Source organism: Gigantopelta aegis, chromosome 6, assembly GCF_016097555.1.
Source record: "Gigantopelta aegis isolate Gae_Host chromosome 6, Gae_host_genome, whole genome shotgun sequence".
NCBI lineage: Eukaryota > Metazoa > Mollusca > Gastropoda > Neomphalida > Peltospiridae > Gigantopelta > Gigantopelta aegis.
In genome coordinates, this window is record NC_054704.1 from 36,501,139 (window position 1) to 36,573,227 (window position 72,089).

The 72,089-nt window shown below is 35.6% G+C and overlaps 2 protein-coding genes across 3 annotated transcripts; one reads left to right on the forward strand and one right to left on the reverse strand.

Moving 5' to 3' along the window:
• Nucleotides 1–12,960: 12,960 nt before the first annotated feature.
• LOC121375415 (WD repeat-containing protein 17-like) lies at nucleotides 12,961–47,972 on the reverse strand. 2 transcript variants are annotated; one of them, XM_041502854.1, is made up of 27 exons: nucleotides 47,870–47,972; nucleotides 40,857–41,066; nucleotides 39,806–40,220; nucleotides 37,480–37,731; nucleotides 36,438–36,748; nucleotides 35,611–35,724; nucleotides 35,153–35,299; nucleotides 34,696–34,778; nucleotides 33,581–33,667; nucleotides 33,155–33,243; nucleotides 32,751–32,826; nucleotides 32,135–32,337; nucleotides 31,145–31,294; nucleotides 30,395–30,525; nucleotides 29,516–29,641; nucleotides 27,859–28,014; nucleotides 27,600–27,664; nucleotides 25,232–25,462; nucleotides 22,916–23,015; nucleotides 19,912–20,048; nucleotides 19,218–19,329; nucleotides 18,723–18,864; nucleotides 17,084–17,180; nucleotides 14,623–14,724; nucleotides 14,335–14,436; nucleotides 13,766–13,940; nucleotides 12,961–13,307 (listed from the first exon to the last, which is right to left on the reverse strand). In XM_041502854.1, exons 2-27 carry the CDS (start codon nucleotides 40,977–40,979, stop codon nucleotides 13,188–13,190), a joined length of 3,846 nt encoding a protein of 1,281 aa, XP_041358788.1. In that variant the 5' UTR covers nucleotides 40,980–41,066; nucleotides 47,870–47,972; the 3' UTR covers nucleotides 12,961–13,187. The 2 variants fall into 2 exon arrangements, with proteins under 2 accessions (XP_041358788.1, XP_041358787.1); XM_041502853.1 differs by having other exon boundaries at nucleotides 47,850–47,963.
• A 69-nt stretch (nucleotides 47,973–48,041) lies between these two features.
• Nucleotides 48,042–57,660, forward strand: LOC121375911 (gem-associated protein 8-like). Its single transcript, XM_041503613.1, has 4 exons — nucleotides 48,042–48,058; nucleotides 52,799–53,552; nucleotides 54,813–54,875; nucleotides 56,771–57,660. The coding sequence occupies exons 2-4, from the start codon at nucleotides 52,805–52,807 to the stop codon at nucleotides 56,977–56,979; spliced, it is 1,020 nt and encodes a 339-aa protein (XP_041359547.1). The 5' UTR covers nucleotides 48,042–48,058; nucleotides 52,799–52,804; the 3' UTR covers nucleotides 56,980–57,660.
• Nucleotides 57,661–72,089: the final 14,429 nt, after the last annotated feature.

Sequence of the window (72,089 nt, forward strand, 5' to 3'; positions counted from 1 at the left end):
GATCCACCTGCAACACAAGCACCTCTAGCGAGTGCTCAACCGATTGCGCTAAATCCTGCTGTATGGCTAGCTGTGCCGTTGGGTGGTCAAAACTCAAATTGGTTGATTTGCATTGATATGTCTGTTGATGGGTAACAACGTGGGTGCTAGCAGTGCAGCATAAACAGTTTATCATGTATCAGTTCATTTTGGAGGCATTATCCGTAATTGCCAATTTCCATTAATAAATTATGTCATGGCAGGAACCATGTCATAAAAACACTTCAGTGGACATGTGCTAGCAATATAGGCAGAACTATTATGAGAGAACTACACCAGTGGAAAGACAGTCTTAAATGAAACTTGAACTTTTAAATGAACTGTTTATTTTTACCTCCATGAACACATTTTTAATGAAACATAGAATAGTTGCTACAGAACTACAAATTATCATATAGAAATTGTCACTTGAAGTGTAATTGTTAGAGGTCAATATATTAATAGCACCATACACAATGAGAATTTAAAATTTGTAGATTGTTTTGTTAACACTTTTACAGACAACTGTCTAATGTATGTACATTTGCTCAAAATAAAATATTTTGAAGTTGAAATTACTATGTTATGACCAACTGTAAGACGGAACCCAATCTTTTTTCTTGTTTAGTCCCAATTTTGTTTGCAAGTCAATACACAGCACTTACCTGTTGCATTTAAAAACAGAAAAATCTAAAATAAATATTACATGTCCAGTTATAAAACAGTGTATTGTTTCGAGATGAAAATTACTTTAGAGAAATAATCTTGGAAAATTATACATTCATTTGTAAACTGACAGTGAGTGTTCTGTATTGTGATTGGTTAATTACATTATTTTTCCGGGATCAAATAGACAATAACACCCTGAAAGCTAATGCTGTCATTAAAGGCGACGTCATTAGCAATTGGAATAGGCGAAGTTGGCAATTCAAGGGTCTTCAGTTAGATTGTAGCCAGGTATTTTTTTTCAAGAAATACTAAATATACAGTCAGTTCTTTTGTCAAAAATAACATTTACGTGATCAAATAGACCTCCTAAATAATGTACTACTTTATTGTGTAACATACTATCCTGAATGATTTAGCACTTGCTAACCAAAGACCTTGCGAGTACTAAATATTAATAGTAATTATTAGTAATTATTAGTACTGAACAACTATGTCACTTACAGTATTTAAAATGGAGTTTGCATTTAATTGTCTATAGCAATGGCTAAACTGTTAATGAAATGTGTTTACTATGATCCACTATTTTCACAACACACAAAAGTGAACAAATTATGTAAATAAACTATTTTATTTTCCAATAACGGTCATACAACAATGAAAAGGACTTAAATATATTGTTTGTTTAACAACTAGTGTTTCCACAATCCATATAAAAATTAACTACATGCAGTAGTACATAATATATACTGATGGAAAGAAATAAGGGAACACATGGTATTTGAGACCAAATGTAATTCACAATTGGAGTAGTTACGTCTGTATAAAATACAGAGATGTATTGTGGCACTGTCAGTACTGAGGGGTTGACGTCCAGTAACAGTTAATTTCCTGATACTTGTGGATGAGGATTTTGGTTGTAGTCAACATTTGAAGTTACTACTCGAGTGTTCCTTTATTTCTGTCCATCAGTATATGTATCTGCCATATTATTACTTGCCAAAACTCATCTCCCCTTACCCACCATCCTCCAAATCAAATCAAGTCAGATTCTTGTACACATATAATTTAAATAACATTAAAACGTGATGAAGTTTTTTTGTATGTATTACAGAGAATAACACTATTAACAGACTAATGATATAGGTTATCAGCTTTATAAGAGAGAATAATTGGTTAATGACAAAGATTATCAACTTTATCCTATGAAGGTACATCCCTCCTGAACATGATAAGCCAATAACTTATGCCATTAATTAATCATTTTCAGTAATTTTTTCCTCCATATCCATAAAAAATTGTTAAGAAATTATATTTATGGATATGCAGGATTAAAATAATAGAAAATTTTAACTATAAATTCTCAGACGATCTACTATTAAATACAAACAACAGGCAAGCCTTTTCTAGCACATCAAACAAGATACAGTACATGACATTCCTTGTAAAATTTGTGGTTAGACATTAAATTTATTAAGTTTAAAACTAACTTGAATTCTTTAATTAAATTATGTAATCTTTGTTATGGTCACACCAGCATCAAGCTTTTATTTCCATATACTACATTGAAATTCAAGATATTTAAAACTATATTATTAAAAATCTAAATATGCCAATGCTTTGTACCGGTTTCAACGGCTAATTGGGGAAGTGTTAAAGTGAAACCTCAGCTAACGACCACCCTGGTACTAAAACCACCCCACTATAAATACCAATATTTTAAAGACCACAATATTTCCTTATTATTTTATAGTAAAACTACCCTGGTATTAAGACCACCCCGCTATTGCAGATTACGACCAGTAAAGTAAGACCCAGTGGGTTTTTTCCGTGCATTTGGACCCCACAAATGTAACCACACCAATTACTTGTCACGTCACATAAGTGACAAACAATAAATAACACAGTAAAATCTTGCCTAGCTGTCCACGCTGTGTGTTTAAAGTTAATTGCAGGTATATGTGTTGCTCAAACTAGCAATTAAATAAGTCTCATATTTATTTAGTTCGAAAGAGAAAGGTATTACTTTTGAACTAGGAAGTCCGTTAATTTCTGGAAGGTACGGCCTACAATCATTTTATTGTATAACCTGCACACAATATATATATATTTTTTTATTAAAACAAATGCTGCACCATCCTAGTACTTTACTTCACACAAAAACTGACAACAAATGCGACGATTAGCTGCAATCAGTCAAGTGAGACACGTGTTTGTATTGCCTTTGGGGCAGTGAATGTCCTAAACTGTCTGGAGGGTTTCATTCATCCAGGCAGTTGTTAATCTCAGTAGTGTAATAATTAAGAAAAAGATCAGGTCCACGCTCACAAATAACTGAAGCAGGTTTGACACTTGATTATTCTTGCATTTCAATGTAAATGTTAGTACACCTTTATCGCCAAGTAATTTTATCAGCTCATTACTGACGGCATCCGAAAAGGACAGTGGGATGTAAAATTCACAATCAATATTTACCAAACAATCATTTTGAATGATAATGTTGGTAATTCGGTATTAAGACCACCTCACTATTAAGACCACTTTTAATAAGTCCTGCTGATGGTCACAATAGCTGGGTTTCACTGTACTAACCTTTCTCTAATTAGTCACTAATCCTGTCCCGGATACATCCAAACTGCTCAGGTGTGTGCCAATAACACGTTTGATGTAAGCATCAAAATCAGATGAAGTTAAAATGACTACAACTAGCAGTGAATTGCAGTAAATTCTTATACTATGTAGTCTATTCTTATAAAGTGCAGTCAGTTGTTATACAGTGTAGTCAATTCTTATACTGTGCAATTGTTTGTTATACCATGCAGTCAATTCTTATACTATGTAATCTGTTTCAGAATGACTGGATTAGGATTTACTTTTTAATATGAACCTTAAAAGGCGACTTTGATGTTTATCTTGCCTGTTGTTTGTATGTAATAGTAGATCATCTGAGAATTTATTGTTATTTTCTGGTACTTAAACTACCTTTATCATTACTCACATGGAGTCACATAAATATTAGAATACAGGCCTGACAATTTTGTATGGTTCAGTTATAACAGAACATTTGACTTCAATTTAAAAGAGATAAGAAACAGTATTAAGATATTCAGTATATATTCCTTGACACTTTCTGATTTTTATTAACACTTTTCCAAAATTCACAAAGTGATATTTTATTACATGTAATAGATTTTTAGGTTTTCAAAGGTAGTGAAAACTGATAAAACATACATATTACAAGTATCATTTTACAAAACATTTCTACACATTTTACACTTCAAATGTAGGAAATATACTTACAAGAGTTCACTTATATATAAAGCCTACACATTTTGTATGGTACACATGGCAAACTACAAATACATTTACAAATTAACGTCATGATTTGGCGAGGTAAGCATTCTTAGATAAAAATAAAAACAAAAAATAATAAAATGAAATTTTTAAAATATGCATAAACAAATCTATAACAACCAATAAATATCTCAATAACATAAAAATCAATCATTCTACATATGACATGAATGCTAATGTAATAAACATTTTACTTACTGATGGAAAGAATTAAGGAACACACAAGTAGTGACAGAAAGTATCGACTGCAACCAAAAACCTCGGGAAGCTAGCCATGTTACCAGTTGTAACATTCAACCCCTTTATTGGTGACATTCAATTCCGCATTATATCTATGTATTTTATACAAATATAGCTACACTCAGGGATTCTAGATTATGGTAGCCCCACTCCCATGGCTAGTGATATTCAATGTTGGACTAGTAAATAACTACTATCGCCATGCCCGATGGCTAGTGAATTTTTGTGTGTAAAATGCTGCATTGCAGTCTATTTGGTGAATGTGAATATCCCACACCTTCCTCCCCTCAAATCTAAGGGTTTCTAAGCAATATCTCCTTGAGGTGACACATCCAGTTATTCCTATTTGTAAAATTGTATTCCCTTAAATTGGGCTAGTGAAATTTTAATCATGGCTAGTACATTTTTTAAATCACTGATCCCATGGCTAGTGGATTTTTATTACAATTTTAGAAACCCTGCTACACTATTAATGAAGTAATTGAAAACGTCATACCTTATTGGTGATATTCAATACCACATTATGTATTTTATACAAATATATCTACGTACACGTACACTTATCAATGAAGTAAATTTGACTGAAAATGTCGTGCCATCCCTTTTTCTTTTCATCAGTATATTACACAAATGAATATTGATCCAAAACTTGCAGATCATATTTCACAACTTAATATTTTTAGAAGATCATGCTGTTTACTGTCAGTGTATAACATTCATTGTGAACGTTTTAGTTACAAGTGAAAATAACAACCTTTTCACTCATAGAAGTGTAGAGCGTAACATAGAGAGTGTCTCCATATAAATAAACATGTTATGGCCTACATGGACAGAGTAACACTTTTTATCTTATACAATCTTAACACAAAAATAAAAATTCTAAAATGAATGCCGACATCAATAACTGGGATAAAATCATAAATAACATTTTATCATTAGTAATTTTTAGTGGGGTGAGATGAAGCCCAGGTGTAAAGTGCTCGCTTGATGGGAGATCAGTCTAGGATTGATCCCTGTTGGTGAACCCATTGGGTTATTTCTCGTTCCAGCCAGCACACCATGACCGATATATCAAAGGCCATGGTATGTATTATCCTATCCGTAGGATGGTACACATAAAGATCCCTTGCGACTAATGAAAACAAAAATGTAGCAGATTTCCTCTGTAAGACTATATGTAATAATTACCAAATGTTTGACATCCAATAGCCGATGATCAATAAATCAATGTGCTCTAGTGGTGTCGTCAAACAAAACAAACTTTAACTTTGGTCCTGTGGGTATCTGGTTTACAGAGGTTTCACTGTATATAGTAAATACAAAATTCATTTTGTTCCCCATGGTATACTAAATTGGCAGAATGTTAAATCCAAGAATATATAACACTCAGATGGTTTATTCTGAAATCTAAAACTAACCTTAACTGTAATGTTCAAATTGAACAAATAATTATGGCCAAATATTTCAGTTGCAATGAAATTACAAAGCAGCCAAATATTTCTGTTTTACTTGAAACAATATTGGAACATTACATTTTCAGTCCAATATGATATCTGCCCCGGGTTGGGTCACTGGCTTCCAGAGGCCGAACCCGGGGTTGTCATGCTCGAAACCCTAGTGGTATAGGAGCATGTTAAAAACATTATGCCATGCCAATATGATAATCTCATCTCTTGAATTCTACTCTTTCTTATTACACATTACACATTACACAAGTACAATAGTGTGATTTTATTGCAGTCTGCACTCAGTGAAATAATTGTGTCATATTTGAAAGAAAACATGAAACATTTACGAATTACAACAACTGTAATAAATGTATATTGCTGACTTCATGAATGAATGAAAGACAAATGAAATTATTATGATTGTCATGACAGAACTATGATACATCACTTTTAACTTCATCACAAATATTTTGTCTCAATTTTATGAATTAAAATTAAAACCAAATTATATAATATACAAAAGTGAATAATTAAATTTCCTTTACATTCATTACAATTTAACGTCATTACATTGGTCCAGCCAATGTGAGTTTGTTCATATCTTGATGAACTTCAAAATAATGGCAGGAAATGTCATACCTGATGACGTCACTTTATATTTGTAGTTTGTCTTATTGAGCGTTATAGTTTAAGAACACCCCAAAAATAATTCAAAATAAAATATGAACTTTTAGTGTTATTATTAGTAAGTATGTTTCCAATTTAATTATAAGTATTGTTTGTTATTTCTTTTTTTCAAATCAAATCAAATCAGTTCATTCATAAATACATGAACAGTATAAATGAGTTGTGCCACATACTGTGGTCTATTAATACATAAACAAACAAAATAATATAACAATGATAAAAATTGTAATTTGTTAAAATATAGGCCTATATACTATTAAAAAAAACCCCCAAGAAGCACATAATAATTATATGTAGATAGATTTTGATATTTATTGCCAATTCACACAGTTAATGGATATTTTTCTTTGTTCATACCCAGATGAACATAAAAGAAATAACAGACAATCCTTAACTGTACCCACATGACCTTTACTGCTGCTTCATGGAATGTTAAAGAACAGACAACTATCCATTTGCCTAGAACTAGCCAGATGTTCTGTCACAAAATAATTTGATGGTACAAAACAAAAATAGACTATAAATTGCTTTACTAGATGGATCTGGGTTTGAAATGTTTTGGAATTTTACCCTCCATTTCATACACAATTCAAAATGCATTCCCTAAATCTGATCTATTTAAAAATTACAATGTCAGACATACTGTATATTTATTAATTGATAAGACTTTAGGATACGTAATTTTACCTTTGGTACCCTCTGGCAAAAGCCCTGCAAGCTAATTATATAATGGTAAACAATGTCAAGTAGTCGCTAAGCAATTTAATTTTAACGTTAATCCATTAACAATAAATAAGAAAGATATTAACGTACCAAATGCATTTTTACAGGTCTTAATGGTGCATTAAAGTACCAGGTTTAAGACTGATGGGTGCTGGGTTCAATTCCCAATACCAGCTCCAACATAGAACATGAACCCAGCTCATTACAGTGCAGGGACCTAATTCACAAAGCTCTTTTAGTTTAAGCTCTCTTAAGCAACATTGTGTGTCTCTTTTTCACTGCGAGATCGCAAAGTTGCTCGAGTTTAATGAATTAGGCCCCTGACCACAATGTTGGAAATAAATACAGCATACAGGTTTTCAAAACAGGATGGCATATTTTTTTCACGTTAACTACGAAATCTAAGATGGCAACCACCATCAGACCATCCTACCCTATATTTGCTATTTAGGAATTCCAGTGAACAAAATAGCATTAAAAAAAATAATTATAATAAAAATAAAAAGATTATGCAACTTATGTGATCTACCGGTATCCATTACAGAATATCAGTTATCTTGAACCATGAAACATAGGTTGCAGTGACCTAATAATTGTACAAAACACTACCATGCTTGCATGCAAGGTTTGATGATCCTATATTAATTGGTATGGAAGATATTGCTCAGACAAGGATTTCATTTAATGTGCAGTAATCTGTAAAACGTAGGTCACAATGATGATGATGATAACTAGTTTGACGTGCCCATATACCACTAGGGTTTCGAACATGCCCATCCCGAGTCCGACCTCCGATAAGATCGGTGGCCTGACTCGGGATGGGTGTGTGTGTGTGTGTGTGTGTGTGAGTGTGAAAATGGGCAGAATTTTGAAAATAGCAATTAGTAAAAAAGTTAATAGAATAAATAAAAAAAATAAAAAGGTTACAAGCCAAAAATAAAAAGAATTGACTGCTCGGCCGAGGTCACAATGATTTAATTATGTTATGATCCTATACGAATTGATAAGGAAGATATGGCCCAGGTAAGTACAGTTAATGGACGGACAGATGAACGGACATCATACCCTAATACAACCCATCAAAGACAGGTGTATAAAACCTTCAAAATATAACCAGGTAATAGTTCATAATTAATTAAATTTATGATGCTTTTTTCCCTAATACTGCTGTGAATCGAATACACTTCACTCTGAGAATTTATTCACTGAATTTTGCAGTACAAGCAAAATAAGATTGTGTGTTTCTAAAATCTGTATTCCAGTTATCGATATTTTCTCAAAAACATTTTTCTCTATCAGTTCATTTTTCTTCTTCTCTTTCTATAAACATAAAAAATCCATAAAGAGTTTGAAAAAAAAGATAGTTAAATTAAATCATTCATATTACCAGGTTGTGCTACACAAATTACTGATTACTGATCACAGAGGTATTTTTACAACATGGAATAACAAAGAAAGTTGTACAACATATAAACAAATAAAACAGAAAAATATAACAAGTGGGTTCAAAAACTTATAGAACCGTAACTATTGTTCGAACGTGATGAATAACCAGCAATGCCTGGGACATTGGCATACAAAAAAAGTATACAAACAAAACATTATTCACATAATACACATGGTAACTGAGAAATATTTAGCAACAGTGGAAACTTACAAGTGACGAATCTATACTCCAGTAACAATTAAAGTATCAAAATATCACGACTGATACCGTACGAACAATATATGTACATGAAAAGACAAAAAACTCCACAAGCATTATGAGAGTAGTGCTAAAGCAATACACGTCCTCTACCGAACCCAACAATTTGAGCTTAATATCTCAAGACCTTCTGGAAAAAAAAAGAGTCCGGAATGTCTTTTTTTTCACGTCTCCTAAGTTCAAGGGCCAAAACTCAATCTAAAATGGGTAATTTCCAATGAAAGTCAAACTTGATCTGTAACAGTACAGTATAAAGCTATAAACAAAATTTTAGCTCAATATCTCAATACTTTCTGGAAAACAGTCCAAAAAACCCAAATTGCCACATCTCTTAAGTTCAAGGGCCATAACTCCATCACAAATTGGTAAATCGCCATGAAAGTCAAACTTGATCTGTAACAGTTCATTATATAGCTATACACAAAATTTCAGGTCATTATCTCAACGCCTTCTAAAAAAAAAAAGACATCCAGAAAACTATACGTGGGACAGACGGACGGACAGACGGGCAGACAGAAGGATGGAGATGAAACCTATAGTCCCCTCCGGGTGGACTGGTAGGGGACTAACAAAATTCCTATTGTAATACAGACTAGGCTTTATCATTGAAATGAATTTGCTGACATTGCACAGAATAAACCAAATAAAGGAGCTCTTTTAACAATAAAGACTAGTAACTGTCAATCCAGTGTTAAGCAGCCACTTGTAAATAATATCCAGTAAATATTATGTAATTTGACTGAATGGAATAGTAACCTTTTTAGGATAGGTGACTGTTTGAGTGCATTATATGACTAAGGCCTTCTGTAATTTGCTCCATTCTTCTTATAGCACCCATACAGGAATGTATATGTTTACAACAAGCTCAACAAAATAAAAATAAAGAAATAATTGTAGAAAATATTACAAAAATATACCTCTTTTTTTTCATAGTGGATGTATTTCACAATAGTAATACAACAAGCATAAAGTAATATGTTTTACTACAAATAATTAACAAAAAATATTTACTCCAAACAAAAACTTGGTAAAAAAATATAATTCAAATAAATATATAAACAACAAATAAAATGATAGTGTTAAAATATATTAAACATATGCAAATAAATGCATCTTAATGTCACATAATTTTACATTAATACCCCAGGTTTGACCAGCACATTAAAAAAGCAAGGTTTTGGATCAAATACTGTGAAAAATACAAAATAAAGTATCGCTTTAAATGCACACATTATGCATATTAAATATGAAAAACAAAGTCTTAATTCAAAACTTTCAATGATATGTAAATGAAGAGTTTATTTTTTGTTTCACTGTATATTAAATTATTTAAATAGCTCATACAGCAAGCTATTTTCACAAATTCACGACTCGGCTTTTTTTCTCTAATTAAAATAACTTAACATCTTTTCTTTTTACTTAACATAATGCACTTACATTCAAAGTAAAAATTCAGTAAATAAATACAGCAGCAATGGTAATCACAATGCTACAACACATTCATATAAAAACAATAAAGTCACAAAATGCTGTTAAATACCCAGATTTGTGCAAAATAATTATATTACCTGGTACACATCAGCATTAGCATATGTAGTTTTAGAATGGATAATTCATGTCAAAAATAATAACACAAGTAATTTCCCCTTATAATATTATATGCATAACCTTTTTGAGCAAAAGAAACACAACAATCTTTTCAGAGGGATGAAAGAATTAATACTGTTTCTTGGATGTTACTAATTATGATCACTGCTCTCATGTAACTAGACCTGGCTGAATGGTAAGGCAGAAATTGGTGGTTTTGAACCACTGACGAAGGGGAAAGAAAAGTCATGAGTTCGATCTGTACATTATCTTTTAGCATTATGGTGTGTCTTACCAAAAGTCAACATAACCAATCTATTTAACTGCTTCATACAGGAAATTCTCAGACATTTCCAAATATGTATAATATTAAAAATATTTCAACGGCCAAGAGGAATTGGTACCATATCTGACTGCACACCACCTCAACAGGAGTCCGTAACTGATGCTGCTGCGACAGAACAGAGTTATTCACATCTAGCATCTCTGTGATAGGTTTAAAACAGCAATATAAACTGTCAATGCAATGAAACCCCAGGAACTCCTAATTCAAGAGTCAACAGGTATACTGTTACATGAGATGAGCAGTATTATGGCCTACCGATTTAAAAAAACAAAACAATTAGTGACCCTTAAATGACAATCCTTTTGAAATGTGCAATCATCCGTTGATTAACAAAAACAAAACAGAGACTGATTTAGCTGACTAGTTATTATTATTTTAATTAAGTAAACTGTAAAAATAACATTTCTTTGCATTCCAGTATATTTACAAAATATATATTTGAATAAATCCATTGTACATTGCCATATGTACAAATCTTTCTATTTCTGTGTATAGGTGAGCTAATCAAGGAAAGGTAGAGTTGTTTACAGACACCTCAGCACATTTCAAATGTAGTTACTTGTGGTTACTTGTGGAATAATGTAGTGAACACCTGGTAAATTTCAGATTACTTGGATACAAAAAATAAAATAGAAAAATACCTGGTTAAACCAATCATATAAAATGATTAACATTTTAAAATAAATGAATATTTAAAGTTACATTCTCTGGTTACCATATTATAACATCATGTACATATGTGAAATACAAGCTCAAATGCACTTTTAAAAAAGTCGTGTGTGTTCGCTATGAACGGATATCGTCAAACGTACACGCTTGATTCATCGCCTGTGCCGCCATAGCTCAGCAAAGCACAAACGACAGCCTGTTGTCAGTTTCAGTTAACACATGCGTTTGCCAATTTCAAATTGTAGGGTTCGTCTCAAAAAATTAAAAGAGAAATCTTGCACTGTACGAAGAACGTTGAGGATACGGTACTAGAGTCTTTAATTAAAACCAGTTTGATCTTGACAACGTATTATCGACAGTCGTACCTTCCTATTTCGGAATTGATATTTTATAAAGTGTTAGTAGAACTTTCAAAGTTTAATTTGTATACTAGTAACACATTAATCATGTATATATTTTAAAAATAAAATATACTAAAGTAGACAATGAATGTTTTCACTTGTTTTATGTTAAAATTGACAAATTCAAATAAATATTATTTCGTTTGGAAAGGGTAAAGTTTGGGGGGGGGGGGTTGTTTAACGACATCAAAGATAAAGCATATTGATTTAATAATCATCCGACCCCATACAACAGTAAATAAAATGTGTTGAGTGCGTCGTTAAATAAAACATATCCTATCCTTCCTTCCATCTGCTGTTGGATGTCTAACATTTGGTAATTTTGACATATAGCCTAATCTTAGAGAGGAATCGGGTGCATGTGCAGGGGGAGGGTATTGGAGGTCGAAACCCTTACTTGCCCAAGCTTAAAAAATTTTTTAATGTATTTTTGGGGGGAGCATGGCCCCATATAAACTTCGCTTAACACAGTCTAAAACCCCAACCCCACTGAAATCCCTGCACACGCACCTTGGAAACCCACTACATTTTTGTTTAGCAAGGGATCGTTTATATGTATCATCCCACAGACAGGATATCACATACCATGGTTTTTTGTATAGCCGCCGATAGGGATCAATCCTAGACTGATCGCGCATTTTCAAAAAACACCTTTTAGGTCTAAGTAATGAATAAAAATAACATTTAGTCTTGTAAAATGTTACGTAAATCGAACACAGTACCCTCTTCCTCTACCCCTAGAGCGTTACGTAGTTAGTAACACCCCCTTACATGTAACATGTATGCCAACAGTTGGCCACTGTCAAAATATCAAGGCAAATCCCCCACTCACTGACCCCTGGAAAGGCATTGCACCATACCTCTATGGATATAAATATGTTTTGGAGATATGAGACGACCCCTCAATCAAGACAGTTAATTTGTTCAAAAATTGCAAAATCTCACGTGATCTCTTGTTGGGGAATTTTATACTTGTGATACCAATGAAAACCGAGATCGGTACGAGCCCGTCAAAAGTGTCTCACTTTCAAAATACTGCCTTTGTTTTTGACCTGGTTAATCCAGCGTAGTGAAACCAATGCGGAGTGCGGCGTCATATATGCACCAAACGTAATTGGATTTTCTGTTTTATATGCTTAAATAATAAAAATATTCCACGGAATGTAGTTTTAATATATATGATATAAATAATATATTTCCCACATGATATTCCATATACATACAGCACTAATCTTTCATCATCTATGACAATGAATACTTCATGCACCAGTCCAGATCATTTACATGGCCAGTAATTCAGCAAAATGAAGCTGATTCACAACATTAGAGGTCTTCTAAGCAGATCAAAATGGATTAATTCTCATTCCAGATCCTAAAGGTGAGAAAGGGTTAACTTTTGCCCACATAAGAGCTTCGTTTACTGAAATTGTTGATTTTCCATCTTCCAGGAAATATGCCAGGCCCTGAAACATAAAAATTAGCTAAGTGAATGTAAATGTATGTTTATGGAAGAAGAAAAATAGAAATGAATAATAATAATAAAAAAAAGACTATCTGTTTAGACTAAACCCAAAAAGAAAAATTCACCGTAGATACCCAGCATTTAACAACAACCGTCAGTCAGTAGTTTTATTATTTTGTTTTCACAACACATAAAATAAACAGTAGGAAAAACATTCCAGGTGAAATAAAAAGAATTATATTGCTTACTCTACCCCAGCTAGCTTCATCTAGAATAGTATTAATTTAAAAGAAGTCAACAACCTACTGAATCCACAAAGGGGGATAAATTTTACCTACTTATTCCCCTTCCTTGTCCCAAAACAAGAGCAAATATTCACTAGTATTGTTTATTCATTGGTATTATTGTTTCACCTGTGGACATAGATTACAGGGCTTGGTAAATGTGGGTATAACTGACCTGAATTCTTTCTCCAGTGATGATGGACACATGGACGTCGGAATGGGATGGAAGGTGAGAGCTTGCGACACAATCTGGTCCCAACTCAATAGGCGACGACTCCTTTCCAATTCGCTTCATTATCAGCTGGTACAGACTGTCACCCTCAGCAAGAAGTAAACTTTCATCTGGCGGACTGAAATTAGCAATATATCAATAGAAATTAAGAACTGAAATTAGCAATTATCAATAGAAATTAAGAAATGAAATTAGCAATATATCAATAGAAATTAAGAAGTAAACTTAACATATTTGAATTTTTTTCTTTTTTCTGCACCCCTGTGTATATGGTAGGTTGAAGCTATATTGGCCCTGAAACTTTTGATCTACCCCAAACAGTTATATGTATATGACTGAAATTAGTAAGATGTTAATATTAAATAGGTTAAACTGAAATAAAAGAGATATAAATGGATATTAAATATATTTAAAAAAAAATTAAAAATGTAAACTGAAACTTAAAAGAAATTTAGGAGAGAACACAGAAATTAAAGATATTATGTACTTACACAACTGCATGCATGTCTTACCTATTTGAAACATTGTTATGTACAGCCTTCCACGCAAGGAGCTCAGAGGTTATCTGGCCATCTGGCAATGGGATATCAACTTTCTGTTTGTGCATCAAGGACCTACAATCACATAATGAAATGATGCCATTACAAGAAAACAATTAATAAATATTAATGAACCAAGGCCCAGGCTCTAAACATTGGCATAGTTACCAGACTTTAGCTACATTCTCTCTGATGAGGAAAACGTTTCGGTTACAAGTACAATATATAAACTTATATAAAACTGCACAACAAAGAGAATACCTTGCATGCTCAAACAGAGCAGGTACAATACTGTAATACTGGCGGCGGATGGCTACAAGTCCTCCGATATACGCACACAGGGTCAGCAGCTCACACATCATTCTGAAAGCATTTATGAATGAAGTTTACCTTATTAATATCTCATTATAAAATTAAAGCTTGTTTTGTTTAACAACCCCACTAGAACACACTGATTAATTAATCATGAATGAATGAATGAACGAATGAATGAACAAATGAATGGATGGATAAATGAATGAATGAATGTTTAACAACATCCCAGCACAAAAATAGACATCGGCTATTGGGTGTCATAAAAAGTAAGTATATGAAAATATTATTTATATAATTATGTAAAACCACAGTGTTAAGGAGCTGTGGGGAAAAGTACAATACCATAAAAAAAAACAAGGTAAGTATATTTAATCATTGTCTACTGCATGTCAAACAGGAAACCCACCAAATTTTTCCATTAACATCAAAGGAACTGTTATATACACTTTCCCAAAGAATCTGATTACAAAGTATATTTCAATTTATTTAATTAATTTCTGACTCCTTGTATGCTGCCCTGGGCATACATCTTGGCTTTTTGTCTCGGATTAGTTAATGGTTAGTGAAAGAGGTCAGCTTTCTGTTCAGGACTGGTTAATAGTTACTGTAGAATACTTTATTTTTGCATTTGAAAAATGTTTGTTGGCGAAAAATTGGACATTAAAAAAAACGAAAACAAAAAGAAAGTAGTCTCATTTAATTAGACCAGTGTCGGGCCGAAATCTTATTAGTTTCCGTTTCATGGGACTAATAGTAATGATGTAACACTTAAAACTTTAAATTAAAAAAATCCCAAAACAAATATATATATATATACTGTAAGTAACAGAAATATATATTATAAGATAATAAACAATACTACGTTTTGTATGGTTTTCTGTCGTAAGTGATGGCGCTGTGTGTTTAAAAAATGGAAGTAAACATCACAGTATATTAAAATGTGGAAGTGAAAATAATCCGGGTTGGGCTTCTACAGCTATACTATACTCATAGTTCATATTGGGCCTTTACATTAAAGCTTTTGCCTGTTGGTCAATCACAAACCATAGTGAATGAGTATTTGGACAGTAATAAATATTGTTTAAATCAAACTTGATCTTGCACTGCGGCTTCACATTTCGTTTTGTTTTCAGGTTCATTTTTTATATATAAAAAAAGTGCACAGGGTAATCTAAACACCTTGCATAGGTTTACGGCATTTTGTAAATAATAAACTTAAAAAACTTAAACTTAAAATTATTGACTTGAGTACTGGTACTTCAGTTTGTTTTTTATTGGGGGCAGGCATGGAGTATTCACGAAAATAAATGCTCGCAAAATGACTATTTTTATTAAATCACAAAAAATTTATCCAGCGAAAATGAAATATTTTACAGTAGTAAGGGGTCAAATTTCTATTTAGGAATGATTAATGGTAGTAAATGAGGTCAGCTTTCTGTTTAGGAATGGTTAATGGTTAATGGTTAATAAAATAGGTCAGCTTTTTGTCCTGGACTGGCCAATGGTTAATAAAATAGGTCAGCTTTTTGTCCAGGACTGGATAATGATTAGTGAGCTCTAGTCATTTTAGACCGAGGAAGGCACTAGGGTACAAACCCAGCATCTACCAGTCTTAACTGAAGAAGCTAAAAGCTGTGGTAGGTCGGTAGGTAACTAGTTTTACATGCTCATATACCACTAGGATTTCGACCACGCCCACCCCGAATCCGACCTCTGATAAGATCGGGGAGCTGACTCGGGACATAAAAACTGTTAACAACAAGTTTCATCATTCAAGGGCCATAATTCTGTCAAAAATAGGTAAATAGCCATAAAAGCCAAAACTGTACATATTGAAACTGTATAGAAAATTTCAGTTCAATGTCTTACGGCTTTATGGGGAAAACAAAAGAAAGAAGAAAAAAAAAGAGCCAGAAAAATGTTATGTTGGACAGGTGGTGACAAAATATATAGTACCCTCCGGCTGTGGTTGGGACTAATGGTATATACCAATCATCTTAACTATAATGTTTGACCTCTGTAGAGTCATCACATTTGAAACATGTTACTGTATAAAGTTTATAAATACCAGTCACAGAACAGGACTAGAAGTCAACACATATCCTATGCAACAGTTATTGTGTGGAATGTTTGTGTTTTATCAGCCAGTATCTTTGTTAATGTGGTACCAAACGTTGGTGCCTCACAGATGATCAAAACTGATTTGTTTTAGTAGCATTATCCTAAAGGTTATCATCACATTAATCTAAAATCCATTTTCATGGATGTTTTGTCACCATATGACTAAAATTTATCAAATTTAATATACTTTGTCTAATAAGTAGTTGGTAAACTCCTGTGAATGTAATGTAACTGTGTCAGGGTATTTTTTCAAAGCATAGCGTACTAAACACAGATATGAAATTACTTTATGTTCTGTTGTAGTCTCTCTGTTTTGATGCAAGACATAATCTGAAGGAAATCCCACACATCTTCAACTGTCCACCCCTCTAGATTCAGGTCTCCTGCAATAAAGATGACAAATAACAATATATTTTAGGGCTCATCCTATCAATTTACCACAAGCCGAATTGGTCACATGCTATAGCATGGGTCCCTGATGATTTGCGGTACTTAATAATTGTATCAGTATATTTTAAAATTAATTTGTAATTTTATTATTAGTAGTAGTTGAAGAAACTTTTTAATTGTTACTTGAACCAATAATACCAAAAAATCTACACAATGGATGCAATCAAAACTGCACACATGCTTACAATCGGCCTAACCCCACTCACTGAACAAAACAACCTAACTCTATTGAGTCATGTTACTTAATATTTTCAAGCATAAAAGCACAAAACATCATAAGAACAAAGTACATGTACATAGTTGCAACTGTTTTTACACTAATTATTTTTATTGATTTAGCAGTCAACAGATTGCTGCATGGTGTTTAAAATAATGCTTGCAAGATAAGGTCGGACAAACTTCTTTTTTGTTTTTGAAATAACTTTGGTTATTTCTATTTTCATTTTTTATCTAAATATTCTATTTATTCAAATATAATATTGACTATATGTAATGTAGTAATAAATATATTTTTAATGTAAAACTCAATACTGATCAACATCCTAATTTACATTTTCAATTTTTACCGCCCTTATTTACTTCCATAGAAAAATTATTGACATGTGACCTCACATTTTTACTGATGTCACTCACTAGTACATAAAAATAAACATGCACATGCAGATGACACTTCAATATATATTTTGGAAATGATCGTCATAAATTAAGAAAACTACAAATGTTTTAATTAACATATGTGTTATGAGTTTTTTAAAACTATTTTGGTTCATGCGTAGAAAATATAATTTTTAAGGTCAAATGTGACAAAGAATTTGATATACTTAAAATTTCTTAGCTACTTAACTGTCCACACATCTAACTGTGACACTAGGAATGTATACAAACTGTAGGTGGCATATTACTTTAAAAAAGGGGGAAATCCCAAATGGCACAACTTAATAGAGGCCGTGACTCAACAGGGTATGAGTATATATTGTACCAACTGGTTAAATATTTCCACAAATTACTGACATTAAATATTTAACATTAGAACTACAAGGGCCGAACTTACAAAGCCTGTTTATGTCTTACACGTTTACAATGCTTAAACACCTGTGATTAAGATAATCAGGCTTCGTACATTCGACCCTAAATGTTTAATCAGATTAAGCCAAATTCTTTTATTTGTAAGGCCTATGTTTTAACAAGAAAGAAAAAAATCCCAAAAGAATACAAGATTTACTTGTCTAACCTTTAGAATGATACATTTCAGACCTTCACACTGATTTCTTAATAGTAAAATGTTTTTAATTTACTAGAATACACTGATGTTTAAATATCTTTACATAAAGACTGCATATGTTTGCAATATCTTGATATATGAAAATGTTTGTATGGTCATGTTATTATTCACAATAACTAACTGTTTTGTCTAACTATTATAATCTTGATGGCATTTTGTACCAAGCGAAAAATTCACCAAACAGGAAAAATACCTTTAACTTTCTCCAAGCCAATGGACAAACCAAGTTCAGGAGATGTTGACAGGATGTAAAACAAGCAGCATTCAAACCTATGAGCTTTTGTACGCAATCTTTCTGCCTCTGCCAAACATTCATCCATGCTTGGAAAGTTGGCCTGATAAAAGATAAAAAATATGTTAATATTAAGAAATGATCCAAGGTTGATCCCATCTGGAAGTTAATCATTTAAAAAAAAAAAAAAAAGCCAGAAAACTTTCCATGGAGTTGAATATTTATTTATCTGTGTGATATGACCTGCATCATAAAATGTACTTGGAAATGAGGTCGGAGGGGGGTTAACTGGTTTAATGACAATTCATCAAATTTTAATGTAACAGCGATTTGGTGCCTAAAATATAGCTATTTTGACACATTGAAAATATCCTGTCCACTGAGGAAGATGAATCCTACAACCCACCACACTACAGTGCTCCCCCACTCCTCTATGTTATTTTCGATGGCACTTACTGCTTGATGCAGATAATTAATCTCATCCATACTAGCAGCACAACGTGCACACAATCTCGCCAGCAGCAGTCGGTTGTCAGGGATCAACTTTAACATGTCAACAGCCAGGTCCCTGTAACACAAGACAGGAATGTACAGCTGATGAATTAATATAACCACTCTTCTACTTAGTTTCACAAACTGGTAGTCCATAACAAAAAAAACCCCATATATATATAACACAAAGCATTTTTGTGTTCATCTGGGAGATATGCCACAAATTTTACAATCGAAATTCAGTTAATCTGATATTTATGGGGCCACTTCTGAGTTTAAAAACTTTCATATCTATGGCATAATGCTTTAGAGTAAAGCCATGTCAGTAAAGCATTTCAGCATCACCTGAGCAGAGCAGGGAACATTGTTTTAAAAATAGTGATTAGCAAAATTTCTAGTCAATTGAAAATTGATTAGCAACTAGTTTAATGTTTTAAAATCGTGTAGCGATCTCTGAAACTTGCGTAGTGAATTGGGAACCAAACTGAAAAAAATTTCCATGCAATATTATTACTTTTCAACTGAACTCTGCTCTAAATAACAAAAAGGAGTTCAAAGAAAAGAACCCAAACAAAATTTCAAAATAGTTTTATTATATTGTTCATCCTATTTATACGATATACCCTCACAAAATATATGAATAATGAATACTACCCACCACTTGCCAAGTTGTTCACATCTTCGTGATAACAATTCTATGGCATTGTGTAGATGTTGTGGTGTGGTGTTTAGAACTGTTCCGATACTTACAGCTAGTTCCAGTTCATTCCCACGTATCAGTTTGGACATGGCTTTCTACAAAAAAGTGATAATTTTTTTTTTTTTTTAAAGTTGTGTTTGCATGGCAGGCCCTAATCTTGTTGGCGAAATTTTAAAAAATTTCACCGAAAGTCAGCTCAAGTCCCTGAGTTATTAGTAGTAGTGAGAAGTCGAAGTCGCTGTAATATTATGTACCTAATTCGATTTAAAAAATGAAATCATACAACAGACGTCAAGACCCCGACTTGTTTATTGTCACAGTTCACATGGCATCTTGTAACCGTATGTCGGACAGTGTTTTTACTTTGGTGCCAGACTCTCCTCCAGTAGTTGTGAACTGGCCTATTAATGGCAAATGGTTTCTGCACTGTTATGTACAATTGATTTGATGAAATTCAGGGCTAGCTCTGGCAGTCGCCAAATTTGCCAATTGCGAATTTCAAAATCAATTGGCAAATGTTATTTTAATTTGGCTGACCAGTGTTTAATAATAAGTTTCAGTTTCTCAATTCAGATATGGTGATTACTAACAGTTTACCAATTGTTGTCACAGTGGTTTTTAAAGGGACTGTCCTGAGTTTGCTGCCATTAAGATGTTTCTTACTAATAATATTGGTAACGACTAAAATTACATACCAAATACAGATTCTTGTTTAGAATATCAATGTCTCTACATTCATGTGTTTCTGATCATCATACAGACCTTTGTTTTTGAAAAACCCAGGAGTGCTAAAAATTGCACTCCTCAAAATGCTTACGAGGGGGATGGTGTGTGTGTGTGTGTGTGTGTGGTGGTGGTGGTGGTGGAAAATGACACACATCAAAATAATCAGAATTATAGGCAAGAGACTGAGAGGAATTGCACCCATGAACATGATTAAGTTTGAGGAGTAATGATTTCTAAATTAAATATCTTAAGGGTTAATGTTTTGTGTTTTCAAAATATATATCCTAATTTAACTAATATGATGGTTATTCTCAAAGATGAAGGAATGGGCCATTGCAGTCTTACACAAGAAAAAGAAACACCATGAACACAATATTTATCGATTTCTTATGTATTATATGCATATCATGTTGCATTACAATTCTTAATTATGATTGCCCATTGGACTATTTCTCGTTCCAGCCAGTGCACCATGACTGGTATATCAAAGGCCGTGGTATGTACTACCCTGTCTGTGGGATGGTGCATATAAAAGATCCCGTGTTACTAATGGAAACATGTAGCAGGTTTCCTCTCTAAGACCATGTCAAAAATGACCATGAAGTGGTGACAGCAGGTTTCCTCTCTCAATATCTGTGTGGTCCTTAACCATATGTCCGACGCCATATAACCGTAAATAAAATGTGCTGAGTGCATCGTTAAATAAAACCTTTCTTTCTTTCTTTTTTTCTGAATCATAATAATCTGTTGACTATTTATGAATAAGGAATTGAAACTGATTTGTTTGTGTTTATTCTGTTTTATTTAAAACAAGTACAATAATTTTGGTTTTCATCGCAGAATGATATGATTTCTCCATGGACACAAACCTGTGAACTGAATGTGAAAGTGTAACAACCACATGGCACATGGTTATCATATTTATCATAGTATCATAATATACATACTACAATTTTTATAAATATATATTTTTTACAAACAGGATTAGCTTTCATTTTCGGTGTACTGTAGTTAACACATCATTTATTATACACTCGAATCATAGCAACCCATTAAACAAAACAAAAACAAACAAACCAACCAACCTAATGTAAATTTAATTTTAAAATATACATGCTTTACACTCGGTAAATTGGAATTACTGAGTTGAAATTAAATCAGTGTGTTTGTTTCAGGTGCCCGTCAACCAATCACCAATCACATGTACTTGAAATCTGACTCTACCAAGGTCAATCTTCTTGGCTTTAAATCACGTGGCAGTATCGTGAAACAGAAAGTAGAAATGTCTGGAGTAAGTCGCTATGCTATTAACAAAAACAAAACCTGCTTTACTAAATTCGTTTGTTGTTGGTGTACGTGTTTACTGTGATATCAACATGTATAAACATTATACATATCATAGAATTATTGGACAACACACCTATTATTTTTTTCTGCACATGATCAAAACGACAGTGTAAAATAAATTTTGCGATCATTACCTGCATTGTACGAAATTAAACAAAACAAAACAAAACCGATGAGATCTTAATAATAAAAATAAAATAAAAATACAAGCGTGATTTGTTCAATTTAGGGGCGCATTATTTCGCGCCCATCAGATTGAGTTGACGGGCGTGTTAGCACTCGCACCCGTCAAAAACGAAGGTCTGAACATACAGTTTATAAGTAGCCCAAATTGGATTTTCACTCCCAATAATTTCTTATGTATTACAAAAATATATATTGAAAAATAAAATGAAGTTTTAACTAGTAGTAAAACAAGGACAATCGGAAACATATTAATTAATATACAGCCCCTGATATTTGTTATACCAAAAAATTAATTTAATATGTAATTAGTCATTAAAAAGACTCTGTTAGTCAGCAAACATCTTAACAATGGCAGCAAACTCAGGACAGACCAAAAAAAGACATGTTTTATTTAACGACGCACTCAACACATTTTATTTACGGCTATATGGCGTCAGACATATGGTTAAGGACCACACATATATTGAGAGAGGAAACCTGCTGTTGCCACTTCATAGGCTACTCTTTCTGATTAGCAGCAAGGGATCTTTTATATGCACCATCCCATAGACAAGGTAGTACATACCATGGCATTTGATATACCAGTCGTGGTGCACTAGCTGGAATGAGAAATAACTCAATCAGCCCACCGACGGGGATCGATCCCACAAACTCAGGACAGTCTCTTTAACGTAACATTTTTAGACGAGCTCTTTCAACTTACTTGGCAATCATTGACAGCTAAATGACAACAAGCTGCCATGGCTGGAAGACCATTTTGGAAATACCAGTCTGCTAACTCATCACTGGTCTCCTGTAACAATCTAAAACAAAGATTGTAAGTCTATAGCAGAGGCACTCATCCCAACACTCAAGATTTAATGTAATATTTAGTCAAAATTTCTATGACTAAGATCCTTTCTGCATACAACTTTATTTATTGTAAGTCATGCATAAAGGAAAGGAATATTTGTTTAGAAACACCTTAGCACATTTTAAACTTCACCTATTTGGTTTGAGCTATTTTGACACTAGGACTAAACAGAAAAAAACCTGCTGCTGACAGGTTACACCGTTTGGATATCAGTAAAGGATCTTTTATAGAAACAGGAAAACACATACCAAAGTCTTTGATATATCACTGACTGAAGTACCAAAAACCCCATTGGGTTTACTGAGGGGAATCGATGTTATGACACACTGCAAATCAAGCAACTGCTCCTACATCCCATCCAATTAATATATATTGATGGACAATAGGTAAATATATGAACATCTTTATGAAACCTATTTCAATATCAAGAATTCCACAGAATTAAATGTTTCGCCTACTATAAAACGTTTTGGTGCACAGTGATGAACATCCATAGGTGCAGTTCCATAAACCAAATTTAATTGACCTAGAACTTTAATGTCAAACTTTAATGCAAAAGTTGACTCACAGTTGAAAAAGTAATACATATATACTCTTCAAAAGAAGAAACGCAAACCCACATTGTCGTAACATTTGGAGAATTGATTTAATTATTGAATGGTGAGTCCGATAATTACCAAATGTTGCAGGATTGTTCACAATTCACTCTAGTCCATTGTGAGTAAGTGATAGGACACACCACCAAGGTCAAGGTCATCTGGAGTCAATACCGGGTGTGGCCTCCGCGTGTGTTGACAACTGCCTGGCACCGCCTGCCCATTGAAGCAACCAGAGTACGGATGACGTCCCGGGGGATGGTGGCCCACTCGGCCTGCAAGGCTGCTGCCAGCTCGGGCAGGGTCTGGGGCTGTGGTTGTCGCTGTCGGAGGCGTCGGTCCAACTCGTCCCATAGATGCTCAATTGGGTTCAAATCCGGTGATATCGATGGCCAAGGAAGGACATTAATGTTGTTGTTCTGTAGGAAAGCCGTTGTGAGACGTGCTGTGTGAGGCCTGGCGTTGTCATGTTGGAACACTGCGTTGGCGTTGGCCATAACTGGAACGATGTGTGGCCGGAGGATCTGGTCAATGTAGCCCTATGCATTCAGGTTGCCCTGCACGTGGACCAGGTCAGTTCTGCCAGTGTGTGAGATGGCTGCCCACACCATGACACTACCCCCGCCGAATCTGTCCACTTCCTGCACGCAGTTTGCCGCATAACGTTCACCACGACGCCTATACACGCGACATCTTCCATCATGACGTCGGAGCAGAAATCGGGACTCGTCACTGAACCACACCTGTCTCCATCGCAGTTGAGGCCATTGTCGATGAATCTGGCACCACTGCAGTCGGAGTCGACGGTGTTGTGGTGTTAAGATGACACCTCGAACTGGACGTCTGGCACGAATTCCTACCTCACGTAGGCGGTTCCGTACGGTCTGGTCGGATATCCTGCGCAAACCTGGTATTGCTGCGGCTGTGGAGGTGGCAGTAGTCAATCGTTCCCGAAGGTGGCGTACCCGGATGTAGCGGTCCTGCCCGGGGGTAGTGACCCGTGGTCGACCGGATCTAGGGAGGTCACGTGTTGATCCATGTTGCTGGTAACGGTCCCACAGTCTGGAGATGGTGCTTGGGGACACATGGAATGCCCTGGCAACGGCCGTTCTGGATTCGCCTGCGTCTAGTCGGCCGATGGCATTGTTTCTCTGCTGTTCACTGAGACGTGGCATGTCCTGGATTGTCAACTGTCGGCCAGATACAGAGGCCAGGCAAGCGAACACCCTGCACTTTTATACTGTCGGTGTTCATGTTGCACGTGCAGACAACGCACGTGCAGTGGTGACATGGTTTGCACGTGGCTGCGTTTTTGCGAATATTCACATTTTGGAACTTTATTGTACAGTAGCTGCGTTTTATCGAATGTAACCGCGGGAATGTGTTTGGGACATGCAATGACCTTATATTCACAAAGCATGAACCGGTAGGAAACATAAAATCGGAGTTATAACCCATTTGTACCCTTTTGCGTTTCTTTTTTTGAAGAGTATATCTTGCCTTTTACTTCATAAAGGTTAGACAAAAAATAATTACTTGAGGTTTGTCACTGCCATCTTTATTAACTTACTTGATGTTTTCCTTTGAATTTGAGTCATATCCATTGATCATTACACTAGTGGTTACACTAGCTGCACTGATCTGTGGTAGTAATCCTTCACAAGCGACCTGTGCTGTCAACACAGCGTCTGATAACTGGCCCCTTTTCCTGAAAAACTCCACCAGCTGTTTAGCATTGCCGGTAGCAATATCAAGCACTATTGCCTCATCCCGGTCTTCACGCACAAAGCTGTCGGCATATCTATATAAAACAATAATTAAAGTTAAAACAATATTTGCCTCATCTTGGTCATGCATATCCACCAGACATATACAAAAAATGGACTTTATATACAAGTGAATACAGGTCAAGATAACTTTTTTTTAACTGTTATCTACAAAATGAAGATGTTTACAAATGACAATCCTTTCAAAAGAATTGAAGTTGTTTTTATAGTAAACAGTATTTGCTGAATGTTTGCCGTGAGAATTTTGTTTAAAGTTAAAAAATATATTCTGAATTTTGTCTACTGTTAAATCTTTTCATTGTTTCAAAACATTTTACCTTTTATTATTTTACTACATGTAAAGAAACATCACTGCTACAATTATATGTGGCAGTTTTCATGTTATAGTCTAGTGAGTAAATTAAAAAAACAAAAACAAATTAAATCAATTCGAAGACCAGAATCAATTGGGGATTGATACGATTTCAATATTGTTTCCTACAGATCTGATAAATAAATCCAGTGTAAACCATACTTCCAAATATAATATACTCACGGCCAAAAGAAACTTTACAAGTGATATATTTGAATCTGGTTGGAAATGGCAAATAATAAGAATAATATTGTTTGTGATATAGTTTAATGGTTCAATAGCAAATGTAAATCAGGAACAAAAACAACGTGACTGCATGTAACAATGGCGTAATAATGTGAAAGTCACAAATGGGGTCAAAAACCACTTTTACATTGAAATGTCACACAACGAAGTCTAGCAAAATTTGTTATTTCAGACTCCATACTGACTCTAATAACGTGTGTGACCACCGTGAGCTTGAATACATGCATGCACACGTCTTCGCATAGACGTCGTCAACCTTCTGATTACGTCAATTGGGATGCGTCGCCATTCCTCAACCAGGAATTGTTGCAGTTGTTGTCTGTTGAGCAGGGGCTGTTGTCTCCGTTGAATCTGGTGATCAAGGTAGTCCCAAAGATGTTCGATAGGTGACATGTCAGGAAAGCGTGCAGGCCACGGCAAAACGTTAACATTGTTCTGATGGAGGAAGTCCTGAACAATGCGAGCAATGTGGGGTCTGGCATTATCATGCTGGAATGTGATACCTTGGGGCTGCTGCTGTAGGAATGGCACCACAACTGGTTTTAGCACTTCATCCCTGTAACGTTGAGCATTCAGACTGCCATCAATGATGACAAGTTCGGTGGTCTGATTGCCACAGATGCCTCCCCACACCATTACACTACCACCTCCGAAAGGTTCGACTTCATTAATGGAACAACGGGCTGGTCGTTTTCCTCTGCGTCGATACACTCTCACTCTCCCATCCCCACGGAAAAGGCAGAACCTACTCTCATCGGTAAAGAGAACCCTTCGCCAATCACGGATCTGCCAACGCCTCAACTGCCTGGCCCATTGTAGTCGCAGCCGACGGTGTTGATCTGTTAATGTGGTCCTGCAGTACGGTCTGTAGGCTCTGATACCAGCAGCACGTAATCTTCTTGTCACAGTCTGTCTGCTCACATGGTAGCCGAATGCCGTTGCCGCTGATGACGTCACCGTCAAAAACCGATTACGTAGGTGTAATGTTCGTAGGTATCGATCATCCCGCGCAGTTATGACTCGTGGTCTACCCGTTCTTGGCCTGTCCGAGGTCCGACCTGTCTGTTGGTATCGATTTCTCAGGTTACCAACAGCAACTCTAGAACATCCAAACGTCCTTGCGACATGAGCGTTAGATGTCCCCATTTGTACCATGCCAATGGCACGCTCGCGTTGTTCTGCAGTAAGTCGTGGCATTCTGTTGGTGGTTTTCTATCAAATGCATACCCTACCTGAATGTTGGCTCATTTTAATACCTTCATTGCACGTGTTAATTTTGTAGGTAGTGAAAAACGTGATTTCTGATTTTTTGTTCACGACCTGAAATGCATGCAACGTTCTCTTTCAAATATACTGTAAAAAGTAGGTTACGATTATAGGATTGTTTGTGCAATTGATTACGTTCGGATATATGAATGATTTCACATTCTAAAATTTATTTTCGTTTGTAAAGTTTCTTTTGGCCGTGAGTATACAAATTACTTATAAAGCTGTATTACTCTTACAATAATTCAGCCTGTCAAGATTACAGTATGTACATAATAATTTCTTACCGCTGAGTCAATGACTTCCAGTAATTTATTGACACTGCAGGTGCAACACAAAGAGCCTTTTCCCACTGAAATAGACAATTAAAATAAGATTTAAAAAAATAATAACAAATTAAAAAAATAATTGAGTTTTAAACTACTAAAAATCAATAATTAAATTAACATTTCCATACTCTTAATTTGTTAATGTCCATCAGATATCATAATTTTATCACTGATCATGTATTTGTATATCTATATAAAATATCTGTTGAAAAATTACCTCACCAAGTTCTACCATGAGTTCACAGTAACGCTGAACATTACCCAGTCTTATGTGAATATTTGCTGCCTCTCTCAGTTGATCATCTTTTGATGGCGCTCCAATACCACCCCCAAATTTTGACATTTTTATCATCTCCAGTTCTTGTGCTTCAGACTACAACAGAGAAAAACATGACGTATCTAAATATAAATACAGATGACAGTTCTGATGAAAGCAAGGCTTTCCACTGAACATTTTTAAAATTTAAGAATCCTATATTCTAAACACATTTAATTAATCCACTTCTTTAATGTTATGCATATTTAATATCATTATAATAATTTTTCATATATTAGTTGGGAGTCACTATTTAAATAATTATTATGGGTTATATGTCACTATTTACTGTCTTCGAACTGATTACAAATGTCATTATCTACCAAAAAATTGTCTGATTTCCTGTATACATTACATAATGATAAAACAGAGCAATTCAGCATTGTTTGTTGCCAACAATTCTACAAACATTTATAACCAAATAAAAGATAAAAATTACAGAAGAAATTATCTGAGGCAAACCTGGATATGGCTTTGTGTTCAAAAACAAGCTCCCACCTACCAAGCTCCAAAACTTCACCATGTAAATTTTATGGCTATCTATGACACTGGTATTTGGTCACCAAATTCTAAGTATCCCCTATTCTAATTTCTGTGTATTCCTTAAAGCCGCACACCCTAGTTCCATCCAGCGAAAATAAATTATAATTTGGTTAATCTACAAACCTGTAACACACTTAGATCACGTTTTTATCAAATGGAGTGAAAAAGAAGGTTTTTATATCGATAAATACCATGGGAATCCCCATGTCCCAATTGCTTGAAATAATTTTGAAAGTTAGTATTCTGATGTCACCGGTAGATGTCGCTCGAAGCACAACACTGCCTACGTCACGACAAATTTCACAGACTTGGGGTGCGTTTCTTTCACCTCTCCTGGACATGTTCCAACTGTTCTGTCCTGGTTGTATCCCCTCTCCAGATATCGTAAGACTTAGCAAAATTATTGGTTTTAAGGGTTTGTAACGTTTTGTATTGAGACACTTACTTGTCTGAACTTTATTGTTACTGAAAATGTTCATGCACTGTGAAGAAAAATCTCACAAATGAACAACAACAAATCGGATGTTGATTGCGCAAACCGTGCACGAGAAAACAAACTGAACCAAAATGATAACGGTCACGTGGTATACCAACGTCTGTGACATTGAAATGGAAATATCCCCTCTAAAAATAGATTAGACCTTGTCTGCTCAACGTTTTTTTCTCAAACATGCGTCTGTTTATTTTGTGGTATTACAAACACCAGGATTACCAAAAAACACTTCAGGTGAATGGAAATGTATATTCTAAATAATAAACGGTAAGTAAAGTGCAATTTTATTTGTGTAAAAAAATGGGTTTAATAGCGAAAAACAATGCCGTAATGGTTAACAATTAGCCCTAACTAGGGTGTGTCCCTTTAAGGCAAGCTAAACTATGTCTAGTATTACATGTTTTATGGGTGAAAGTAAGCTCTAACACTTGTTTTCATTTGATCCACTTAACCATCTCATGAGTATTTTAAATGAACAAGAGGATGAAAGACATCAAATATGGTCTCCATTAAGACAATTACCGCTTTATACACTGTGAGATGTTTCATATGAACAATGCCAGTCTTGTAGGTTGGGGACAACACAAAGGAGTCGTCATCTCTCACAACAGACACTAACTCCCACAGGTTGTTAGAACCAGCAGGTTGCTGAAACATGTAAAATCAATCTTTGGTTAGTAACACTCAAGCACATTCATTTGTTTAATCAGTGGCATTTGTTTGGTACTGCACATGGTAATGGCAAGGTTCATTGAGGTTTTGAGAAGAACCTAGTCTAATAGCCTAGTGCCACTCCTTCCATATAGCAGAAAATAAGAGAGATCATTAATGATTAAGTTTCTGTTACATTTATTACAATTTAATGTCATCCAATTGTTCCAGCCATAGCAACGTGAGTTTGTTCATTTCTCGTTGAAAGTAAAAATAATGTTGCCAGGGAATGTCATATCTGATAATGTCACTTTATATTGGTACTTTGACTTATTGAGCATTATTGTTTAAGAACTAAGAATATAATACCAAATTAAAATATGAACTTTAAGTGTTATTATTGGTATATATGTTTCAAATTTAATTATAAGGATTGTCTGTTATTTCTTTTACGTTCATCAGAGTATGAACCAAAAAATATCATGCGCAAACTTATGTGTGATTCACAGTTTTACAATGGCAGCAAAGTCAGGATATTCTCTTTAATCCAGTCTGTTCCTTCATATCTGCATTACATGAACAATATGCACGAAAATGAACATCAGCAAGTACAACTACAATCAACATCTGACTGACCTAGCCCATAAGATTTCCAAGAGACGTAATATTTTCAGCAATTACAACTACAATCAACATCTGACTGACCCAGCCCATAAGATTTCCAAGAGACGTAATATTTTCAGCAATTACCGTAAAAAAATTAGAGAAGAGTCGAAGTGTGTGTGAGAACACATCTCCTTCCATGTGCTCCAACTGTTGCTTCAGCTGTCTCGAGTGTTTGCCAGTCAACAGTGGAGGAGTTCCAAGACACATTGCACTTTCTGAAGTAAACAAACGTCACAATAATACCCATTCATCAAACAATAAATGATTCAAAAGTTCAAGGAAAGAAAAATTCTCTAAGTGCAATAATAAAATGAAGAAAAAAGAGAAGACATATGGTTTCATTTTGATATTTTGTTGGAAAATAGCTCTAGGTTTTGCATTTTTAAAGATAATTTTGTGAAATTTTGTGATCACCCAAAGCTAGCCCTGTATTAAGGTATTTCCAGTCACAATTAATGAAATTATTACTGTTTTAGAAATTGTAATTTCAAACTCAGTGAGCAGACAACATCTACTATGGGGCAGTATTGCTGTTTTATTTATATCTTGACCAATTACACATAAAAATAGAAAAATGTTGTCGTTTGCAAAACAATTTTCCTCCTCTCTTTTTTTTTGTCAAGCCAAACTGGAATTAATGACCAAAAACCTTTTTTTTTAAATTTCTGCTGGAATGAGATATAGTAACTGATAGATGGGAACAGATGCTAAGTTAATAATATTATCTGTAAAACAGTTATTATTACACAAATTGTTTTCACCAAATTAAAATAAAATTTGCCAATTGTTCCTAAAATTCACAATTCGCGAGTGGCAAAGCTAGCTCTGTAATACCTGTAGATCCAATAATCTCTGTCCATGGTTTCCTGGCCAATATATTCAATTCTATTGGCTGAATGAGAGACGTCAAAGACCACAGTCTCACCGTGGAGTCTCGGGATGATGAAGCAAGGAGAAATGGTCTTTTGGGATGACAGGTCAAACCTAGAAGAATGATCACAAACTCTATTATTTTTAACACTTAACATTAATCTCCAATTCACCCGTCAAGCAATTTCAAAATACAAAGCAAGTAAACAAAGCATACAAAGAAAATAAACAAAGCATAGAATACTAAACATTCATATAATTACATATTCATTAACTTAAAGGCAGATTGAAAATAAACCCAACCACCACCAAAATAAAGGGATACTCATACAATCTAACCATATACTTGATGTATCAAAATCTTCATTTGAATTTTTAAAACAGAATTTAATTATAATGCAACAAGAGGATTTAAAGTAAGAGATAATAAAAGTAAATAAAACACATTAAAAATCTGACAATCTTTTCATGTAACAAAAACCAGTTAAAAATGATGATGATGAAATATAATTCATGCAGAAAAGGTATATGCAGTTCAGGGAATGTCTGCCTCATATATTCATCCAGCAGTATGTTGACATAATTTATCCTGCAATCACTATACGTAATGTCAAGATATGACAACCAGATAAATTTCTATATTTTCGGCCACAAATATAGCATTTTGAGATGGAACTACTTTTAACCTAGTTATGATCAGCATTGGATTGCTGTATTGTTCAAAGTTACATAATAATTCTTCCATTTATAGTTGATTGTTTAGATTTGTTACACCATTTTGAAGACAATTTTTATTTTAAAAATCAAAAATAAATTGTGGTTACATGTATTTAAGAACTATTTTGCTTTAGTATATAGATGTTATAGGAGACAAGGCATTCAAAAGTTTAGACATACTACTTTGAAAAATGTTAAAGTTGTGTAACCAGTTATTCTAGTTATACTACTACTTGCCATAAACATCTGCGCCATGATCCATCACCGTGTCAATACAGGCTCCATCACGGGTGTCCCATATGCGAATGGAGTAGTCCCAGCTGCCACTGATCAGCAGGTAAGGTATTTCTGTGTTCCACATGAGACCTCGCACTGGACCAGAATGCCCACTCAGAACACTGATACACTGCTCTTGGGTGTACTCCCACACCCGGATACTCCTGAATTCAAAATAACACTGACATTCAAGTAGTACTATTATATTGTTCCTATCATATTTGTCTTTTAATTCTTAAATGATAGATAAACCAACAGTAAAAAAAAATAAAAAAATATGATTGATGCTGAATCATTTGAACTCTGAATACCTTATCTTCTGCATTAAATCTAAATCCAAAAACATCCATGTGAAGTTTGCTATGGTTAACTGTAAAAAAAAAAAAAAAATCCCAATAATTTTTAAGGACAGAAGAATAATCCAGTTAAAAGACTATTAAAACCATGAAGTCCTATAGCTTCAATTTAGGTTTTTCAAATAACCTAAACCCCAATGTCTCTATTTACATTACTCAGCAAACATATATAATGTAGCCACATAAAATACATACTGACAGGAACAATGTTTAATGCTCACCCATCATCTGAACCACTGCAAAGAATTCCTTCTCGAAGTGGCGACCATCGTACATGAAACACTTTTGCAGAATGACCTTCAACAGAAAATTCAATATTACAAATTACAGTTTCTTTCCAAACATATATTAAAAAAAGAAGCATGATATATAATGCACATAGAAATATTTTTACATTATAAGTAAAAGCAAGATGTACCATTTTCCTCACTGTGCAATTGGTCATGGGATACACAACCCTAGGTGGACCGATCAAGTTTCACGGCTATTTGGTAGGAGTAACAGCAAGTTTCCTCTTTAACACTCTAGACAAAGTATTGAAATAACTGTGCACTGAGACCAAATAGCCATAGTTTAAACATTAAACAAACATTCTGTTTCTTGTACATACAAATAGCAGTCTCACCTGAGAAAACTTTAAGAGGTTGTTCAGAACTCGCTGGCATGTAGAAGACCCGAACACACTTATCTTCGCATCCGGTTGCTAGCATGTCTCTGCAAGTAATTTATCATCATTCGAGTCATCACAAAATGCTACATTTGTGTTTTGTTTCTCTTAAAGCATCCAAAACAAGTTATATTTTCTTTTCTTTTCTGTTTTAAAGTAAGCATTTTATAGATGTTTTTTATTTTAATGCCTTAAAACCGGTGTATAATCAGAAGGAGACAACGAAATGATGTCATTTTGGTAGTGATTACTCCGATTAAAGACTGGGGAAAGACACATTATATATGACGTCTGTCACGTAAAATCGTTATGACACACTTGTGTTATACTGGTTATATTTCCCTGTATATCTTGAACACTGTGGATAATAAAATGGTTACATACTTGTTATGTGAATTCCAATCACAGCCAAAGACAGTTCCAGGATGTTTGTATCTATGAATAACCTTTCCATCTACCTGTTGTATTATGCTGAAATTGAAATTGGGCAATTGTTTTATAGACAAAATCTGCCAAAAACAAGAAAAAGGAAACAGGTTTGATAAAAATAGGCAAAATGAACATTTAACAGAATATTTCATAATATTTTGTCAGGTTCCGACATTAACGGTATATTTTATAATATTTTGCCATTTTCTGAATTATATATTTGGTTCAAATCATAATATTTTGTTATCAAATACTACAGCTTTCGGTAATAAAATTTAAGTGAAACAACTGAATATTTTCACTAAAAACGCTATTGTATTATGTAACTGAAAATTAATGTGTCACTGTTATGTTAAAATGAATTTCAAAGAAATAATAATAATATTTTGGCATTAAGTGAAATGAATGTACCAGAAAACTAAACAATGGTTAACTGGTCAACTGCAAGCAGCATGACATGAGATGATGTCCTGTCAAAATAAAGTAATGGACTAACAAAGTGCTAAGTGAGCTATGACACTGTATGATTTAAAAACAGTTGGATAAGATCTAAAATATTATTGCAAATTCTCAATCCTGCTTATACACAATGTAACTCTGCAACTTAAGACAACTTTCAGCAAAAAAGGCACCATTTTGCCAGATAGATTCGGGGCTTGCTAAATGGGTAAACGAATTCTGATAATTAGTGTCAAATACTTGATTTAGGAACTTGAGTTAATCAAGATTTAGGCTGAAGCCCATAAAATATCAGCAATTTGACAAATTTGTTAAGAAAATCTGTCACCACATTCAAATTTCATTTAGCCAAAGAGTGAAAATGGTGGTACATTTATAAACAACAGGTGATTTTCGAATTAGCATTTTGGTGAATTAGTAATAAAACATATATTTGCCAAATTCAACTTTAATTTGCATTTGGTGATTTGGTGAGCGCCAACTAAAAAACACTGGTTAACACTAGTAACTGTCACTGCATATGTAGCGCCTACATCCAAACAATCATCATTGTTTATAATTCATTATTTACCAGTCATTATCACTTATGTATTTCAAGATCAAGTACGTACCAATAACCATCTCCACCACAGGTCATAATCAGTTTGGAGTCCTTCTGATTCCAAGACACAGAATACACACTCTGTCTGCCATGCTGAAATCAAAGATGAAGATGATGTACACTTTTTGAAATGATAAGTGGCCCATATATTTAAAGCTATAATGTATTTTTGAAATGGGGCGGTAAATATTTTAAAAATATACAAAAGGTAAAACATTTACACAAATTTATGAAAAGGTATTATGAATATTAAATATTTTATCAACAAAATTTGTTTTATATATATATTTTTTATTTATTTAATTTTTAGTTGTAATTTTTATTAACAAGGCAACAAGTTATATATTATCTTGCCTCTGATTCATGTTTAAGATATTTGGGGTGTTCAACAATTATGTGCAAAAAAAACCAACCCCATCATTCTGCATGTAGGCTTAACACTGATTTGAAATATTTCCATAACTCACCTCAGTAAATCTTTTAGTAACTTTGCCACGATCAATATCCCAAATAAAGGCGCCATTCTTCGAAGTGCAGGCTACAATACAGTTGAGATCAGCAGGAGCCCAGGATATGTTGTAGATGACACCTTCATTTCCAGGAGATGTATACATCTTGTAGTTTATAAAGTATTATTATATAATGAGACCATGCATTTCATAACTGAAAATATCATTCACAATATATTTCAGAGACATGTTAAAGTGGAAAAATAATAACTTGTGCTACACTTCATGCAATTATTGATTGTAAATCTGTTTTTCATTATGGGAATATAGTCATAACTGAATACATTTTCAAAAATATGTGAGACTTGATTTAATTAATAGATATATTATGTTCTGAGGAAATACAAATGATTTGCTAGATTAATTAGATGGATAGGTCTATGAAAAGACATAAAAATAAGGCTTATACAACTTACAGCTTTCAAAGTGCTGATATCCCACACTTTGATTGTCCCATCAAAACTTGCTGTTGCCAGAAGCTCTGAATTGTCTGGCTTGAATTTGCAATCAAAGATCGTCTCCATGTGACCCTGTTTTGAAAAACCAACATGAGATATAAATTTCTATTAATTTAATTAGATAAACATGGTTTTACATTAATTTTGATTGAACTATTATACTAACAGTTCTAAGAAGCATTATCTTTTGTTAATTAAATAGAACTTGCACAAAAATATGTACCTTTTCTTTTTCAGGATGATCAAAAACCCATTGAATTTATCAACATTTATTATTTAAGCTACTCATTATAAGTAATGTATAATTTACTAGTATAAAACTGTAACAACTAAAACTATTTTAGACTGCTGCAGTGCATTCTGTGGTAACATGTTTGCAGTTAATCAACCTTTTTAAACAACTAATATTGTATATTAAATAAATGTTCTTGTTCAGAGTATCAGTGTCTGTATATATAGATATACAAGGTATTTTAATTTGCTTGATCTAATGTTTGTCATAGCACAAATACATTTTAACTTTCAACAGTTTTGTAAGCATGTCAAAATTTATATTAGGAACTGAAATGAGATTTTGATGATGTTTTAATCCACTAAAAACATCAGTACGAGTAGAAACACCCGATATACACAGACAATGATATTCTAAACAAGAAAATGTACTTAATGTCTAATATTAGTTTGTCCAAAAAGATCTTTTAGTTGTAAACATCTTACAATGGCAGCAAACCCAGGAGAGTGTGTTTAATGAAACAATCTATGTCTCTAAGTTTGAGCTCCGTTACCTGATCACGCAGAAAGCCCCATTTCCTCCGTCCCAGATTGTAAAGTCCCACTCCACCATCGGTGAACGTACACACAAGCTGTGATGGTGGAAGAGCAAAATGAGCCTGGGTCGTCATAGTGGGAGGTTCCACCTGACTGGTTGATGACAGATGACATCCACTACTTGCAGTGTCGTCTTCACTTCTAGTCTCCTGAGAGGAGACACTGTCAATCACTTGCAAGGCATGAAAGCCTGTCTTTTTAACTTTAATACTTTCAATAGGCATAGTTTTAGAAACATTCCATATTCGAAGAATACCACTCTTTGAATCTGAAATAATAAAACAATACAATTCTTTAAAAATACTAAGTAACTAAAAGTTTTATACAGGGTATGATGACCATAAGAATTTGCAAGATTTCATTGTCCACACGTCTAGCAATTATTTAGGTAACACTATAGCAAACAGAATTTTAACAGGTCAAAAATCGAAATGGTCCCGGCTTTAAACAGATCACTGAACACTGCCATTCCTGCTAGTGAGATATTTAACAACACTTGTTCTATCTGGCCAGTAAAATCAGTATTACAATATAAGGTACTATTGTGCTTTAATAATGTGCAGGGTGTTGCTAAAATTTTGGACAGAACTAAGACAGTCAAGGATGCTCCCCATTACATGTATATTCAAAACGAGAAGAATATATCTAATTTTTTAACAATCTACACATAAGATCACATTCAAATAAATGACAGATTTTTATCTAATTTTTCTTTTTTCAAAATAATGGAAGGGGGTATGTGTTATGGCTGCAGATTTATTTTAAATTTTTAGAACATTTGAAATACTCTCCTAAAATATGAATCAGAATGTTTTATTAAAACATTTTAAAACTACAGAAATCAAAAAGTCTGTATCTCAGAGTGTATAATGCATCAAAGCTAATTATAAACACACTATTTATCCAGGATCTAGTTATTAGTAGATTTAATGCTTTATTAATTGTGAAAATCAACAAATGGATTAAATGTTTTAGTCATTATTTTTCAGAAGGACAAACCTCCAGTTACAAACATGCCAGGGGCTCCATTCACCCATGCAAGTGTCTGAATGTGAGATGCGGCACTGGGCAGCTGGAATCGGGTTATCACAGACAAGGAGGATGTGTCAACGAGACGCACGCCGAAGTGAAGATTGGCCATCAACAGGTAATCAGTCGATAGGGGATCCCATTCAAGGGAGGTAACTGGATCATCTTCATCAGAATCTTCAAGATTATCTGGTCGCAGTAAATGTTTTTTTGATTTTGAACCTGAAAAATAACATTGAAAGACAACTGTACCAGTGTTGAGAGATGGAGTAAAGTTTTTGACTGATTGATCACTAGTTTGCACCAACTGATTAATGATATCGGTACTAATCAACTGAATAGTGCAATCTAAAGCAGTTTGCTACTTTATATAAAAAAACCCAGTTTTAAGGTGTAGTTTTTTTCTACATTTCAACTATTAAACAATAAAGACATGAAATTTACCCCCCCCCCCCCCCCCCCCCCCCCCCCCCGTTTAAAAAAAAATCTGCCCAACAAACCACGAAAACAACTAATACAATCCGTCAACTTTTAGACAAAATGTTTGTGTGTCTAGTGTTTTATTTCCTTGTGTAAGTACTGAATAAATATTTCATTGCCAGTTTCAGTATAAAGAGTGCATGTAAACTGAAAATAAGGATGTGTGATGTCATTTAGAAAGAGCATTATAAACTTTTTAAGATAAAATTTTCCTTTATTGTCCAAAGGCCCACACAACTATAAGAGAAATAACTCTACTGTATTAGATTCTACACAATAATGAACTGGCATTCGATGACTTGCTAACAAACACTAAAACAATGACACAATAATTACATACAATATTATCTGAATGAATAATTAATGTAAATAAAATATGTTTTGTTTAATGACACCACTAGAACACATTGATTAATTAATCATGGGCTATTGAATGTCAAACATTTGATAATTCTGACCCACAGTCATCAGAAGAAACCCATTACATTTTTCCATCAGCAGCAAGGGATCTTTTATATGCACTTTCCCACAGACAGAAAAGCACATACCATGGCCTTTGACCATTTGTGGTGCACTGGGGAAAAAGAAAAAAAACCAATCAGTAGAATCGATCCACCGAGATGGTTTGATCCTGCAATGCAAACACCTAAGGCAAGTGCTCAACCGACTGAGTTAAATCCCGCCCCTAATTTAAATAATAAATAAACATAAAACTGAAACTGTCTCTTAGGCCATAATAAAGTTAAATCTTGACTTTCATCCAATTTATTTCCAAATCTGAGTAGGGGGTGAAATTTAATTTTTTACTTTATGTTTTTAACACAATGAAAACACCACACATCGAGCATCATATATGTTTAAAGTACAACTTTGGGGGGGGGGGGGGGGGGGGGGGGGGGGGGAGAGGTGGGGCTAATAAATAAAAAATGGATAGGCCTTTATGTTCGGAGTGGTTGGCGATGAAAATCTAAGATTTATTTGATTATGGCCTAATCTTAATTATTTAATACCAGGTCTATCTGATCTTATTTAACATCTGAATCAATATAGAAAGAAAAAAAAGAGGATTCCATACAGTTTGTGGTAACAAAAATGTACATGAGAGAGTGTGATTGAGGAGTTAAGTATGTAGGTTACTTAAATATCAGGGCTCGCGCTGTCGGTAGCCAAATTAGCCATTGGCTAATTAAAAAAAAAAATGGCTAATACAATTTGCAAGTGGCTAAAATTTTGGCCAAGCCATTTTCTGTCTTCTGATGTGAACAAACGGTTACATAATCTATCCAACACCTCAAACATAATAGTAATACCAAATATTCAATTAGCGTAATGGCGATCTCGCGACCGGTAACAAAAAAATTGTGTCATGCAGAATTCAGCGTAGGCCTTATAATGTTTGCTTATTTTAATAATCACGGTTAATTTTAACGGCATGCATTCAACATGTATGACAGCAATGTCTGGAAGATCTGTAACTTGTTATTTTTACTTTGTAAAATCTTTGAACCAAAGTAATAAAAACAGCCCGACAAAGTGTGTCAATTTTAATAATATGGCTAATAAAAATTCCATTTGGCTAATATTTTGGCTACAGGTATTTTTGATCCAGGGTGAGCCCTGAATACATGTAAGTAAAAAACAACAAATACATGCATGTAAAAAAAAAGAAAGAAGACATTTCCCCCACCCTCCAACATACCCAGTGCACACAGATGGTGATAAATACACTCAATATGTGAGTTCTATATTAGCTCCCTTCATTGAAATCTCTAATAATATCAAGATAATTTAATCAATAGAAGCCCAACACAATTACCTAGAATACAAACAGAAATACTGCCATCCATGTGTCCAAACACCACCTTGCCGAGGTGGCGCCGATGCCATCTGAACTGACAAACGTTTGACGAGAATGACTGCGCTTCTTTAACAACACTGACGCCTCGGTCACCCTTGGGGTAGTTCCACATGTACATTGGTCCACGGCTGTACACGAAACTGACCACATCGAGATCATGTGTGCACCACCCGACACACACAGGGATTTCTTTAATGTTCACCAGCTTCATGGCAGGCCTCTGTTTGACGACGTCCCACACGACAAGCTTATGACCGGTGCTGGAGCTCACAAATAGGTCAGGGTTTTGGGGATTCCAGCTGATTGCTGTGATTGTCTTCTTGTGTTCAGACATGATGGATTGAAGCTTGAATTCCTTGTACTTCCTATCAAACTGAAAAAAGATGAATAAAGGATGATAAATAAGAGTTACCAGTTATTATACTTAAGGTTTATGCTGCAATTGATATGTACAGGATGATAAATGGAGTGACCAATTATAAAGTGTATGCCACAAGGTAAATAATATTCAGTTGTCACAAGATTCAGCAAGAGCCAAAAGAACACTACTTGATGATGGTTATGATGTTTATAATAACTTGTATATAATTTATTATTCTAAAATGAACCTAGTAATTTTTACTATTTTACACCATCTTGCTTTGTTTTTCAACAGAAACTACATAAATCACTCTAGCCTACACAACATTCTCAGTGGTGATATAACCTTTTTTGAACTAATTCTTACCCCCACCCCCACCAGAGTTCTGTTTTATACTCAGTAGAAAACTAAAGGTGTCTCCCTCCACGTGATTCAGATGCATGTGCAGAAAATCGTGCAGGGTGTGTATGTGGGTGTTTAGACTGGAGAGCAACGTTTTTCGGGGGTCAGGTCATATCTCACTCTCCTGGAAAATACATTGAAAAAAACCCCAAAACAATTATGCATGTGTGCCTGTGATTAATTCAAGAACAACCCTTCAATGAGTAGTAAATAAAATATTGCATTGTGTTTGACAATAAAGCTCACCTGATATATGTAGATAGCCAGGGTGGCACAGTAAGCAAATCTGTCCTTGCTGGTAGCACAAACATCATGGTTCCACGGCTGACAACCAGCTGGAAGCAACCCGACCTGTTTCACCATTGTCATCAGAGCTTGGTATGTAAATACACCTCAAGTCTGGATTGAGGTATAATGTCAAACTAATGACTTCTGCATCTGTCAGATTTCCAACAACTGAATAACAAAGAATATATTTTTAAAACAGTACAATCCTATCATTTCTATATCAAATACATGTTCCAAAGCAGGCATGCTTTGTAAAAAAGAATGTTCATGACCATAATTAATTCCTGGAAGCAGGATGCCCCAAAACCCAAAACAAGCCATGTAAACAGAATGTTGCTGCCTAATAAAACATTCATGCTACAATGATTTCCTTAAATAACTGAATTGATTTTTCCTGTGCTTTCCCTGTACTAATAGTTTTATCATGTTATCTGCATGTTTTGGTTTATTAGAACAGATAATTGGGATATGTACAAAAAAACAAGATCCTAAAATCTGACATTTATTGTTGATGGTAAATAAATATATGATGCACTAAGAATCCTAGTCATTATCTGTACCAACATAGCTACTATCCAATCAATACATTAATCTGGCAAGGACAATTTCTGGTTTCTTGTTTCTCACCCTATTAAACTCCTACATAAACCAAAATAGACTGAAATGTACTTATTAAGTGGTGGGTATGAACAGAAATGTAACTTTTGTTTTCTTGTTCTTTTAAAAATATATATAATTTTGACTGAAAAGATTTATGGGAGTTACCAATGCTGTTTACAAATATATTAGAAAATAGAAAAAGTCGTAGCTAAATAATAAACATTGTTTTCTAAGTATGACATTAATTAGTTACTTTTAACTTGTAATTAACATTACTTTTAAAAGAACACAGTCATAAATTAAAATATTGAAATTCATAACTGAACAGAGTATTTCAGATACTGACGGATATACAAAATTCTGATAAACAGATTTTACAATTTATAAAGGAAAGGAAACAAATGTTCATCTACATGTAATTACCAACATCTCAGCAAACTGGTAAAGAAAGTGAAGCTGATATACAGGGCCAATGCTTTACTTATAAAACTTTATAGTCTAGACTCAAATCTCTAATGATGTTATATGCATATAATTTGTATGGTGTTGCCATGATGTTAATGTCTCAGACTCAGTAGTCTCGAGTCTGGACTCTAAAATGGTGTGGCCATGCACTTCTGATACCCCTGCAAAGTTTGTTTTGTTTAACGACACCACTGTAGCACATTGATTTATTAATCATCGTCTATTGGATGTCAAACATTTGGTAATTTTTATATTTAGTCCAAAAAAGGAACCCCAATACATTTCTCCATTAGTAGCAAAGGATCTTTTATATGCAAAATCCCACAGACAGGATAGCACATACCATGGCCTTTGATACACCAGTCGTGGTGCACTGGCTGGGATAAAAAATAGCCCAATGGGCCCACCGACAGGGATCGATCCTAGACTGACTGTGCATCAAGCGAATGCTTTACCACTGGGCTATGTCCTGCACCTCAACGTACTTACACAACCACAGTACAAGTGTGACACTGTTGGGGTTAGGTAATTTACCACTGGGCTATGTCCTGCACCTCAACGTACTTACACAACCACAGTACAAGTGTGACACTGTTGGGGTTAGGTAATTTACCACTGGGCTATGTCCTGCACCTCAACGTACTTACACAACCACAGTACAAGTGTGACACTGTTGGGGTTAGGTAATTTACCACTTTCGCAAATATAATTCAAGTGAAATGACATCTGGTTACCTTTTTTGAAATATTGTTCCCTGACGTATGATATGAAGAGCTTAAAATGACCAAATCAAGTGAAAAGAAGGGGTAGAACTGCACCCGTAAACAAGTGAGTTGATTTATAACCTACATTGTTATTACTGCACAAAGTCAACTGGATTTATTAATAATTTAACTAAACTCTCTGCATTAAAATATCCCAACCAATTGTATTTCAACATATAAAAAGGACTATTTTAGTTTTTCGGCAAATAAATATTTTTACATTATTAAAATTACAATTTACTTACATTTTCTAGCTTAGAAAATGAATATCTCTATAACCAATGCATTTCTGGACATCGTAATGTTTTGAAGTATCTCAATTTCAAATTTATATACACATGTACAATAATTTTGCATGTACAAATTTGTTATTTTTTTCCAACTACCAAATGAAATTTGAAATAATTTGGCCAAAGGTATGTAATTTCAAATGTATTTATCCATATAATACATGCATTTAAAATATGTTTTAAAAAAGAGAGGAAAAAGCAGGATGTGTATTTATTTTGTTGGGGGGGGGGGGGGGGGGGGGGAGAAGCAGCAAATGGATGTTTAAAGTTTGTTTTTGTTTAACTACACCACTAGAGCACATTGATTTATTTATCATTGGCTATTGGATGTCAAACATACGGTAATTTTGAGTTGTAGAGAGGAAACCCCGATACATTTTTTCATTAGCAGTAAGAGATCTTTTATATGCACCAGCCCCCAGACAGGATAGCACACACCACAGCCTTTAATATACCAGTTGTGGTACACTGGCTGGAACAAGAAATAGCCCAATGAGCCCACCGACGAGGATCGATCCCAAACCGACCACACATAAAGCGGGCGCTTTACCACTGGGCTATGTCCTGTACCCAGCAGCAAATGGAAGTGTTGCTAAAGTATAGTAGTATTGTGCACCCCTAAGACTGACTTCATGTGTAAAACTGAAAGTGTAGCAGAATCTTATTTTTTAACTTGTACTTTCCCACTTACTACAGACTAACTAATCATTTGTGGAATACTAATCTGAAAGGGAAAATTCAATGAATCTCAGGAGAGGGATCAATTCTGAATGGCACATTGTTACTTAGGTGTGCTCTACCATTAAGACATATTAATTATCATTAGATTTAATGAGTATGCTAAAAGCAATCATGATAATTAATGTTCCATTAGAAACCCTTAGGTCGGTTTTAGGTCTATACATTAATAAATGGACTAATATTCAGCAAATAGGGTAAATTGTTAGTGAGCTGGACATACTTGGTGTTTTAGATCACAGCTAATGTTAAATGTATGTATATTTATTGAGGGTAAATTACATGTAAATGTTTATTACACAATAGCTGGTATTCCTCAGTCTTTATTTTGTGTATTTTGTTTTAAATGAGCATTTTATTAGGAGAAATTCAGAGAAAAATATGAGATTAAAAATTCCACTGTCCTTTGCACATATTTGATTGTACATATAAGTCGAACAATGTTAAAGTTACACAACTCTTATTAAAATGTTACTTCTTCTAAAACAAAAACGGGTGGGGGGGGGGGTGGGGGGGGGGGGGGGGGGGGGGGGGGGGGGGGGGGGGGGGGGGGGGTGGGGGGGGGGGAGAGGAGAAAGGGGGGAAAGGAAGGGACATGACCCAAATCCCTCTAGAAACTTTGCTTGCCAGTCTAGACCCCCCTGCATATTTATCCTGCACACGTGCGTGGCACAAATTGGTTTCACTAATTTCTCCTTTAATAACTATTTAAGCTGTAGTCGGCATAACTGGTTATCTAGTATTTCTCTGTCGTAACCAATTTCAACTAGAAGGCAAAATAAGCTGCTGATCAGAATGGACAGGGTTGAAAATTTGCAGTCACCCCTTTATTGGCTAAGGGTGACTAAAAAAAATATATATATTTAATGACACACTCAACACATCTTATTTACTATTATATGGCGTCAGACACACCTGTATGGTTAAGGACCACACAGATATTGAAAGAGGTAACCTGCTGTCTCCACTTCATGGGCTACTCATTTCGATTAGCAGCTAGAGATCATCTTTTATATGCACCATCCTACAGACAGGATAATACATACCTCGGCCTTTGTTACACCACTAAGGGTGACTAAGAATTTTACAAAGATAGTTTGTTGGACAACCATCAATTTTAGGGTCTGGCGAGTATGATACCAGTTGAAAAGAAATGCACCGACAGTGAATCGAATATGACAATTGAAGAAAGAAGGAAATGTTTTATTTAACGACGCACTCAACACATTTTATTTATGGTTATATGACATCAGACATATGATTAAGGACCACACAGACATTGAGAGAGGAAACCCGCTGTCGCCACTTCATGGGCTACTCTTTTCGATTGGCAACAAGGGATCTTTTATATGCACCATCCCAAAGACAGGACAGTACATACCACAGCCTTTGTTGCACCAGTTATGGTGCACTGGCTGGAACGAGAAATAGCCCAATGGGTCTACCGATGGGGATCGATCCTGGACCGACCGTGCATCAAGTGAACGCTTTACCACTGGGCTACGTCCTGCCACCAAAAAAGCCAATTGGTGCAAGCAATTGCAGGGGATGACCGACAACATGACAACTTCCTAAGACTTAGTTTACTTATGCAAAATACTGAATGTACTCTGATCGTAAGAGAGCAAGATGGACATGTGGAAAGTTATGACGTTCTCATTATATGACCAGAGAAACTTGTATATCAAAACTACAGGAAGAAACACGTAGCACCTATGTATTTAATCGAAAACATTATTAAAATAGGGTGCTGTACGTATGGTGTCTTCCTGTAGTGTGTGTATTAGTGATTAATTAATATGTCAAATATTTATTATCATCAAACTCAAAAATTATCGATATAAAGGTATTTATTAATTTCACATCAAAAATAGGATTGTTGTTGTAGTAGAGTGGGAATCTTGGACTATACCATTTGGTTAGCCCGAGTACTCTGCCATTCGAGAGCTAGAAACCCATCAGCACCTACATATTCAGGGATCAAACTTAACAACGGCACCAACGGCAATTGCTGTCATTGAGATATAAATTGCCATAGGCTGGGAGCATCACTGATGGCACAAAAGTGCAGTCGGTAAAGTTCCCCTGTAATGGTAAAATGTTTTCATCTCATGTACATTAGTTAACAGTATATAACATTAGTACTTTTAAAATATATCTACATACAGCAAAATAACCTTTCCATATTATTATTTTGCTGCAAAAGTCTTCTCTTTTTTCAATTGCCATGGGTTTGCTTTAAATTGCTGTTGGTGGTCCATTTCACTAACTGCAATTTTGTTTTTAAATTGCTGTGAGAGACAAATTCTTAAGTTCGAGTCTTGCATATTTAACCAGAACTTTATTGAAAGGGGTGCTGTCTGGTTTCTTCTTGTAGTATGTGTATTAGTGGTTACTATGTAATATATCTGTTATCGGCAAACTCGAAAAATTATCAATGTAAAGGTATTTAGTGTCAAACTTAGAATTTTTTTTGTATTAGAATTTAGAGCGGGAATCTTTGTCTACTGTATGGTGTTCAGCCATTTCGCTAAAGAGTGATCTCTGATGGCAGAGCTAGATCGACCGTAATGGTACAAAAGTCTGTCTAGCTCTCGAATGGCAGAGTAATCGGGCTAGTTTGGTCGGCACATATTGCAGTTTAGATATAGTTTTAATTCTGTGACTGTCATGGCATCCTAACTGTTCACATGTTCGTCTTTCTCTCTTACAGTCAGAGTACTTGTGCTATGGATATGATTGTATGCAGACACGGATACGACTGTATCCAGACAATTAAATACCTGAAGGCTATCATCAATGTCCCTAACTGTGTTATGCTTCCAACTCCATTCAGTTTGTTTTCTCATGCATGGTTCGCACAATCAACATACAATTTGTTGCCATAGATCTGCTTATCGTTCATTTGTAAGGGTTTTTTTCACAATTCTAGAACATTTTCACTAACAATAAAGTTCAGACAAGTAATTACTTTACAAAACTTTACAACCCCTAAAACCATTAACTGTACGAAGTCATTTTTGTTTATTTCTTAAAATAACCGATATTGGGTCCACATAACTTGTAGAAATCAACTTAAATTGGAGAAAGATGAATTAACATTCGGTGCGTGTCACATGACCATACACAAGCCAGATCAACATGGCCAAATCATTTAATTTCTACGATTTTAAGCCCCCTGTTGTTAGAATTTTTCAATTATTATATTCAATCTGGTAAAAGTATGCTACATTTGTATGCATCTATTGTAGTAAATAGTATTCATAATCTATTCATAACAATTGTAAATAATTTTGAGTGTATAAATTGTGTTAATTAAGAATCAATTCATATAAGAAAAACAATATATTTTACAAACTATTCACTGATTAGAACGTAATGCCTATCCGTAATGACATCAAGTGTTAGCGATGGGTGTTGGTAAAACATGGACCGGACCAGAACCCTTGACAAACAAAATTTTTCCTTGAGTACAAATATTGAACAAAGTGTTCGTCAACTGTGCATAGTTAAAAAACATATTTTCGTTCATGTAGTGGCCTCAAATATGGAAAATGACAAACTGCACGTGTGGTGCGGTACTTTTGGCAGACGCTTGCACCTGAATGCAGTTAAAAATGTTGGACTCTTTCTTGTTTAACTTTAATGGAGGGTGCTTCACTTTTGTTTATAATACTAGCTAGAATGGATTTGTTGTCCACATTTTTTTTTTTTTTTACATTTGCTGATTTAAATCTATTTTGTTTCAGTATCCTAGCTGAAAAAGGTAGAATAGTATTTCCGTAAATATCGTCTTCGTGTTTTTGCAGTTAGGCCTAGGTGAACGCAGTTTGACTTTGGGACGTGGATGTTATGGGTTCGAATCCCATACAGTCTTTGGAAAAGATAATTAAAACTAAATCCAAATTGGGAGGGGAGAAGAGGGGCATATAGAATACTATCCACAATGTTTTGAGGTGTCATTAAACAAATATGCATTTCCGATTCAACGTTTAGAAGTAAAAAACACTTTCAACTTTTGACCTCGTATATTACGAGTCGTAAGGCTCGTTCATAAGAAATTAACGACTTGTTTAGACAGTTGTATTACTAACTTCAAGTAAAATGCTCGAACCTAAGAAGATGTTCAATGAAGATCTATTGCACTACACCACAAACAACTGAATAAAAACATAAAATGTCCACATTAAAAACAGCTTCCATGTTTTCTGTGTTTACCAAACAGTAGGCTAGCAGACACAAATTCACAGTTGACGTACATCACGTGATCAAACACCTTGGGCGCGACTTCACATTACTTCCGGTACGGTTGTTAAACGTGTTCAATAATTTATTGGGATTATCCAAGATTGCATAAATAGTAGGCCTGTTTGTCCACATCCAGTGAGCTGCAGATTGAAAATGTCAATCTGAGGGGCACATCACATTTCAAAAACAGACTGTATAATTTTGTAAGTCTGACCAGGGTCCCTGGCTGGGAAACGGGAATGATCGTCAACTCGCCTCAAAACCAACTCGCCCCCTACCAACTCACCCCAGAGTTTGGTCAACTCGCCCCAGTGTTTGGATAAGTCACCCCAAACTTTATTGTCCGTAAATAATTGTGACGAAATTAAAAATGGACGTCAACAACTTTGGTGTCATTTTATTATTAATAATATTACAGTGAAACTCCTCTATTACGACCACTTATTAAAGGGACATACCCTAGTTTTTAAACACTAACGTGACTAAGGCGTATTGTTTACTATTATAATTAGAGCCGTTTTTGATAACTGAAATCATACTTTACTTAGATTTTATTGTTTAGATTATTCATTTCCATACATTTGAAGTGTTTTTGGCCAAAATGCATTTCTCATATTTTTAAAAACGCACATCCATCTGAGAAGTAACAGTTATGGAGTCGAGTTTTAGTCTATTTTCAGAGGGTATTTCACCATGTCAAAGTCACAGACTCATCTTTCACCCAATTGTAACTTTATCCAAATGTGTTTCAGCTTTGTAGATTAACTAAACTTAGTGTTAATTTTCACGAGTTGAAACTAGGGTATGTCCCTTTAAAATGGTTTTATATTGGGGAGATCCAATAATCAATTATCATGGGTGGACCAGTTTCAGTGAGCATAAGCATTCGATTCTGAATCATATCAATATTTATAAATAGACAGTTGTTATTTAAATAGCTACCTTTTTATTGGTATTTCTACGTTTCAAATAAGCACTAAACTGGCCTCTATGTAGCAAAGGTCACTGCACGTGCGTCAAACACTGTAGCATGCATCTGCAGTAAATATTGTTAACTACGTAATCTGTTTCGGTGAGTGAAACATTTAGTGATATAGCTTACAGCCAAAACTTTCCAACACAAAACGTTTCAGTCTTTTATCAAAACATGTATGTTGTTCAACAAAACATGTACTTATAATAATTTGTAAAAAAATATTTTAAGACAAATTTCAAAATGGAGTCCTCAAGAACCAATGTTAACAGACAACATTTTAGAAAAACGAATATAACAATTCTTATGTCTTGCAATTGTGTTAAAAGTTGAACAAATGAATAGTTATAATGGTAAAAAATTTTGGTTAAAAAATATAAGCTGCATTCTGAGTTGTAATAAATATATAAACAGATATCCAGAAATAGGACCATAAATTTGTGGCAAGTATCTGTAAAGAGAGTTTTGACAGCAGACGCCGTGACAATCTTGTGACTTCAATAACAAAATAGCAGTACTGCTGAAAACAGACAAAAATAAGTTTTAAAAATAAGTTTTCTTTCAATTTTAATTCAGATAACAGTCTTCGAAAATCATAGAAAAAAGGTATTAAGAAATGTGCTGTGTTTATGAGTGGGTTAAGTTCGATCTTGCTTTCTTTGCTCGTTTTAACCTTAATTTTACGAACATTTATGTGAATGTGAAAGACATTTGTTTACTTTCCCCATGCAAAAGTCAACGACATCAGAAATCTTCAAATGTACGTACTGTTGAGCACAAACGACGAAACCATCGAATCGGGGCCCTCACTGAAATAGGGCGACGGACGATACAATGAACTGTCAAGCCTTATTTTAACTACATTTGTGAGTTTGTCCCTTATATCCTTAAAGGAATGATCAGGCAAGGCTGTTGAACTCCTGACTGGTGTGCATATTAACATTATGGACCACAGAAATTGATATTGATTGACCTTGGCAGTTGGCATCGGTCAATATGTTTCTCCCGGAAGTGGTGGGTTTTGTTGATATATGATGATCAGTGAAGTATTGTGAAAAAACGTTAACTGGGCTACCTCATAAACCGGTCTATTTACGTTTGACTTGTTTTTAAGAAATCTGCATACGATCGAACCCTGACATAAAAAAACTTTTGTTGAATTAAGAAAACCTTCCCAAAAACAAAGTGCACAAATGAGGAAAAGACAAGTAGATATTCAAAATAATTTTTATACATAGGAAAATGAATACATGATCGCCATTTTGCACTGTGCGCACTATATTAAATGGCATGTAATACTAAACAAACCTAGATAAACAAAAGTTTTACACTGCTGTCATTGTCAAAATCTCGTCTGCTTTGCAGATTCATTGCATAAAAGTTGGTGACATCACATGACATGCGTCACTCTTGAAAAGAATAGCCCGGTTTATGGGAGTAGCTGAAGAATGTCAACATTAGATTATGACATGCATTTAATCTCTTCACAACAGAAAATGGCATGAATATTAACATTTGTTGGTTGATTTTGACAATAAAGTGAACAAGGTATAACATTATTACATCAAATCGATCGTACATTACAATGCATGAGTGCAGAAACCATTTCCCATTACTAGGCCGGTTCACGGCTACTTGAGGATACTACATAGCAATGCAAACAACGGTCCATAGTTAGCACAGTGAACGAGCGCTGTCAGTCAGTCTAGTATTTTTAGGACGATTTATCAGGCCTAGCTAGGGTCAGCAAACAATTTCGCCAAATTATCTACCAAAATGGCAGAAACCCAGTTTTTTCTATCAAAATATCAATTATTTCATGAAATTATTTTGCCAAATTAAAATAAACTTCGCCAATTGTTTTGAAAATTCGCAATTGTCAAATTTGGTGATTGCCAGAACTAGCCCGGATTTTTGCCTCATTACACATGCTAGCTAGTCACCTCGAGCCCTACCCCTTATTGATATGTGAATTAAGGCTAGAGGAAAGTCTATGGAATGCTTTAGCAATTGTCGACAACCAAATGATTGCAAGCTACTGTATCTAAAGTACACTATGTGAAACAAACCTGCGCTGTACTTTCTTATGGTGAAATATGGCAAAGTGTGTGCCTTTGTATAGCATTATACGTTTAATGTCATGACTGGACTCAAGAATAATCAAACTAAAGCTCTGTGGTATCAGATTTAGGAAAAAATTGTATTTTAGACACAGTAGCTTGCGATCATTTGTTTGTTGACAATTGCCAAACCATTCCATAGACTTTCCTCTAGCCTTACCCCATATATCAATATCAATAAGGTGTAGGGGCTGGAGGTGACTCAAGCTACACATATATGCATACTATCATAGGGAGATCAGTTTCAGTGAGCATATTATATAAGCATTCGGTTATAAACTTCCAAATAGCTACCTATTAGTATTTCTACGCTTCAAATGAGCACTGAACTGGCCTTTATTCATTAGTCTCATTATCATCTAGTTTCCAGTTTGACCCTCGAATACCTGAGTCCTATATTTTTTATTCGTGGAGGCCATACAACTGACAGTTGTTATCCATATAGCTACCTTCACTAAATTAACACAGTGTTCAAAATAAGCACTTGTCCGTTTGTCCTGATAAGTGAAAATCTGTTTGGTTGTCCAGTGAATGGTTGTCCAGTGAAGTAGTAAAATGTTAATAGTTTCATTTTGAGCAAAAATACAGTCCTTGTACTTTAATAAAACAAAACGTTTGACAAGTTAAAATATTACTGGACAAGTAGATTTTGCAATGTACTTGTCTGGTGGATAAATGAAAAATTCTGCTTATTTCTATCGCTGTGATATATGATAAAGTCTTTAAGAGATTATTAATATTACCCTCGTGTGTTTCGGTATCATCAATATCATATATTAAGAATAAAAATAATGTATTATGCTCGCCAGAGGTAATAATCTCTATATATCTAGGCCAATCTCGCTTTTCTTTGCTCGTTTTAACCTTATTTTTACGAACATTTCTGTGAATGCAATAGATATTTGTCAGGGCTTCTAGAATTAAAAAAAAAATCCACTAGCCATGGGATCAGTGATTTTAAAATTTTACTAGCCACAATTAAAAATTTACTAGCCCTACTTGAAGTAAATACAATTTTACTAATAGAAATAATTGGATATGTCCCCTAAAGAAGGAGATAGAGCTTAAAATCCCTTTGATTGGTGGGCGGGTGGGGGCGTGGATGAGAATATTCATATTTACAAAATACACTTAAATACAACATTTGACAACTTCTTTGTTTTTCAATAGCCGTCAGGCATGACAATAGTACTTATTTACTAGCCCAACATTGAATATCACTAGTCATAGGAGTGGGGCTATCATAATCTAGAAGCCCTGTTTGTGTACTTTTCCACACACAAGTCAACAACGACAGAAATAATCAAATACACCTACTGTTGTTCGTCATGACAGATCCAACGAAATAGGTCCCTCACCTAAACAGGGCAATGTATGATAATGTATTGCAATAAAGCAAAGTTTGAGAGCATTTTATTATTAATATATTTCTTGTAGTTGGTGGAAAAGACATAAAAAGTTAATACAAATTTTGAAGTAAATTTTAATAGCAAAAATACAATATTTTGTAACAATGATGCAATGTTGGTTATCTCCCTTATATGAACACTTGCACTACAAATCATATGTTCCATTGCTGATTAAAAGCTTCTCATTAAGTGTTATAATCTTGTTAACTTGGTGTGCACATATATATTAAGGACATGTAACTCACTAGTATTTTTACATTCTTTATTTTAAAGTTGTGTTTATTTTATTCCAGACAAAGATGACTTCACTGGAAGAGATAAAGCTGGATGTCCCAGCAGACTCTAATGTTGTTGAAGATGTTGTTCTGGAATCTGAAGTTGAGACCAACACAAGTATTGCTGTCGACTCGAATGCTGAGCAGTGTCTTGATTGTTCTGAGTCCGACGCAGACGAAACGACAGACACAACTTCTCAAACAACGCCTTTGTCAGATGGTGCAAGAAATATTGAACATGGAAAGAGTACCTGGAAAACATTTTGTGATAATTTTCCCAATTTAAACCGAGGACAATGGTATATGCACCACAGTTTCAACACATACTGGAAGCACTACGAACAGGCGATGTCTTGGTACAAGAAGCATTTGGTCGTGTCCAAAAGGCTTCAGAGACGATACGGCTCTCAGCCACCACCACAACCAGTTCCACTGGGTCAGCCCTGCATACCACCATACCAGCCATACCCGGTGTGCTCACAGTATCCTGGTTACCCAGATAACCAACAGCAGTATTATTTATACTCTAACAGTCCAAGGAAAGCTAGCAAGCAGGGTAAGCCTAAACGAAAGAGAAGTCGAGCTAGAAGGAAGAAGAATTCCAAAGTGGCCAGTTTAGATGCCATTCGGAATGATGATGAGCTTGTAGACAGTTGTGAGACCTCTTCATTTACCAAAGTGACTGAGACAGCCGAAAGTAACATGGACTTTGAGATCACAGATGAGATGCTCGATTTTTTCGCACATTCACAAAAACACAAAAAGGAAAGAGGTATATGTATCACCTGGTCCCATTTTTTTTTCTTTTAGAATTTAGGATTTAGCCTCAGACATCTAGATGAGATTGTACTGAATCAAAAATTGGATCATCCAGGGATGGGAATTCTCCTCGGATCCGCGGTTTTCCTCTCATGGAACATTGCGTTTCCTTGCATTTTAATCGTCCTTGGCCCCGGGCCCCTCTAGATTTCCTCTTTTTTACAGTTCACCACCCTGGACCCTTCTAGAGTTCCTCTTTTTTACAGTTCACCAGTTCCCACCCCTGATCATCACTAATGGGTTCACAGGCTAATTTCATGGGTTTGGTTCACATGAGTTGTTTGCACTAAACCAACATAATTAATTTATCATGTGTTTGTTCTCTATGGTACTTGGAGTCTGGGAAGGTAGGAATGAAAGAGTGGTCCATATTTCCCCTGCTTTGTTTTTATCATTGAAAATACCATTCTTGTCAGGGCTAGCTCTGGGTAAGCAAAACAATTCACCAAATTGTCTATTAAACTTCAAAAATTGCAGAAATTGTCAGTTATTTTCTAAAAAATGTAAATTATTACATGAAATTATTTTGCCAAACTAAACTAAAATTCGCCAACTGCTTTAAAAATTTGCAAATGGCGAATTTGGCGAGTGCCAGAGCTAGCCCTGCTTGTACATTTTAAACCTGGATTCATGATGTGTCAGTACCAAGATTAATATGCCATCTCATGGCTTTAAAATGCACCAAAGCTAAGGCGATAAATGCTGTGCACATTGATTAATTAATAATCGGCTATTGGATGTCGAACATTTGGTAATGCTGACTCAGTAGTCATCAGAGGAAACCCGCTACATTATTCCATTAGCAACAAGGGATCTTTTATTTGCACTTTTCCACAGCAGACAGGAAAGCACATACCATGACCTTTGACCAGTTGTGGTGCACTGGTTGAAAAAAAAAAAAAAACCCATTCAGTTGAATGAATCCACTGAGGTGGTTCGATTCTGCGACGCTAACACCCCGGGCAAGTGCTCAACCAACTGAGCTAAATCCCTTCCCCTCAATTTTTAATAACTACCCAAGTTAGTTAGATCTAAAGCCCTGCATCTGGTAAATCTGTTCGGGAAATGTTGACAAAATGTATTTTAATACAGATTGATTTAAGAAGATGAATACTTTTGTTTATCACATTATATGTGCAATGTATATTTTTTAACAGAATTTAAATTTTACATTGATTCCCATATTTAATCTTTTGCTGATTTAAAATTTTAGAGGCACAGAAAAAACTGGAAGCTGAATCGCTACCAGAGAAGATGCGTGTGAACATTGAAGAAGGTATGTATATGTCGAAAGATAAATGCATAATTAGTAATACAGATATAAGTTGATAAGAAAAATATTGTAATTTATTTATACTGTAAAACAGATTTAGTTTTTTGTTCACATTGTGTAATTTCACGAACAACTATTAGTACATATCTCTGTAGTTCTTATCTGCATTGAGGGGCGGAACGTAGCCCAGTGGTAATATGCTCACTTGATGCGCATTCGGTCTAGGATCAATCCCTGTCGGTGGATCCATTGGGCTATTTCTCACTTCAGCTAGTGCACCAAGACTGGTATATTAAAGGCCGTGGTATGAGCTATCCTCTCTATGGGATGGTACATATAAAAGATCTGTTGCTAGTAATTGAAAGATGTAGCGGGTTTCCTTTCTTATGTTTGACATGTATTCAATAGCCAATGATTAATAAATCAATTATGCTCTAAAGGTGTTGTTGAACAAAACAAACTTTTTATCTGCAATCACACAAATGCATGCTTTTAAATTTCATGATTTGAGCTTGGGCAGATACCTTATGTATGCTTTTCCCAGCAGTTTACAGTATAATTTAATAATTAATCTGTTACAGTATTCTTTGTATTAAAAGATACTTTGTTGGAATCCCTACTAACAACTAAAATTACATATGACATACATGTACATTTTCTTGTTGTCCATATATCCAATGTTTTTCTGGTCATTCTAAAGCATACCAGTAGCCCAAAGTATCATCTCCTAATAATCATGTACTTATTTAAACATTAGAGTGACCAGAAACACATTGTATATATACAGATGATGATATTCCCAAATAAAATATTTTAAGGTGTCTACCTTTCTTCAGTGATTGTCTACCTTTTTTCAATGATTGTCCAACTTTCTTCACTGATTGTCTAACTTTCTTCAATGATTGTCTAACTTTCTTCAATGATTGTCCAACTTTCTTCACTGATTGTCCAACTTTCTTCACTGATTGTCTGACTTTCTTCACTGATTGTCCAACTTTCTTCACTGATTGTCTAACTTTCTTCACTGATTGTCTGACTTTCTTCACTGATTGTCCAACTTTTGGGGTGGGACGTAGCCCAGTGGTAAAGCGTTCGCTTGATGCGCGGTCGGTCTGAGATCAATCCCTGTCGGTGGGCCTATTGGGCTATTTCTCGTTCCCGCCAGTGCAGCACGACTGGTATATCAAAGGCTGTGGTATGTACTACCCTGTCTGTGGGATGGTGCATATAAAAGATCCCTTGCTGTTAATTGAAAAGAGTAGCCCATGAAGTGGCGATAGCGGGTTTCCTTTCTCGATATCTGTGTGGTCCTTAACAATATGTCCGGCGCCATATAACCATAGATAAAATGTGTTGAGTGCGTCATTAAATAAAACATTTCCTTCCTTTCTTGTCTAATTTTCTTCAGTGATTGTCCAAGCAGACTGAGTTAGTAATTCAAATATTATCTGGAATAAATCACACATTTTTTTTTTAATCAGTGATTTATTCTTGCTAACATGTTAGTGATTTATTTATGATTATTATGGTTTTGTTCATAGTATTGATAAATTTGTTAATAGTCTCAGTGTGTATGTGTGTGAACATAGGTATAGGGCTGTGTGTCTAGACTGGCGAGCGAAGTTTTCAGTGGGGGTCGAGTCATCTTGCCCTGAAAAATTTATTGGGGAAAAAAGAAAAATTTGCTGGTGTGTGTGTGTGTGTTGATCCCCGAAATTGTCCACTTGCCTATTTGAGTGTAGGCCTATGTATTTGTTTTTGAAAATGTTTTGATTTCTCACTAAAACAAGTTGATGATGTGCTTTCTTGGTACATATTTGATATTATTGAATAAAATATTCTTAATATCATAAAAACTGAAATCCAACAAGAAAACCTAAAATCTTGCTTTCTTTCAGTTAAGGGTCAGGAGGCAGAAAGGACGGTAGAAGCTCCAAAAGAACAACCAGGGTCACGGCGGGCGGCAGAAATAAAGGAGCTGTATGGTAAAGGTGCCGCAATGATTCATGGGATGGAGACCGCACTGCAGATGACCTACGACAGAAACATGGACATCAAACGACCAAAGTTCTGGCCAAATATGCCTTTTAGAGTTCAGTTTGCATGAATGGTTGCCAAATTTTACTATGTAAAGGCAAAACAAAGTGAACTCGATGAAAATTAAACACTGCATATGGTTTACATGTCTAGTAGAAACATATGGTGATCAAAAGGACAAAACTGGCTAGATGTGCATTTTAGAGTTCACTTTACACAAATTGTTGCCCAATGTTATCATTATGTTTTGAAGCTGAAATAACACCAGTGAACCTGTTGAATAACAATGAACAACATCTGAAATTGAGCAATGCAAATTGTTATCAAAGGGACACAACTCATGACAAATATTTTTTTTTGGTGTTGACTTTGCAGGAATTGATGTCCAGCTAGATGTCCAGTGAAATGATTTTGGAAAGTAAGACCATATGTAAAATTAGTGTGAATGAATCTGTTTGAACAGCCTGGACATTTGGAAGTTAGCTCATGTCCCAAGCACATACCTGTATTGCATTAAACATGTTATATATCAAAACTAACAATCCATCTGTTTTAAATATTTGAAAATGATTTGCGAATCAGCCTTGGTAAGACATTCATCTAAAAATATGTCACATACTGCTACAGAAAACCTTCTTTTTTGTTCGATTTACATGTATATAATTATACATAATTATATTTTGTAATTTGTATAAAATAATAATACATTTTTTTTTAATGAAAATCTTTTGATTAAATGATGATAATACTGTGTTGTGCATTTTAAAATTTGTGTGAACATGAAACATAGAATTGATGAAATACTGACATACCAAGGGCACAAGACTGATCTTTATTTATAAAGAGTAGGGGCAACCCCCCCCCCCCCCCCCCGAAACATGGATCAGTTTTTGTCTGATTAGAGTAGGACAAAAAACGATACATTTTTGTTTTCAAGTAAGGTGACTGCATATTTCCAACAGACGATGAAAAAACCCCAAAACTTTAAATTATTTTTTACAATAATTACAACAAAATAATTATTTTGTGACCTATGTACCAAAAAACGTTTTTGCATAAAAATAATTACTTCTAAACATTAAAAACAGAAAACTACTCATTTATAATAAAGGTGTAATGCCAAAATGTATCTACAATTTGATACTATCCATTTTGGAATGTATTTTTTAATAACAAGATGTAAATTACTCTTTACGTCTTCATGCATTACCTCCCTTTATTAACTGCCATCTCCAACCACTCCAAAACTTGTTTTATTATTGGTGAAGCAAATATTTGCAGGTATATCTTACAAACAAAATCGCTTGTTGGATGTGCTAAAAAATGAATTAGTATAACTGAAACTGGAATGGTTGATAATAAATTTGACTAATAATAATAATACAAATTGGCATTTAAAATGCAGGAAATTGCATATCAGAACATGAATTTCCAAGAGTAAAACCAGGCCTTCATTTTTTTTTTAAATACAATGTCTTACATATTAAAAAATAGTACATTTAAGAATTGTCGGGGAAAAAACACATCCGCAAACTGTGAATCGAGGAAGCTGTTCTCCCATAAGTTTGCAGATATTTTTGTTATATACCCAGATGCACATAAAAGAAATAACAAACAATACTTGTAATTAAATTTGAATCATACTTGCTAATAATAACACTAAAAGTTCATACTTTATTTTGATTTATTTTTGGTCCATAAACAATAATAACCTCAACTTTCCCATATAAAATGATGTCATCAGATATGACGTTCCCTGACGACGTAATTTTTACATTCATCGATAAATGAACAAACTCCATTGCTATATCTGGGCCAATGGGATGACCTTATATTGTAATGCATGTAACGGAAATTTAAATGTTGCAAAATGATACTGTTTTGTAATTAAAGGGACACACCCTAGTTACGGCTATTTGTTAACCATTACGGTGTTGTTTTTCGCTATTAAACCCCATTTATCACAAATAAAATTGCACTTTACTTACATTTTATTATTTAGAATACACATTTCCATTCACCTGAAGTGCTTTTTGGTAATCCTGATGTTTGTAAAACCAAGAAATACATTTTTTCACAAGACGTGCTGTTGAGAAAAAAACGTTAAGCAAGCGAGATCCAATCTATTTTTAGAGGGAATCTTCCTGTGTAAACGTCACAGATGTTGGTATACCACGTGACCGTTATCATTTTGGTTCGGTTTGTTTTCTCGTGCACGGTTCGCGCAATCAACATCCGATTTGTTGTTGTTCATTTGTGAGATTTTTCTTCACAGTTCGTGAACATTTTCAGTAACAATAAAGTTCAGACAAGTAAATGTCTCAATACAAAACGTTACAAACCCTTAAAACCAATAATTTTGCTAAGTCTTACAATATCTGGAGAGGGGATACAACCAGGCCAGAACAGTTGGAACATGTCCAGGAGAGGTGAAAAGAAAGCACCCCAAGTCTGTGCGCACTCTGTGAAATTTGTCGTGATGTAGGCATTGTTGTGCTTCGAGCGACATCTACCGGTGACATCAGAATACTAACTTTCAAAATTATTTCAAGCAACTAGGACATGGGGATTCCCATGGTATTTATCGATATAAAACCTGCTTTTTCACTCCATTTGATAAAAACGTGATCTAAGTGTGTTACAGGTTTGTAGATTAACCAAATTATAATTTATTTTCGCTGGATGGAACTAGGGTGTACGGCTTTAATGTGGGTTCTTTTCAAATTGTAATGAATTATTGAACTATAAAGTTATCATTTTAAGTAACTATTTGATTTCCTCCAACAGTTTGTTACATGACTGGTGTTTATAATTATATTTAGCCCAACATTATGTTTGAATTCACTGATATCAAATGTTTTAACAGACCCCAAAAATATGTTTCTATGTTAAATGTGAGTGGACATATATAAAGAAAATGTATGGAAATATGGCCATTTTGGATTTTAAGATGGCTGACATCATGGTGGTCAGAAAAAAAAAGCTGCTGATGGATTTCTAGTTCAGGTGTGTCATGGGAACATAAGATAAAAAAATTAACATGGCTATGTGACTACTATATGCATATATACAAAAATTATACATAGTGAAAAAAAAGTTAAATATTGCATTTACCAACATTTTGTCAAGATAAAATTTGCTTGTAGAATTGTAGGAAATTGGAGGTAATTTAGTTTTAAAAATGTTCTGAAGAAGCATTCTGCCAAACCACCTCGAAATTCATGTGTTTTGCACCCTCAGTCTCAGTTAGCCCCTCAGTTAGCCCCTCTACCCATTCTGTTCACTTGCTCTGCTGCAGAAAAACGCACATTGCATGAATTACTGTGTGAGGCTGAGATCAAAATACATATGCTATATATGTGATTCTCTATCTCCCTCCCCCTTCTTTCCCTCCCTCCCTCCCTATCTCTCACCTCTCTCTCCCTCTCCCCTCTCTTTCTCTGTCTTTCTCTCCCTCCCTCCCTCTCTCTCTCTCTCTCTCTCCCTCCCTCCCTCTCTCTCTCTCTCTCTCTCTCTCTCTCTCTCTCTCTCTCTCTCTCTCTCTCTCTCTCTCTCTCTCTCTCTCTCTCTCTCTCTCTCTCTCTCATATAGTCTGTGAGATATTTTTCGAATAATAAAAAAAACCCCAAAACTAACTGAACTTTAAACTCACTTATACTATTGCTCAAATGATCCTCCTTCGGAAGGATCTTCCACAATATTTGAAAATGGAAATAAGCTCCTCCATTGTTGTTGATTTTTCTCTTGTTTTGGGGTACCGGTATGTTCTAATTAAAAAAACAAATTGAATGAAAAAAAAACATTCCAGTCTTCTTTGTGTATAACAAACATACTGTAAAATAAGGACGTTCATATTCATATGTTAAATATTTCATAACGAAAATAAAGCAAATTTTATAGTGAAACTTCTTACATTGCGCCACCCCATCTGTAAGCTGATCTTCAAACCATATATTTCTTTATAAAAACAACAAATACACCCAGGCACCTCTGTGTGGAAGGACAAGGCCTGGAGTGTGGAGGTAGACGGCGAAAGGATTTGAAAGATATGAGCTGCGTGATGGGGAAGAAATAAGATGGAATTCAAAGGAGAGAAAGAAATGGTTGCAGTGAGATACACCACCACCACCAACACCCCTTTACAATAAATAAATAAATAAATAATAACAAAATATGCTTAACCGTAATGGAATATATGCACGAAAATAAAGTTAAAATGAAATTTAAAGCATCGCATACACAGTTTGTATTTGTGCACTAACATCAACGAGATGTATTGATTCAATGTAATATATATCGTACTGTATCTATAACAATTGATTAAAGTTCTACATAAGTTTGTAAAAATGTTAAAGGTAATTATAGCTGTTTAAAGCGATCGTCAGTTAGACACGGATCACAGCTAAAATCCGTTTGATGAATTTATATACAGTAGCTGGTATTCTTGGATTTTATTTTGTTGTTATTAACAAAATATTGCGCAAGATAAAACTTTTTCAAAATTCTATCGTTACTGACACATTCGCTTTTTAAGTCGGACAGTGTGTAACATACCTATTTTCACAGATCTTGCTCACATTCAAAGTAAAAAAAACCCATCAACCCCAGATTAATAATCGAAAGTATCTAATAAAGTAGATAATTGTAATCAACTGCATAACGGTTGTAGACGAGTTTTCAATATCCCCTGCCTTGGTGGTGCAATAGTTGATACCGAGTCAGACATTTACATTATAATGAAAATGTATACAAATATCTTTAAAATAAATACCATGTTCATCCATAATATTTTAATGTTTTTACATGTGTTCGCTGAACTAATTACCGGGTTATCTTCGGAGACGGAAACAAACATTTTAAAAATGTATCTTATCTCGTATTCAAAAGTCCCGCTTTAGGCTACACAGAGGGTTTTTTTCTAGTGTTTTATATGAAAAAATTGCAATCGTGTAACGCTAAAACGAATAACAAATCACACAAAAATTCTACAGTTAATCTTTATGACTTATTTATTCTTTAATTCCTGTGATATTGCAGAAAGCCAAGAAACGCACCTTCAAAGTTGTCCAACTCGCTATTGTGTCGGACTTTCGATCACTTTACCCTATATCTTTTTACGCAGAAACTATATCATTAAAAAAAAAAAAAGATAAAAAGTTGGGGTTTTTTTTCTAGGAATAAACCAACAAAAATATTCCTGCGTAGAAGAAAAAGATTCGCACCTTGTTACAAGCGAATGATCTCTGTGAATGCCATGTTTGATGCGTCGTTGATACGCTGGTGTAAATCGCTTAAAATACTAGAGAGATAGCTCATTCAATACGGAAGACCTACGTCGACGATGGAATTACCAAAACAGAGTGTCTTAGCTTTAATTACTAGTGATTAAATGCGAAACCGCCACCATGTAACCAACAGGTGATGGACCATTCTGTTGCAGGGATTATTACATCGTTTTTACCTGTTAATGAGGTGCGCTAACCTCTAAACACCGTTTATATGTCCGTCGCAAATGCTTGGTAATTTATTACCAGGTTTGAAGTTTTTCTCATCTAAATAAACGCTAACAACTTGGAGATGTTCAAAGCTCAGCCACAAAATCCAAAAGGCTGTCGATTTGCGATGTCTGTATTGGCGCACTGTTTGATGGCTTCTTATGGCACTAAAGTTGAGCAATTGAAGTAGTGGGTTTAAATGGTGTTGTTTTATATAATTACAACCAAAATAGAATTTACGAGCTTTTCATCCTCTTTGATATAGAAACGTAAATCTATCATTAAATAAGTCAAACAAAATGTTTGGTTTAATGTTGATACATGTATATGCGAATCTTTTTTTTTTTTTTTTTTTTTCTTCTAGTAAATAAGTTACACAGCAGCTTAGATTTTGTAAGTTTTTATCTATTTTGAAACAACAACAATGTATGGATTGATGTTAATAATATATAAAGGATATTTCATGTTTTTTGTCAAATATGATTTATATCTCATCGAGTGCAGTGTGCATTCATATTTCACGAGTCGTAAAATAGTGAAATTTTCACTCTAAAATGTGTTATCGTCACTGAGTGACTGATAACACTTTTATTTCACTGATATTGTAAGATATTTCACTAAATGTTATTTAATAAAAGATGATATTTACGTTTTTATCCATTTGAAACATCAAAATACAAAAACCCTATCTCTATCATATCCCCGGCTATAAGGGATAAGGTTAGAAAAGTCCAGGCACCAAATTTACAATTGGATATGAGAAATTTTGCGTCTTCAAAATATTGTGCATCTAATGCTAGGATCAGACTGTCAACTGTTACCACAAAGTTGGCCAACTTTACGGTTGCGTTGTAATTTCCCCAACTCGTGACTCAGATTAACACTAATGGGTTATACGACGAGAATCGAGTTGTATGAGCGCTCAAACTAGCAACTGAACAATCGTAGAAGTGACAGCGGAAAGTTAGCCAACATTCTGCTGGCAGTTGGTAGTTTGACACTAGCATAACTCAGAAATAATTTCATTGAGTGAAACAAATAATAATAGAAGGTTCAATCCACTGATGGTACATTAAAATTCATGGTATGTAGTGTCCTACAAAAGACCCTTTGCTGCCTGTGGTGCAGTGCCCCCCCCCCCCCCCCCCCCCCTCTCTCTCTCTCTCTCTCTCTCTCTCTCTCTCTCTCTCTCTCTCTCTCTCTCTCTCTCTCTCTCTCTCTCTCTCTCGTTCGGGATCAAACCCAGTCGGTAGAGCGCTCGGTTGATGTGTGTTGATCGTAATTATGGAATATCAAAGGTCGTGGTATTCGCTGCATGTATAAAATATCTGTCACGGGGATCCTATAATACCCGTAACTGAATGAAACACGATTGTCCAAATATCTCTCCTAACTGTATATCTATTAGATCTCTCTGTAACAGGCAGTTATAACCGCTGGCTCGTCTAGGTATGATCAGTGATAAGAACTTATATAAAGTATATATTATTATAGCACGTTTAGTTCACTAGAAAACACAACAAAAACACAATACACTTTGGAATCTGTATTAACCTACGCTGACAAATGTACTGCCGCAGTAGTTAATTAACAACAACAAATAATAACAACCCAGAACTGATCACTTAATTAGTTAATCTCTAGGTGTCTAGTTTACACAATATGCTAATCACTTCACCGTGACACAACACCCACACGTGTGATAATTGAGAAACGCTTCCAGGAGAACTTAATTAATAAAGGAATTACAACTCTATTCCTAACTGGTTAAGTTTTAATTAACCCTTAACTACTCATTCAGTAACCTTGTAATACAGAATTAATACTGGTACCTATCACAATAAAGACAATAACATACAGTTTACCTAGGTCCTCTAGGATGACTGGCTACGCTTTAATATTTTAGAACAGTGAAGCCTACAATTTACTTCGTCAGATTACCGGAGACACTGTCTAAATAATATTGGTATAATACAGTATTAAAATATTTAAAGTCACATCAATCACATCAAGGTTATACAACAGAGCAGAAAAATATATTTACCAAGTCCAGTCGGACTACGTTCCCCGGGAGCCTTCCAATGATTCTCCCCGATATATCTAAAATCCTATCTATTTATTCAAAAATCTGAGAGACAGCGAATATCGCCTGGGGGCACAACGCGGTACCTCAACTATCATGTGATATTCCCACAACTCCCAAAGACGGTATATTTCCTCTACTCTAGGATTAGGGAAATAAACTACATTTAAACAAAACAAATGTGCGTTAACCGACGCATCCGGGCATTTATAACACATAGTAATAAGGTGACTACCAGTAATCACACTGAGTCTTTGAGTCCCTGGTATACAATAAAATATATAAAAACAAAAACAGAAATCAAGAATGTCAACACATTATCATAACGTTCAACTTCGGGACAGGGCATCAGCGATCACACTGGATGTGCCATTGATATGTTCAATGGTAAATGGGAATTCCTGCAGAAGAAGACTCCATCTCAAAACTCTCTGGTTGGTGGCTTTCATTAGGATGGTCCAGTCCGTCTTCGTCTTCTTGGAACAGCACAGCTCCAGCACCCACGTCACTGGCACCCACAGCTAGCTTGAAAAGCCTTCGGTACTCTCTTGCTGCCATCACGGGAGACGAGGAGAGCATCTGCTTGAGACGGTTGAATGACTTCTCGCATTCATCTGGCCAATGGAACTTCGTTTCCTTCTTTTTCAGCGTCGCATGTTTTCCAGGTTTTCTCCGATAGGCATGCTGTCGAATCGGGGTAGCGTTGGGTTCCAAGCGCACATCCTGGCTTAAGGTATTGGTAACTGTTGGAAGGTCCTGACAAATGAAAACATTGTCTTGTATCAGCGTAGTCAACTTTGCTCGCTGGGGGTTCAAGTCTGCTATAATCTGGCTGTTGGTTAATTTGTTCTCTGCAGTCTCGACGTCATCACAGGAAATTGAGTGACTCTCAATTTGGACCGGTAACTCTGGAACTATCGGCAGTCTGTCAAAATAACCTTTTAGCAAATTGATGTGACAATACCTACTTTTCCTAACCCTATCAGGAGTGTTTATCACATACCCTGTCTCATTAACCCGTTTGTGCACAACATAGGGCCCGGAATACCTGTTCTGCAATGAACCCTGTTTAATGGGAAGGTACAGCAGCACCTTATCCCCTGGTTTAAATTCCCGACTCCTAGTCTTCCTATCAAACACTGATTTTATTTTGCTCTGAGCATGGCTCAGTTGCTTCCCAGCCTTCTTATCAAACACTGATTTTATTTTGCTCTGAGCATGGCTCAGTTGCTTCCTAGCCTTCCTATCTCTAACTCTCTTATTCATTAATACTCCCTTGTCCATATCATAACCTGACTTCTGATCCTCCATCTCACCCTCTGTTAACAATGTAGTGCGAGCTGCCAACAATCTTGGATCAGCCCCCTGCTCTAGAATTAACTCTTGTCTATTACAAGGTAAATCCCCACAACTGGTTCATTTCCCCTCTGCGGGAGATCAACAGGTTCCACCACATTTAATTCCTTAGTTGACTTATCTACCATTTTACTGATAACCTCATCCACTCCAATTTCATGGCTCACACACGTATCAGACAAATCACAAATATCCTCTGGGTCTCGTGCTAACCTACTGGCCATAGCTTATCATTACACACGCAGGATATCTAGTCTCATCAACCTCACACTCTTCTATGGGTAAAGTGCTGTCTTTAATTAACAATTGGTCACATTTCGGCTGACAACACTAACTAGTCAAATCATTACCCAACAAAACTCCTATGTTTTCAACAGGCAAGTCCTTCACAACACCCATAACAACTGGGGACGTCACAAACTTCGAACACAAGAAAACCTTATGTAACCGGACAACCATTTTTTGTCCAGTAACTGAGGTTAAGGCCACACTACGTCCTGTATCTGACTTCTTAATACCAGCTAAACACTTTGACGTTATAAGCGACTGACTACAACCAGTATCTCGATAGACTGATATTGCCTTAGGACTCAATTCTTGTTTCACATCACAAACCATACCAGTGGACACACACGGGTTTACTTTCTCTGCCATGGGACTAACCATTAACTCTCTCGCTAACGGAGCTGACCTCACTAAACCGACCACTTGCGCATTATCGCGTTTCCTTTTAAAACAGTCCCCGACAAGATGGATATCCTTTTTACAGTAACTGCAATGTGGACGAAAAGTTCGTGCATTGGCTGATAATGCAGGCCTATCCTTACTTTGCCCACCAGGTGCATTCCTTGCCTGACTAGCTGACCAACTAGATGACTCTCCCCGATAGTTACTTTCCCGGGAAAAACCTGGCTGAAATTTCTTCTTATCACCCTGTTGTAAAGAGGTACCCGGTACTGCCTGAGCTTTGTGTATTAACACGTAATCGTCTGCCACTATGCCTGCCTCCTCTATCTTTTTGACATCACGATCCTCTAAATGAATACGTAAGCTAACTGGTAATCCATTTTTAATGTCCTGTAAGATCAACAACTCCCGGAACTCGGTATATGACTCTACCTGATGAGAACACCACCCATTTATCAAACATCCCTGCCTTCTTAGCCCAAACTCACTATAAGACTGACCCTGCTTTTTTTTTTTCTCCTCGCTATAACCGTAAACGATAATCCCCCAGGTCGTAATTCTACGCCCTCAACACTGCCGCCTTACTAGGTCGTACTGACTTGCTCGCTCATCACTCATTGATTATAAGCTACACTAGCCTTCCCCCTTAAACTTAGACCGGCTAACCTGTCCACTTAGACTGCGGCCAATTTAGCTGCTTAGCGCCCGTTCAAAAAGTTGGAAGAACATATCTACCTCCTGGTCATCACAATACAGGCACTGATCTATAAGCCTCCCGACATGTTAAACCCATTTCCTACTTCTCGTCTGACTTCTTCAGTATTCAATCTCTCTTAAATCTTAACAACTCTAGAAAAGAATCACTTCTCTATCTTAATCTCTAATCGTCTAGTTCCCTTCTCTATCCCTCTCACTTCTCACTCACACCTCTCTCCTCTCGTCTCTCAACTGACATCTCTCTCTCTCTTCTCTCTCCTCTCTCTCTCTCGTCCTACAACTCTATCCTACTGCACGTTAAGTTTTCTTTCGTACTTCAAGTACTCATTAAAGCTATTGTTGTAATCCAGACTTAATCATGGTATCTCTATCTCTGGAACAATCTCACTTGTCCTTCCCTAACAGCCTATCACCACAAAACTTCGCTGTATATAATTTGTCTTTATAGTGAAGCCTAGAGTTACGTAGTCGAGTATTGGAGACACTTTTTAAATAATATTGGTCCCGCTACACTATTGCCAGATTTTTCAACTAACTCGCCTTACGTCTCGCTTAATCCCACTACAGCTGAAGCGTATCCTTCCAGCAAATTCTTTATCCATGTTTAGTCCCGATATATCTAAAATTCCTAATCTATTTATTCAAAATCTCGCGAGACAGCGAATACGCCATGGGGGCACAACGCGGGACCTGCTAAACTCTCATGTGATATTCACCAAAACTCCAAAGGACGGTATATGTCCTCTACTCTAGATTAGGGAAATAAAACTGACATTTAAACAAAACGAAATGTGCGTTAACCGACGCAGCCGGGACAATTTATAACACATTAGTAATAAGGTGACTACCAGTAAATCACATGAGGGTCTTTTGCGTCCCTGGTATACAATTAAAATATATAAAAACAAAAACAGAAATCAAGAATGGCAACACATTATTTCATAAGTTTCAACTTTCGGGACCAGGGCATCAGCGTCACACTGGATGGGCCATTGATAGGTCAATGGGTAAATGGGAATTTCCTGCAGAAGAAGACTCCATCTCAAAAATTCTCTGGGTTGGGGCTTTCATTAGGATGGTCAGTCCGTCATTCGTCTCGTCTTCTTGGAACAGCAACAGCTCCAGCACCAACGTCACTAGGCACACACAGCTAGGCTGGAAAAAGCCTTCGGTCCTCTCTTGATGCCATCCACGGTGAGAGACGAGGCGAGCATCTGCTTGAGACTGCTATGGGCAGAATTCTCGCATCATCTGGCCAATGGAACTTCGTTCCTTCTTTTTCAGCGTCGAATGGGTGCCAGGTGTTCTCCGATAGGCATTGCTGTCGAACGGGGTAGCGTTGGGGTCCAAGCGCACATCATGGATTAAGGTATTGGTAACGGTTGGAAGGTCCTGCAACTGAAAAACATTGCTCGTATCAGGTAGTCAAATTTGCTCGGCGGGGGTTTCAAGTCTGGCTATAAGCTGGTGTTGGTTAATTTGTTTCTGCAGTTCTCGACGTAATCACAGGAAACTTGAGTGACTCTCAATTTGGGACCGGTAACTCTGGAACTATCGGCAGTCTGGTCAAAATAACCTTTTTAGCAAATTGGATGTGGAAAATTACCTACGTGTCCTAACCCTATCCAGGAGTGTTTATCACATACCCTGTCTCATTAACCCGTTTGTGCACAACATATGGGCCGGAATACCGGTTTCTGAGAGAATTGGGAACCCGGTTTAATGGGAAGGTACAGCATCACCTTATCCCTGGTCTTTAAATTCCCGACTCCTCGTCTTCCTATCAAACCACTGATGTTATTTTGCTCTGAGCATGGGGGGCATCAGTTGCTTCACAGCCTTCTTATCAAACAATGATTTTATTTTGCTCTGAGCAGGCTCCGTTGCTTCCTAGCCTTCTATATCTACTCTCTTATTCACCTACAATACCTCCCTTGTCCATATCAGTAACTGACTTCTGATCCTCCATCTCACCCCTCTGTTAAACAATGTAGTTGCGGAGCTGCCAACAATCTTGGATCAAGCCCCTCTGCTCTAGAATTAAACTCTTGTCTATTACAAGGTACATCCCCACAACTGGTTCATTTCCCCTCTGCGGGAGATCAACAGGTTCCACACACTTTAATTCCTTAGTGGACTTATCGTACCATTTTATGATAACCTCATCCCACTCCAATGTGCATGCGCTCACACACGTATCAGACAAATCACAAATATCCTCTGGGTCTCGTGCAACCTACTGGCCATAGCTTATTCAGTAACACACGCAGGGATATGCTAGTATCATCAACCTAACACTCTTCGGATGGGTAAAGTGCGGTCTTTAAGTTACAATTGGTCACATTTTCGGCTGACAAACATAACTAGTCAAATCATTACCCAACAAAAACTCCTATGTTTCAACAGGCAAGTCCTTCACAACCACCCATAAACAACGGGGGACGTCACAAACTTCGAACACAAGAAAACCTTATGTAACCGGACACACCATTTTGTGTCCAGTAACTGAGGTTTTAAGGCCACACTACGTCACTGTATCTGACTTCGTTAATACAAGCCTAAACACTTTGGACGTTATAAGCGACTGACTAACAAACCAGTATCGCGATTAGACTGATATTGCCTTAGGACTCCTCAATTCCTTGTTTCACATCACAAACCATAACCAGTGAACACACACGGGTGTACTTTCTCTGCCATGGGACCTACCCATTAAACCTCTCGTAAACGGAGCTGAAATCACTAAACGAACACTTGCGCATTATCGCGTTTCCTTTTAAAACAGTCACCGACAAGATGGATATCCTTTTTACAGTAACTGCAATTGTGGACGAAACAGGTTCCGGAATTGGCTGCTGATAATGCAGGCCTATCCTTACTGTGCCCACCAGGTGCATTCCTTGCCTGACGAGCTGACCAACTAGTGACTTCCCCGATTAGTTACTTTCCGGGGAAAAAACCTGGGAAAAATTCTTCTTATCACACGTGTTGTCAAAGAGGTACCCGGTATGCCTGAGCTTTGTTGTTTAACACGTAATCGTATGCCACTATGCCCTGCCTCTCTATCTTTTTGGACAGGCAAGATCACTCTAAATGAATAACGTAAGCTACATGGTGAAACCATTTTTAATGTCCTGTAAGATCAAACAACTCCCGTAACTCGGTATATGACTATACTTAGATGGACACCCAATTATCAAACATCCCTGCCTTCTTACAGCCACAAACTCACGATAAGACTGACCCTGCGTTGTTCTCCTCGCATAGCCGTAAACGATAATCCCAGGTCGTAATTCATACGCCCGCAACACTGCCGCCCTAAACTAGGGTCGTACTGACTTGCTCGCTCATACTCATGAATTAAAAAGCTACAATAGCCTTCCCTTAAACGTAGAAACGGGCTAACAATGTCCACTTAGACTGCGGCCAAGTTAGCGCGTCTTAGCGGCTGCAGTTACAAAAAGTTGGAAGAACATATCTACATCTCATGCGTCATCAAATAAAGGCACTGATCTATAAAGCCTCCGACATGTTAAACACATTCCAACTCTCGTCTGACTTCTTCAGTATTCAACTTTAACTCATGTTACCACTGTTAAGGTTTCTAACTGAATTCTCTATCCCTCTCCTCTATTCTCTATCCCTATCTTCTCTCTCTATCTCTCTCCTCTCTTCTCTCTTCTATCTCTCTCTCTCGCTCTACTCGCTCTCTCTCTCTCGCTCTCTATCTCTCTCCCTCTCTCTCTCTCTCCCCCTCCCTTTCATCCCTCTCTCTATCTCTTCTCTTTCTCTCTCTCTCTCTCTCCCACCTTCTTTCTCTTTACTCTCCGTCTTCCTTCGATCCCTTCCCCACCCCCCTTCTCTCCTTCCCCCATGCTATCCTCTCTCTCTCCCTCTCTCTCTCTTCTCCCTCTTCTGCTTCTCTCTCTCTCTCTTTCTCTCTCTCCCTCTCTCTCGCCTCTCTCTCTCTATCTAATGCACGTCCCCCCCCTCTTTCGTACTCAAGTCTTTTAAAAGCGTAATGTGATTTGCGCCTGTTCCACACTTTTTTTAATCATTTATCTCTATTCTCTGGTTACAATCTCAATGTCTTCCAGATAACAGGACCTGTACCAAAAACGTCACTGGATAAGTAATTGTCCTTATATCTCCTAAGGTTTTAGTCTGATTTTAAATCCAATTTCTCGCTCCAGCCCGTCCCGATTTCAAATAACTCGGCCTTACGTGCTCGCTTATCTCCACTACACTGAGCGTAGGCCTATCCAGCAAATTCTTATCCATGATTTAGATATGATGCACGACCTGTTATTAATTAATTTCCGCTAGTGAAAACGTTGCTACCTTCTAGTTAGTTGTAAAAATAATTTATAAAGGACCCCCATTTACAAACAATAAAAACCTTTTAAATATGCATGTCCCGTTCAGATCCGGGACGAGCGCCCCACAATTTTTCTACTCCTGTCACGGGGATCCTCTAATACCCGTCACTTATGAAACACGATTGTCCAAATATCTCTCCTAACTATATCTATTAGATCTCTCTGTTAACAGGCAGTTATAACCGCTGCTAGTCCTAGGTATGATCAGGAGATTAAGATCTCATATAAAGTATATATTATGTATAGCACGTTTAGTTCACTAGGAAAAAACAACAACCAAAAACACATACACTTGGAGTCTGTATTAAACCTACGCTGACAAATGTACTGCCGCAGTAGTAATTAACAACAACAAATAATAACAACTCAGAACTGATCACTGTTATTAGTTAATCTCTAGGTGTCTCAGTTTACACACTATGCTAATCACTTCACAGTGGACACAACACCCACACGTGTGATA

Coding starts and splice junctions, on each gene's coding strand:
- LOC121375415 (XM_041502854.1), bottom strand. CDS start 40,979: ATGACAATGGTGAAACAGGTCGGGTTGCTTCCAGCTGGTTGTCAGCCG. Junction 33,668..34,695: donor TGTGGTGGAGATGGTTATTG/GTACGTACTTGA, acceptor TTTCAATTTCAG/CATAATACAACAGGTAGATG. Junction 28,015..29,515: donor ATCTCACAGTGTATAAAGCG/GTAATTGTCTTA, acceptor TCTCTGTTGTAG/TCTGAAGCACAAGAACTGGA.
- LOC121375911 (XM_041503613.1), top strand. CDS start 52,805: ATGACTTCACTGGAAGAGATAAAGCTGGATGTCCCAGCAGACTCTAAT. Junction 53,553..54,812: donor AAAACACAAAAAGGAAAGAG/GTATATGTATCA, acceptor TTAAAATTTTAG/AGGCACAGAAAAAACTGGAA. Junction 54,876..56,770: donor GCGTGTGAACATTGAAGAAG/GTATGTATATGT, acceptor GCTTTCTTTCAG/TTAAGGGTCAGGAGGCAGAA.